General features: G+C 35.9%; 1 protein-coding gene across 1 annotated transcript; it reads left to right on the top strand.

Annotated features, from left to right (window-relative positions):
• Positions 1–35,999: 35,999 nt before the first annotated feature.
• On the top strand, positions 36,000–52,487 carry NDUFA5 (NADH:ubiquinone oxidoreductase subunit A5). Its single transcript, NM_001198685.2, is given in 5 exon segments — positions 36,000–36,029; positions 36,356–36,400; positions 43,154–43,270; positions 48,674–48,739; positions 52,132–52,487. Coding segments are annotated over 5 exon segments (351 nt in total). The 5' UTR covers positions 36,000–36,008; the 3' UTR covers positions 52,234–52,487.
• The last annotated feature ends 452 nt before the right edge of the window (positions 52,488–52,939 follow it).

The raw sequence follows: 52,939 nt of genomic DNA, 5'->3' as shown, positions 1-52,939 counted from the left end.
AAAACTGGCTAGCCATATGTAGAAAGCTGAAACAGGATCTCTTCCTTACACCTTACACAAAAATTAACTCAAGATGGATTAAAGACCTAAATGTAAGACCTAAAACCATAAACACCCTAGAAGAAAACCTAGGCAATACCATTCAGGACATAGGCATGCGCAAAGACTTCATGACTAAAACACCAAAAGCAATGGCAACAAAAGCCAAAATTGACAAATGGGATCTAATTAAACTAAAGAGCTTCTGCACAGCAAAAGAAACTATCATCAGAGTAGCAGGCAACCTACAGAATGGGAGAAAATTTTTGCAACTTATCCATCTCACAAAGGCCTAATATCCAGAATCTACAAAGAACTTAAACAAAATTACAAAAAAAAAAAAAAATCAAACAACCCCATCAAAAAGTGGACAAAGGATATAAACAGACACTTCTCAAAAGAAGACATTTATGCAACCAACAGACACATGAAACAATGCTCATCATCACTGTTCATCAGAGAAATGCAAATCAAAACCACAATGAGATACCATCTCACACCAGTTAAAATGGCAATCATTAAAAAGTCAGGAAACAACAGATGCTGGAGAGGATGTGGAGAAATAGGAACGCTTTTACACTATTGGTGGGAGTGTAAATTAGTTCAACCAATGTGAAAGACAGTGTGGCGATTCTTCAAGGATCCAGAACTAGAAATACCGTTTGACCCAGCAATCCCATTACTGAGTATATACCCAAATGATTATAAATCATGCTACGTATGTTTATTCGGGCACTATTCACAATAGCAAAGACTTGGAACCAACCCAAATGTCCATCAAAAATAGACTGGATAAAGAAAATGTGCCACATATACACCATGGAATACTGTGCAGCCGTAAAAAAGGATGAGTTCCTGTCCTTTGCAAGGACATAGATGAAGCTGGATACCACCATTCTCAGCAAAATACCACAAGGACAGAAAACCAAACACTGCATGTTCTCACTCATAAATGAGAGCTGAACAATGAGAACACATGGACACAGGGAGGGGAACATCACACACCAGGGGCTGTTGGAGGGTGGGGGCTGGGGGAGGGATAACATTAGGAGAAATACCTAATGTAAATACGAGTTGATGGGTGCAGCACACCACCATGGCACATGTATACCTATGTAACAAACCTCCACGTTGTGCACATGTACCCTAGAACTTAAAGTATAATAATAATAATAATAATAATAATAATAATAAAAGAGATGAAGTTCATTATGTAGTGATGAAGTGGTTAAATTTATCAAAAAATATAACGATTGTAATTATGTATGCACCAAACATCTGAGCACCTAAACACAGAAAGCAAATATTAAGAGCTCTGAAGGGAGAAGTAGACAGTAATAGTAGGGGACTTCAATACTCTACTTTCAACAATGAAAAGATTATTTAGACAGAAAAACCAGCAAGGAAATATTGAACTTTAGACTAAATGAACCTAACAGACATATGCAGAACATTACATAGAAATATACACATTATCAACGGACATAGAACATTCTCCAGGATAGATCATGTTAGGCCCTAAAGAAACCTTAAGAAATTTAATTAGATTGAATTCATATCAATTATCTTTTCCAACCACAATGATATGGAACAAGAAACCAATAATAGAAAGAAAAATGGAAAATTAAAAAACATGTGAAGATTAAACACACTCCTGAAAAACCAGTGGGTCAAAAATGAAATCAAAAGGGAAATTTAAAAACTCTTGAGACCAACAAAAATAGACATACAACAAACCCAAACTGCAAGATGTAGCAAAAGCAATTCTAAAAGGGAAGAGCATAGCTGTAAACACCTATGTTATGAAAAAAAACCTCAAATAAATAGACTAACTTTGTGCCTCAAACAACTAGAAAAAGAAAAACAAAATAACCCCAAAGTTAGTAGGAAGGAAGGAAGGAAGGAAGGAAGGAAGGAAGGAAGGAAGGAAGGAAGGAAGAAAGAAAGAAAGAAAGAAAGAAAGAAAGAAAGAAAGAAAGAAAGAAAGAAAGAAAGAAAGAAAGGAAGGAAGGGAAAAAAAGAAAGAAGGGAGGAAGAAGGGAAGGAAGGAAGGAAATCATAGCAAAAATAAATGAAATAGAGATAAGACAAACAATAGAAAAGATCAAAAGTTGTCTTTTTGAAAAGATAAAATTAATAAAACTTTAGCTGGCCTAACTAAGAAAAAAAGAGAGAAGATTGAAACGAAATGAATAAAATCACAGATTTAAAAATACAGAAATACAAAATATTATAAGAAACTGCTATGAACAATTGAACACTAACAAACTGTATAACCCAGAAGGAATAGATAAATGCTAGAAACCTACAACCTACCAAGACTGAACCATGAAGAAACAGAAAATCTGAATAGACCAAAATGAGAAAGAAAATAAAATCAGTAATCAAAAATTTCCCTACAAAGAGAAACCCAAACCTAGTGGCTTCACTTTTGAATTTTTACAAACACTTAAAGAATTAATACCAATTCTGCTCGAACTCTTGCAAAAAGTTGAAGAGGAGGGAATACTCCCAAACTCATTTTACAAGGCCAGCATTTTCCTAATACCAAAGCCAGACAAGGACACCATAAGAAAGAAAATTACAGGGCAATGTCCCTGATGAACACAGATGCAAAAATCTTCAACAAAATACTAGTAAACCAAATTCAGTAATGCATTAAAAGGATTATGTACCATGCTCAAGTGGCATTTTATCTCTGGGATGCAAAGATAATTTAACATAAGTAAATCAATCAATATGATACACCACATTAACAGAATAAAGGATAAAAATCATGATCATTTCAACTGATGCAGAAAAAGTATTTGACAAATATCAACTTTTTTAATATTAAAAACTCTCAGCTAATTAGGTGTAGAAGGAATGTACCTCAACACAATAAAGGTCATATTTGGCAAGCTTACAGTGAACATACAGGTGAAAACCTGAGAGCTTTTCTTTAGGAACTGGAAAAAGACAAGGAAGCCTTCTCTCGCCACTTCTATTCAGTATAGTACTGGAGGTTCTAGCCAGAGCAACTGGGAAAGAGAAAGAAATAAAAGGCATCCATATAGAAAAGGAAGACGTTAAATTGTCTCTGCAGATGACATAATACCATGTATATACATATATAAGAAAAAAAAAAACCCTCAAAGACTTCACCAAAGAACTCTTGGAACTAATAAACAAATACAGTAAAGTTGGAGGATACAAAATTAACCTACAAAAATTAGTAGTATTTCTATACACTGACAATGAAGTATCAGAAAAATAAATTTTAATAAAACCCTCTATACAATAGCTACAAAAATAAAATACTTGGGAGTAAATTTAACCAAGGAGGTGAAAGGTGAGTATACTGAAAAACATAAAACAATGATGAAAGACATTGAAAGAAAACACAAATAAATGGAATTTGGAAGAATTAACATTGTTAAAATGTTCACACTACAAAGTGATCTACAGATTCCATCCAAGTCTTACCAAAATTCCAATGATGTTTTTCACAGAAATGGGGGGAAAATCTTGAAATTTGTATGGAACCAAAAAAGACCTTAAATGGCTAAATCAATCTTAAGAGTAAAGCTGAAAGCATCAAATTATAATACAATTCAAATTATAATACAAAGATTTCAAATTATAATACAAAGACAAAGATATAGTAATCAAAACAATATAGTACTTTCATAAAAACAGACAAATCAAAAGAGAACACAGAGCCTAGAAATAAACCCATAAATGTATAATCAACTGATCTTTGACAAAAGCACAAAAAATGCGCAATGAGGAAACGATAGTCTTTTCAATAAATCATGTTGGGAAAACTGGATATCCACATATAAAAGAATGAAATTAACCCTTATCTTACACCATATACAAAAATTAACTCAAAATAAAGACAAACTTAAGACTTGAAACTGTAAAACTACTAGAAGAAAAACAGGGTTGGCTGGGGGGGGACATACTTGACAATGTACTTGGCAACAATTTTTTGAATATGACACCAAAAGGACAGGCAATAAAAGCAAAAATAAACAAGTACAACCAAATCAAATTTTTAAAGTTTCTGCACGCAAAGGAAACAATCAACAAAAGAAAAGGCAACCTAAGGGAGAAAATATTTATAAACCGTACACCCAAAATATATAACAAACTTATACAACTCAATACAGAAAAAACAAATAACCTAATTTAAAAACAGGCAAAGGATCTGAATAGACATTTTTCTAAAGAAGATATACAAGTGTCCAACAGGAATGAAAAGGTCCTCAACATCATTAATCCTTAGGGAAATGCAAATGAAAACCACAATGAGACATCGCTTCACACCTGTTAGGAAGGCTGTTGTCAAAAAGTCAAAAGATAACAAGTGTTCATGATGAAGCAGAGAAGTAAAACATCTTGTACACTCTTGGTAGGAAAGTAAATTGGTATAGTCATTATGGAAAACAGTATGGTGGTTCCTCAAAAAATTTCAAATAAATCTACTATATGATCTAGCAACCCCACCTCTTAGTACATCTCTAAAGGAATTGAAATCAGTATCTCAAAGACATTTGCACTTCCATGTTCATTGCGGCATTATTCAGAATAGGCAAGAGATGGAATTAACCTAAATGTCCATAAGTGGATGAATGGATAAAGAAAATGTAATATGTATTTATCATGGAAGATTATTCAACCTTAAGAAAAAAGAAATTCTGGTATTTGTAACAACATGAATGAAACTGGAGGACCTTACAGTTGGTGAAATAAGCCAGTAACAGAAAGACAAATACTGCATGATATCTCTTATATGTGGAATCTAAAAATGTTGAACTCATAGAAACAGAGTTTCAGTTTTAAGATGAATAAGTTTTAGAGATCTAATGTACAGCATTATAACTATAGTTAACGATAATTTATAGTATACTTAAAGTTTGCTAAGAGAGTTTGCTTAATTGTTCTCACCATACATACACACACACACACACACACACACACAAATAGTAACTACGTAAGGTGATGGATATGTCAATTAGCTTGGTTGTGGTAATCATTTCACAATGTGTAAGTATATCAAACAATCACATTGCAACATTAAGTATATACAAGTTTTATTTATTAATTATACCTCAATAAAGCTGGAAAAATGTAAAGCATAAACATAGGTAAGAAATCCAGGTCAGAGGGGGCTGATGTTAATCCAGCAATATTATGTATGAATTTCTACGTGTAATGTGTCAATTTTATCCTAGTGTGTCCTAAATTGAGGTTTAGGGAATAGGGGGAGGAAGTTTTCTCTCTGCCTGGATAAATTTGCTTGTTTCTTTAACAATTTAACAGTTAAACAGTTTATTTTTAAGAAACAACATTTTTTTCAATTTTCAGAAATTTAAAAATAAATTTCTAAGAGGCGAATTGGTACAAAATTCAAATGCAAGATTATTTGAATTCTTTGTTCAGATAATTATATTTTACAACTGAATAACAGAGTCAGGGAAATGCTAACACATACATATATTGATCTTTTCCTTTACTGGGGTCACATTATTTTTATTTGGGAGGGAAGATCTTTCCTCGTAATTTTCCTTTTAAAAATATTTTGATTTCACTCATTGTTTCTTTCAGGTGACTCTTAGAATCATCTAGTCAAAATGGAATTGTGACTGGAAGTACACTAAGAAAAGATTCCTTTGGGAAGAATGAACATATTTTGACAAATATGTTCAATATTTTTACATATTTAAAATATTCACTCTCACTCACCCAGGAAAATATGTCTTAATTTATTCAAAACTTTTCTTTTGAACAAATGTAAAGTTTCATAGTTTTACCGAAGCCTTGAGCATTCCTGACATATTTATTCCTCAATAGTTTGTGATTTTTATTTCTTTGTGAATAGAATTGTTTCCCCTGGTATATTTGAATTGGTTATTCTGGCACATCAAAAGCGAACACTCTTTGTATATTTATTTTTATTCAGCTGCCTTTTAGAATTCTTATTTGTTCTAATGATTTTAGGTTGATTTTCTTGCATTCTGTACAAAATGCTGTCATGTTGAGTGGTTGAAAACCTTATATATATATTTCACTAATCTGTTATGGGGAAAAGATAGATTCTACTAAGAAACATTTAGAACAAGATGTTAGTATGTAAACTCTAAGTGTGACTTCTATAGAGCAGTTGTTCTTAGGTTTGGCTTGCATTGGAATCACCTGGGGAGCTTTAGAAACCACTGATGCCTGGCTCCCTCCCTCAGATACTCTAATTTCTGTGCATCAGGACATTAAAACTTCTTTCTTTTTCTCTTACTTTTTTTTTTGGACAAGGGCTTTCTGTGTCATCCAGGCTGAGTGCAGTGACACGATCATAGCTCACTGCAGCCTTGATTACCTGGGCTTAAGTAATCCTCCTGGAGCTCAGTTTTGGATCACGTAAAATGTGAGATACCTATCAAAGTCTAACAAGAAAGGTTAAGTAGGTAGGTTAATATGGTCCAAGTTTAGAAGAAAAGTCTGAGCTGAAGAAATAAATTAGTGATACTTAAAACCATGTGGCTAAAAGATCTCACCAAAGCAGTACATGCAGATATAAAAATAGAGATGTTCGAGGGATGAACTCTAGGGCTAACCAGAGCTATGAGACAGAATACAAACCAAGGGAAGAAAAATATTTACAGCTGAAAGGAGTGATCGACTGTATCAAATTCTGCTGCTAAGTCAGGTAAGATGAGGACAGAGAACTGACCATTGGATTTGTCAACATTTACGTTTGGTTTTTTATTGTGGAATCATCTCACTAACTGGCTAGACTTCCTTTCCTGGTTTTCCATCTTGTACCCCCTCTGCTTTGCTTCTCAGTATATGATGAAGATGTTATGGGGAAAAGAGACAGTGTTCTTATGCTTAAGGATCACAAGACCCACATACACTTTCCTAAGTCTGGGAATGTTACTCCTTTTCCCGTGCCATCTGTCTGAAAAAATCTTTCTCTGCTCATTTTGACTATTTTATGACTAAGGCTCATTTTACTTATTTTATGACTAAGGGTTATTGATTTATCAAAATCAGGTTTTTTAGGAGTTTATTCTAGTAACTAGAATAAAGAGAACGTCATATCACAGAAATTGAAGTAGAATTTAAAACTCGTTTCACTGCATTTTCTTAGAGAATCATCAAACACTAGATGAGCAAGTCATTAAGGTAAAGAGTGTATTATTACCCACTGTCAGAGAAGACTTTTGGAAGAGTTTAGAAATTTGCTACACTTCATGGTTATCAATTCCAGTTTCTCCTTAGTTCCCACTTCCCATGATATCTCCTCATTTAATATATATCGAAATTAGGCCCCAAAATAGCTCTGATTTCCTGTTCAATTTTAGAATCTACAGTGCTGTCTTTTATTTATTTATTTATTTATTTATTTATTTATCTATCTTTTTTTAGAGATACTATTGCTATAATTGCCCCAGCTGATCTTGAACTTCTGGCCTCAAGCAATCCTCCTGCCTCAGCTCTCAAGTAGCTTGTATGACAGGAGTGAGCCATTGCACCTAGTTCTACAATGATATCATTTTATATTCTCTCATCTGAACATTCTATAATTTTAAAGTTTCAAGTTCCACTAAAATATTTGTGATGCTTGCCATCTCTTTGCCTGCTATAAAAATTAAATTTTAAAATAGAGGCTAGTAGATTAACTTTTAAAACAAGATTTACACTAGTTTCTTTCATGCTACTAAGTTATCATTTCTGAGCATCCTAAATGAGGCATACTCCTCTTTGAATAATACTGCATTCATTTATTTGCCAAGCATGTATTTATTAGCTACTGTGTGCCTGGTACAATAATAATGTTAAAAAAGGCAGTTCTTACTCTCAATCAGCGGAGGGGATGAATAGATGACTAAAAAAAGGTGATGCTTAGCTTCTAGGAGGGGACCAAGAGTATGCCTTAGATGATATAAAGGTTTGAGCTGAGACTTGAAGGATAAGAAGGAGTTTTTGAGATAATGTATATAGGGAGAGGCATTCCAGGCAAGAAAATACACACAGATCTGAGGGAAAATGGCGTATCTGGGGGGAATGCTGATCATTTACTCTTGCTGGTCACAGAATGCATTGAGGAACCTACAGACTATGAGCAGGAGCTTTAGGTAAGAGTTAGAATATGTAGGATACATGCATATACTGAACTATATACTGAAGTAAAGAATTTGGGGCTTTGTTTTATTTCTTCCTCCAGGACGGTGGCAATGAGAAAAGGCTTTCTCTTTGGGGTGCACTAGGGTAGTGGTATTATTCATCAGAATCTCTGAAGGTCATCTGTGGAGCCTTAACATTCTGAAACACTCATTCCCTTTGGATATTGTAATACAACCTCCCCCCTCACCCTCCATCTCCCAGTGTCACACATCCTTCCTTCCACAGGGACGTTACCTTCACATACTGTGGGGTGAACCTGTCTCTCAAAGTGGTCTGGACCTGAGAACCACTGCAGGGGACAAGAAGAAGCCACAGGAATATTTTAGGTAGGAAAAGATCATGATCGGTTTCAGGAATCTCTCCTCCCTTTCCTTGTTTTGCAGATATTTTACATTACAACATAGATGGAGATTTTCATCTAAATTAATAAAAGATGTTCTCTATTCACGAATGGATATGGAGCAACAGTACACAATTTCTGCCCCAGAATTCATGGCTGGTGCAGCTAAAAAGCTCTTTTCAGATTGCTAGTCAATCCATTTGCTTATCTAAAAAGTTCATTTGTACAGTTTTAAATGGTTTGCAGAAGTCTTTTGAAAAGTACTCTTGAAGTTTCATGTCTTTTCCTCAAAACTTGACAGACTGGGAGTGACAAAAAGGGAGAAAATATACAAACATATGTGACATATTCATAGCTGGACTTAAACAGTGATAAAAGAAAATTTTCATTTTACAACCTACTGTGCTCGCTTCGGCAGTACATATACTAAAATTTACAACCTACTTCCAGTAGAATTTTACAGTCCTATTATCTAGTAAGAATCATTTCCTCTGAGTGGTGTTCACGCTCTGAGCAAATCATTTCTTAAGCAGCAAATTCTCCTCACAATTTGATGTATATAAGTTTAACCAAAATACTTTTCAGAAACCTAATATGTAGCAAAGCTCACAAGGTCTTTAGAGCATGACACATCAAAAAAATGAAGGTAGAAATAACAAAAATGTGGCCTTAGGACTGAAGTTGAGTGGGATCCCCTTCCTCTGGCATGGAGTCTAGGTATCTGGAAAATTTTTTTTTTTTTAATAAGTGTACACTTTATGATCGTGTTCTGTTTTCACTGCCGCACTCTAACAATGCCCAAGATGAGCAAATAGTAAAATGATGCTGTTGTTTGATAAATTAATTATTGATGATAGACTGGTTTTGAACTCAAAGTGTTACGAAGTTAAAGGAGTTTCTCCTTAGTGGCTTACAGATCTCCCATACCCTTCTACTATCCAGTATCGCCTCCTCTGAACGGTGTTCATGCCCTGAGCAACATTCTCTCAGAGAAACACCTCCTCCTCTGCAAAGAGCTGAAGGAGGTTGGTGGGAGACAGATACCACCTGAATTATTGGTGAAGAGAAGCCATTTTTAAATGGAAGACAGTTCCACTGCAACAAGCTGAAGAAAGTCAGCACCATCTAGTGGAAGGAGAGTCACAGGAATGGACACCTGTTGGTTTGGTTTCCAGTTCTGTATTTTGAACTCTTTTCTGAGACTTAGGTGTGTATTGTTAATATTGGTCTCTTTTCATAATAGACTTAACCGAAAGGTCTCCGACCAAGCTTCAACACTGCGTTTTTTTAGTGGTTTGCGGTATAATAATTATGATGGCTGTATTTATTGAGATTTTGTTATACCTAAGCATTTCTCTAAGCCCTTGTTTCAGGGCTTCCAGGTACAGTTGTGCAGGTTGTATCCTGCACAAGGTTGCTTGGGTAAGGGAATGGGGAGACTGGAAACCATCTCCATCTCCACTTACCCATCTAGGTGCCCTAGAGAAGGGTTGCATTCACTTGGAGAGATGATCAAAATTTTCCAAACTGCACAAGGGTGCTATATGATGCAGTTCTGGTTTTTTTTATATGCTTTATCTCATTTAACCTCACAGCATTCCTGCAAAGTAGGTGTCATATTATTCTGACCATTTTTCAAGGAAGAAGTAAGGCTTAGGGGGTTAAGTAAAATTGCCAGAGGTCACATAACTACACCGAGCAGTTTTTGCTCAAGTGGCTCACAGCAGAGGCAAGCTCAAAGCCTCTCCGGTGTCTAGCGAGTTTGATTGCGATGACTGCTTCACTCACTGACTCAAGCAACTCATACCAAAAACTTAACAAGCAAAGCCAAAAATTTAAAAAGCACTACAACAGAGAACGGCCGGCCATGCACCTGCGGACTTCACCTGCCACCTTAGCATAACTCCTGTTTGCTCTCTGAACAGGCAAGACACATTCTCCGGGTTCTCGTTCATCTTGTCCTTCCAAATGCCCTTTCTTACCCCTCCCCCATTTCCTTCAGTAGAAATCTTTCGGCTCCTTTAAGACCCAATTTAGACCGTCCTTCTCCATCTTCATCAATTTTTCTAATCCTGCCCATTTCTTTTCCTCCTTTATTTCCCTGTCATATTTATTTTGTTTGCCTTACATAGTAATTATTTATGTATTTTTGTTACATCAGGATTTATTGTAACCTTTTTGAGGACAGGAGGTGTAACAGGCTTTACACAATGCGGCCATTCAATAAATAAGAATTAAATTGAAAACCTAGGGACCTAAACAATGGCAAGAGAAACCTGCAGTTTTATTATATGCTTTATGTTCTCACTTAAACTAAATGTCTAAATAGGAATTTCATAATACTGAATAATGATAAGCTGGGAGCCTTAAGCCAAACCCACAATGCATTCTACAGCATAATAGATTTGTTTCTAACAAAGACCTAGTGAGTAATTGAATTAGTGTGATTCGCCATATTTAACTCAACTCCCAGGAGCAGAAGAAGTTACAGATTTGCAAATCCCAAGGTACCAGGCATGTTGCAAACTTGTTCTAAGTTAATTTTTAACTTTCATTTTGACTGCAATTATCTATTAAGCCCTCAGGCTGCAGTCAGGTAGAGAGAAAGGAGAAAAGAAATCAGAACAACTCTTCGTGGTATTTTTGAGACTATTTATAGAGAGTTTACTTTGCATGGAAGTGAACTGGTAATACAAAATAATTCATAGAACAAACATATAACTATTGTAACCTCTACAGTGAGTACATAGCAAAACAGAAATTTAACAATAATTATTCATTGAAAATGTAAATCTAAGATCCTTATTTTTAACTATAACTAAGAACGTATTTTTATCTAAAATTTTCCCAATTACACTTACAAAGAAAATGTAGTACATATACACCATAGAATACTACACAGCCATAAAAAGAATGAAATCATGTCCTTTGCAGCAACATGGATACAACTGAAGGCCATTATCCTAAGTGAATTAATACAGAAATATAAAATCAAATACTGCATATTTGTGGGAGCTAAGCAATGATAGATGTGGACATAAAGATGGATACAATAGACGCCGGGGACACCAAAAGGGAGGAAGGAGGGAGCGAGAGGAGCAAAGGTGAAACAATAGAAGCCAAAACCCCAGCATTATACAATATCCATGTAACAAACCTGCATATGTACCACCTGAATCTAAAATAAAATAAAATAAAATACTTTGCGTATAAATTACATAGTCATAGGTTTATATTAATGAAGAAAAACAGAACTTGTCATTTCAAACAGATTGACAAAACTAGGGGAAGTAAGACTTTATAAAATAGTTTAAAGATAGCAATGATTCAGTAGCCTGAATCTGTAAGAGGAAGGTGGATTTTAGCACATAAAAATCTTACTATGCATTCAATGTCTCCCTGAGAAAGAAAAGACTAAGCTATTGAATGAAATTGCTGTGGTAAACAGCAATCTCTCTCATTAGCTCAGATATTAAAAGACTATGTACAAAAATTGGCCAAGGTCTCTACAATAAGGAAAAATATCAGTCTGGTGATCATAGTTAGAAAAGAAAATGCCTGAAATTAACTGAGCTTGCACAAGTAAATAAGTGAATGAATAAAAAAGCAAGAACTAAAGTATAGAGGAAACAAAGGTCCAAAAAAATAAGTAGAAGGCAGAAAGAGGGGTATGTTCACAGTCTAGACAGATGGCAAACATTAAAATGACAGATGTTTAGGCCGAAGCAAATTACTTCCTAGAGGCTAAAAAACACATTTCTAATCACAGGAATACTGCTGGTAATTTTTATTTTTGAGCAACATAGAGAATGAAAGAGGGATCACGGGGCTTTAGATAAATTTTGTGATTTTTTTTTTCCAACTGATACAAAATATCAGCAGGTAGTTTGTGAATAGTGAAAACAGTAATAGATTATCTAGTATGGGTTATGAATAACTTTTATAATTTGAAATTTGTTTTACTATTCATTTGTCCTTTTATTCATTCAACATTTAAGTTGAACAATGAGAATGCATGGACACAGGGAGGGGAACTTCACACACTGGGATCTGTCTCAAAAAAAAAAAAAAAGAAAGAAAGCCTTAAGGATAGTAAAGCATATTTCCATATATCTATATATTTACATCTATATTTACATATAAAACAGTCAAGTAAAATCCAACAAATTCGTAGTTGGAGACCCTAAGGAAGGAAGCTGAAGAAAATAGAAGCCAACAAGAATTGAAAGTCATAAATCAAGAAAATTTTCCTGAAATAGAAGAAGATTTAAATCTAAATACTTACAGGACACACTATGCATGCCAGGGAAATGTAACCAAAAATTTAATATGGAGACATAGTCTAGGAATGTCAGTGGATTTCAAAAATAAAAAAAGAAAACTTCATGCTGCCAGTTTAAAAAAAATCAAATAATTCATAAAAGGAAAAACAATCTAACATGGAATTTCTCCAAAGCATCACTTACAAGATAATTAAGTAAAGAAAATATAAGCAAACAATTTTTTTCTAGCCAAGCTATCCGTCAAAGATAAAGGTTACAAACATATTGTTACTACCAAACAATAATGGCTTGGGTAACTATGACAAATGGAGTAGTAGGGAACATTGAAAATATTTCACTGTAGAAATAATCATAAAAGAAATGTAGGGAATTAAGATTACTGAGCAGAATGTTGATATTATATGCCCTGACAATACAGAAGTGATACAATTAAAGTTGTTTTCTTCAATTGTGTATGATTTAATTGTGTATGATTTGAGTATGATAGCCTCATGTGAAATATCTGAGATTGAAAGGAGATACATTGTATCTGACATACCAAATAATAGAAGTATGAACATATTTGACATATGAAAGCAAACACTAAGAAAGGCAATGTTTTACTAGAATCAATGGAAGAGGATATGCAAAGCATGAGAGAAAAAGAAGGAACATGATAGTTTCACTATTTTTTCTATTAGGGAACTAACATGTATTGTCTGAAAAAAATGGAAAACCAAAAGTTATGTAATATAAATATAATGTTAATCCTTAAATTAAAAATACAAACCTTCTTAAATATCTGAAAAATTATACAAAAAATGAAACAGGCTGCCTAGGCAAAGATATTTTTAAAAACTACCAAAAAAAAAAAAAAAGAAACATATCTGTCATATTAAATGGAAGTAAGCCTAACTCATTGCTTAGGGAAAAGGATCAATGTAACTTATTCATGGTGGATTCTTATTATCTGTCTCCATATTTTTCTTCCCTATGTGTCTTAAATACAGCTTAAGGGAGCTGAGAGTTGAACAAGTGTGATGTAAATCTAGTAAAAGACTGAAATAGAAAAAAATAAAAAGAGTACTGTGGAGGAAAACAACCCTGGAACTACTTAAACATGTATGAGCTGCTTGTTACTGGATAAGAAAAGAATCCACTCTTCAAGAAAAAAATAATATTGCTTGTTGTAAGATCTTTTGAACAAAGTACAGTGGGTTAAGGAATTAGCTGTAAGACTGCCACAGAGATGGAGAAATGGAACTGGCAAGTAGAATGAGGTTCAACGTCAGAGGGCCTCAAACTTGGGAATGTAGATATGATGTTACTGGCAATAGGAGATGGCTGAAGGATATTAAGTACTGGAGTGCTAACATTTAAACAGTGTTTTTAACTAGTGGTTCCTAAAGTGTGGTTCACAGACCACCATCATCATCATCACCAGAGAACTTGTTAGAAATTCATATTCAGGTCCTATCCCTGACTTACTATATCACAAACTGGGGACCTGGGGATAGGATCAGGGAGGCTTTAGCTGGGGCCAGCAATCTGTGTTTTAACAAGTCCTCGGGTGATTCGGACACATACTAAAATTTGAGAGCCACTGTTTTAAAAGATTGTCCTGGGCTAAACAGATGCTTAGAAGTCTGTTGTATAGTACAGGAGTGAAGTGTTGAGAAACTAGAAGTGGGTAGAAGTGTTGCAACAGTGAATCAGGAAAAAAAAAAAAAAGGAGATGGAACCTGGTGATCAATTTTATATAAAAAAAGAAAAGATGTCAAAAATGATTCCAAAAAGCATTTTGGCAAAGGATGTGGTACTCCAAAGGGGATATTTAGCTGGCTAAAAATCATGTGGAAATAGACTGCTATCATTTTTAACAGAAGCATAGCAAATTTAATGAATAACATGTATTTTTTTGGTCTATCATATTGCTAGGTATTTATAAAAGTGACTTAATGAAATTCAGTCAAAATAATATTGTAAATTTGTAATTTTTGTCTCCTGCCTTGACCCAGGCACAAGACAATGGTAGTATTTTTTCATTAATAAGACCCAGTCATGCTAAAAATAATATAAACATTTCTGTAGAACAGAAATGAAACTGAAACATACATTTAAATGATGATTGAAGCTATAAACCTGTTGGTATTTAGACTTAGATCTAAAGTAGTCTAGAAATTTGAGACTTTCTGGGTAATGGGAACCAAATTTATTCCACTCCTGGAAGGATACAGAAGCCAGGCCTACCACATGAAATTTAAGACTGGGACCGGACTCCCTCCTCAGTAAAGGAGGCTAAGAAAAACTATGTTGATTGCTAGGGTCACAGCTCTTATAAACCTGAGTGGTTGGGACGGCAGTGGGAGGGAGGCTGAAGAGAGGAGGTTTAGAGAAAGCCCTCACAGATCAGGACACCACCCAAGCTGCTTCTTTGCTTGAGGACTAGAACCGTGGTATCTTCAGAGGCCCGAAGACAAAAAATAAATACATAAATAAATAAGACTTAGTTATAGACTGGGAGCTCTAGGCAAAATGCACAGACAAATAAGGTTTGGGTGATGGGAAGAAAGAAGATTCCACTTAAGAAGAGCATTTAAACTAAATTTCCAAACACTAAGATGACCAAAAAAAAAAAAAAAAAAAAAGAAAAAAAAAAGCAGCAAATCCAGAGGGAAAGGAGCGGAGCAATTATGGGGAGAAAAAACTTGGTAATAAAATAAGTAAAGTATATTAGAAAATAAAATTAACTCTTGCCTGTGGGGAGAAAAATATCTATTTTTACATAAATGATGGAATTAAAATCATAGACAATATTGAAAAAGAACATGTAAGAGGTGATTTCAGGGAGTACTTTTAGAGCATGCTAAATCCTTGCATTTTTTCAGTAAGAAGCTAAAAATTTGCTGATTACATTCAGATGTTGTTAAAAACACATAGCTAAAATGTTTGTTAAAATTTGATAGGTCACCATTAGAAAATGAAAAGTAAATCATTTTTAAACCGGCAGGGACAAAAAAAGACAAAAAAGAGAAAAAAGAAAAATGTCGACAATTAAATAGTATAAAATAAGGGTATAGAAAGCAAACAGAAGCATAATAAATTTAAAAGATGGAAAATATAAGTACCTCAGTTATAATAAATGTAACAAATGTATAAAATGCATCTAATAAAAGTATATACTACTTACAGTACACACATTTAAAAAAACATGTTGCAGAAAATTGAAAAAAAAAAGAGATAGAGTGAATATACTAAGAAAATGTTAAACAAAAACAAACAAAAACCATGGGGCAATAAAATCAGACGTATCAGAAGTTAGAAGAAAAAGCATTAATAAGGAAAGGAAAGAAAAATTATAACAATATAAGGAACAACCACCAAGAAGATATATCAATCGTAAACTCATATGCAACTGCAAAGAGCATAGAATATATAAAGCAAAACCTGACAGAATTATAAGGAGAAATAGTATCCAGGTTACATAAAGAAATTCTACAGGCCAGGCTTGGTGGCTCATGCCTATAATCCCAGCACTTTCAGAGGCTGAGGCAGGCAGATCACGAGGTCAAGCGATCAAGACCATCCTGGCCAACATGGTGAAACCCGTCTCTACTAAAAATACAAAAATTAAGCAGGCATGGTGGCATGCACCTACAGTCCCAGCTATGCCGGAGGCTGGGGCAGGAGAATGGCTTAAACCCGGGAGGCAGAGGTTGCAGTGAAGCAAGATCGCGCCACTGCACTCCAGCCTAGGGACAGAGTGAGACTCTGTCTCAAAAAAAAAAAAAAAAAAAAAAAAAAAGAAAGAAACTCTATAGTCACTGTAAAACAAGACAACTGGTCTGGCACACTGGCTGACACCTGTAATCCCAGTGCTTTGGGAAGCCAAGGCAGGAGGATTGCTTGAGCCCAGGAACTTGAGACTAGTCTAGGCAAGATCCCTACAAAAGATGTAGTGAGACCCCCATCTCTATAAAAACATTTTAAAAAACTAGTTGGGCATGATGGTGCATGCCTGTGGTCCCAGCTACTCGGGAGGCTGAAGTAGGAATGATCACTTGGGCCCAGGAGGTCAAGGCTACAGTGAGTCATGATCATGCCACTGCATTCCAGCTTGGGCAACAGAGCAAGATGCTGTCTCAGGGAAAAAAAAAAGAGGGAGAGAGACAACACGAAAGAAAAATAAAGGATATAAACAGGAACAATTCATAGAAGAGAAATCCTAATGGCCAATAAACATGAATAAATGCTCAGCCTCTCTAGAAATCAAGGACATGCAAATTAAAACAAAAAGATACATTTCAGAGCTATTAGTTTAATATTTTTCTGATGCTAAATGTTAAGTGAGGATCTCTCAGATACTGCTGATGGGTATGAAAACTGGAACAATCAATTAGAAAACTATTTGGCTCTATCTATAAAATGTGAAGAAACATTTAATCTACAAACAGTAATTCTATCCTTGGGTATTACTGCTTGAATAGCTCTTGTACATAAGCAGAAGGCAACATGTGGCATAACTTGCAATTAAGATTAATTGGTAATAATGCAATTTACCCCTTAAAGAGAAATAAATATGTAAAATGTGCTAGAGTCATATAATATCATACTATGCAGAAATTAAAAGCAATAAATTGATATCTAAGTATCAGTATGATTGCTCTTAAAAACAAATGTTAACTGAAAAGGGGATATTCTAGAATATGTATATAATTACTTACATTTTAACAAATTCGAAAAACCACCATACACAAAAAGTGTAAAGATTCTAACTGTATATACATACAAAAAAATCAGACTATGTATATCAAAGACTCAATAGTTGTCTGCAAGAAGGAAGGGTAAACTATAGTACTTCAACTTTATTCATAATGAGTTTTTTTAAATTTAAAGCAAACGTGCAAAATGCTAACATTATTTCTGGATAGTGGGTACATAGTGTTTACCATGTGCTTTTTTGTGTAATAAAACTCTTAACATAAGATTTACCCTTTTCCCAAATGTTTTAAGTGCACAATACCATGCTAACTATAGGAACTATGTTGTACAGCAGATCTCTAGTACTTACTTACCTCACATAACTGAAACTTTATATCCAATAACCATCTTTCCCCATTCTTTCTCCCTGAAGCCCCTGACAGCTACTATCTACTATCTGTTTCTATGAGTTAGACTATTTTAGATCTCATATAAGTGAAATTAGCAGTGTTTGTCCTTCTGTGACTATCTTATTTTACTTGGCATAATGTCCTCCAGGTTTTCCCATATTGTTACACATGCCAGGATTTCCAACATTTTTAAGCCACAATAATATTCTCTTGTATGTGTATACAAAATGTTTTTATTCATTAATCTCTGAATGAACATTTAGGTTGTTTCCATATCTTGGCCATTGTGAATAATGCTACAGTTGAACATAGGATGCACACATCTCTTCAAGATCCTGATTTCACTTCTTATGGATAGAAACCCACAAGTGGAATTTCTGGATCCTAAAATTCACATGGAATCACAAAAGACCCCAAATGGGCAAAGCAATTTGAACAAGGCTGGAGACATCACGCTTTCTGATTTCAAAATATATTACAAAACTACAAAATTAAAACAGTGTTATACTGACCTAAAAACTGATGCACAGACCAGTGTAACAAAATAAAGAGTCTAGAAATAAACTCATATATATGCAATCAACTGATATTTGAGAAGAGTGTCAAGAATGCACAATGGAGAAAGGATGGTCTCTTCAATAAGAGATGTGGAAAAAACTGAATATCCACATACAAAGAATGAAATTGGACCCTTATCTTATACAATACACAAAAATCAACTCATCATGGATGAAAGACTTAAACTTAAGACTTGAAACTGTAAAGCCACTAGAAGAAAAAATAAGGGAATAACTTCTTGACATTGGTCTTGATAATGATTTGTTACACTGAAAGCACAGGAAACAAATGCAAATATAGACAAATGGGACTACATTATAAACTTCTTTCACTTTTCTTCTTAAAAATTTCATTTACATTAAAACATTGCTGGCGTGAATTTGGTGAAACAATATCTCTTTTTTTTTTTGAGACAGAGTCTCACTCTGTCGCCCAAGCTGGAGTGCAGTGGTGCGATCTTGGCTCACTGCAAGCTCCACCTTCTGGGTTCAAGCGATTCTTCTGCCTCAGCCTCCGAAGTAGCTGGGACTACAGGTGACTGCCACCATGCCCGGCTAATTTTTATATTTTTAGTAGAGACAGGGTTTCATCATGTTAGCCAGGATGGTCTCGATCTCCTGACCTTGTGATTCGCCCGCCTTGGCCTCCCAAAGTGCTGGGAAAATCATCTCTTTTACATTGCTGGTTATATTGTAAATTAGTACCACTGCTTTGAAAGACTTGGCAAGGACCTTAACTATTTATATTTTTTGACATAATACTTCTCTTTTAGGGAATTGAACCCACATTTTGGCTTGGATACAGTTTATTCTCTATAAATAAAAAGATAAACTGGATTAAAAATCAAATTTTCTATTTTTAAAATTGTTTGATTGGTATTTCTGGGACATATTATTGTGATATTTCATCACTTTCATAGGGTGATTAATGAAATGAAAGTCCAAATGTTTTGAAGTAAATTTTACATAGTTAGCATTTTTGTATTGTTCTTCCTTAACTCACAGATTGACCTTACACTTGTCTTAAACAACAATTAAATGCAATTAAAAACCACAGTACAACGAAAATGAAAAACAACTTAATACTGAATAATAATCAAAACTGTTGAGGCTTTCTGTGTACAGGTTTGATAAAGTGCTCCCAGTCTCACTTGACCTCCACTAACCACAGCACATACTCAACTGCTGTGCAGTTGGTGCCTCTCAATTGCATTTGTTTTTATGGTAAATTTAAAGTAAATATTATTTATTACTTAAAAACAAATTGAAACAAATATTACAAATTTTATTGACCCAAATGACCTGGAACACAGGCTTGAACAGCTAGGGGTTCTTGAATCACTGTCAGGAAATGATGTCCTAGTCAAACCATTGTGTTCTTTACAGATGGAAATATTGGCATAGATCCAGAGGAGTTAAAGGACTCACCCAAGCTATACAGCTGGTAAGTTGTAGAGCTTTATTCCTGCTGAGAGTTCTTTTCAGTTTTAGTGATTTTGAAGAGAAGTCCAAATGGACACGTAAATTTGTTAGAAAAGAACCACAAAATTCAACAGCCTCTCATGCTAAAAACTCTCAATAAATTCGGTATTGATGGAACATATCTCAAAATAATAAGAGCTATTTATGACAAACCCACAGCCAACATCATACTGAATGGGCAAAAACTGGAAGCATTCCCTTTGAAAACTGGCACAAGACAGGGATGCCCTCTCTCACCACTCCTATTCAACATAGTGTTGGAAGTTCTGGCTAGGGCAATCAGGAAGCAGAAAGAAATAAAGGGTATTCAGTTAGGAAAAGAGGAAGTCAAATTGTCCCTATTTGAGATGACCTGATTGTATATTTAGAAAACCCCATCATCTCAGCCCAAAATCTCCTTAAGCTGATAAGCAACTTCAGCAAAGTCTCAGGATACAAAATCAATGTGCAAAAATCACAAGCATTCTTATACACCAATAACAGACAAACAGCCAAATCATGAGTGAACTCCCATTCACAATTGCTTCAAAGAGAATAAAATACCTAGGAATCCAATATGCAGTGGATGTGAAGGACCTCTTCAAGGAGAACTACAAACCACTGCTCCATGAAATAAAAGAGGACACAAACAAATGGAAGAACACTCCATGCTCATGGATTGGAAGAATCAATATCGTAAAAATGGTCATACTGTCCAAGGTAATTTATAGATTCAATGCCATCCCCATCAAGCTACCAATGACTTTCTTCACAGAATTGGAAAAAACTACTTTAAAGTTCATATGGAACCAAACAAGAGCCCACACTGCCAAGTCAATCCTAAGCCAAAAGAACAAAGCTGGAGGCATATCATGCTACCTGACTTCAAACTATACTACAAGGCTACAGTAACCAAAACAGCATGGTACTGGTAATAAAACAGAGATGTAGACCAATTAAACAGAACAGAGCCCTCAGAAAAAATACCACACATCTACAACCATCTGATCTTTGACAAACCTGACAAAGACAAGCAATGGGGAAAGGATTCCCTATTTAATACATGGTGCTGGGAAAACTGCTAGCCATATGTAGAAAACTGAAACTGGATCCCTTCCTTACACCTTATACAAAAATTAATTCAAGATGGATTAAAGACTTAAATGTTAGACCTAAAACCATAAACACCCTAGAAGAAAACTTAGGCAATACCATTCAGGACATAGGCGTGGGCAAGGACTTCATGTCTGAAACACCAAAATCAATGTCAACAAAAGCCAAAATTGACACATGGAATCTAATTAAACTAAAGAGCTTCTGCACAGCAAAAGAAACTACTATCAGAGTGAACAGGCAACCTACAGAATGGGAGGAAATTTTTGCAATCTACTCATCTGACAAAGGGCTAATATCCTGAATCTACAAAGAACTCAAACAAATTTACATGAAAAAAACAAACAACCCTGTCAAAAAGTGGGCAAAGGATATGAACAGACACTTCTCAAAAGAAGACATTCATACAGGCAACTGACACATGAAAAAATGCTCATCATCACTGGCCATCAGAGAAATGCAAATCAAAACCACAATGAGATACCATCTCACACCAGTTAGAATGGCAATCATTAAAAAGTCAGGAAACAACAGACGCTGCAGAGGATGTGGAGAAATAGGAACACTTTTACACTGTTGGTGGGACTGTAAACTAGTTCAACCATTGTGGAAGACAGTGTGGTGATTCCTCAAGGATCTAGAACTAGAAATAGTTTGACTCATTTGACCCAGCCATCCCATTACTGGGGATATACCCAAAGGATTATAAATCATGCTGCTATAAAGACACATGCACACATATGCTTATTGTGGCACTATTCACAATAGCAAAGACTTGGAACCAACCCAAATGTCCATCAATATAGACTGGATTAAGAAAATGTGGCACATATACACCATGGAATACTATGCAGCCATAAAAAAAGGATGAGTTCATGTCCTTTGTAGGGACATGGATGAAGCTGGAAACCATCATTCTCAGCAAACTATTGCAAGGACAAAAATCAAACATTGCATGTTCTCACTCATAGGTGGGAATTGAACAATGAGAACACTTGGACACAGGAAGGGGAACATCACACACCAGGGCCCGTCATGGGGTAGGGAATGGGGAGGGATAGCATTAGGAGATCTACCTAATGTAAATGACGAGTTAATGAGTGCAGCACACGAACATGGCACATTATACATATGTAACAAACCTGCATGATGTGCACATGTACCCTAGAACTCAAAGTATAATAAAAAAAAAAAAGAAAAAACTTAATTACAAAAAAAAAAAGAACTATATAAATGCCAGTGGTAATGGGAAATTGAACCTACTTGACTTAAGTTAGGAACAGGAAGGGAGAAATTATCTGATAGCTCCCTTGCAGTGTGTTCCTTATGGAACTAATACATGATTTACCAAAGGACTCTTTAGGGTCATTCTGCTCAGGCCAATAATTTGTCACGGTGAGTCATTTCAAGACTAAGGGTAGAGGTAAGCAGGCATGCCTGCTAGAGTGAGTAAGGACGTCAGAAGCCAGTTTCTTAGTGTATTTGGCTTTCCTTGCTCATGCCTACATCATTCCAGAGATAAAAGGCCATTCAAGGAGGCATCACATGGTTGTTCATATGAATATTATACCAGTAACAGTCTCTGCCACTCTCAGTGGAAGGGACAGTCTGGCAACTATCAGGGTGGGTGATATAGTCAAAAAGTAAGTGCTACCTTCTACCACTTATGAGAGCTATGGCAGTAGTCGTAAACTTTAGGTATTGTTGACAATGACTTAATCATATCCCATTATAATGCAGTTTTTCCTTAGTCAAAAACATAATAATAACAATCATTATTTGCGTCTAACTTCTAATTGTCTAAGTCACCCATACAGAGCCATTCTCATCACATTTGAATTCCCTTCTGTTTCCTCTTTTTTGTAACTTGCCAAAGAAATTAGTTATACTTAATGGGCTTGCCTTTATTACCTCAAGAGTGTTTCCTGCATGTTCCCTACAACCACCACAGCTACACTATGCTTTTAAGATATCATGTAAATTCCATTTAGCGTCCTTTTATATTGTTTACTGGCCTTGTGCTACTGTGGGTTCATCTTCTTGTTTAGCTGGATTTTATAATAACCTTGTCCACCTTCCTTCAGCCTCTTCCTTTTCCCTGATTACTCCCCTTCCCCTAGGCGCTGACAGCTGACGCACTGACTCTCTCACTTCCTCCCTGCTTTTATGGTCTCTTAAGTCTGTCTCATACATTCTCTAACTATTACAAATGCATGCAATAGCATTTTAAGGCCACATAGGGTCACACAATACCACCCACACCAGGTAGTAACGACTTTTTAAATATTATTCTGGCTTTTTTTTTTGGGCCCTAGCTATTGCTGGACCACATTTTTCCCCCTTGCTGTTTACATGTATCTGAGATCTTTTAGCTCAAACTCCTTTATGTTGTATTGGTTGTTATGTTTCTTCCCAAATGAATTTACCAGAACATTTAAAAGAATAAAAGCTTTTTATTCCCTCAATGTTAAGATGCTGCCAAGACTGCCATTTATGTCTGTCTCTTTAGCACCACCTGACAAAATGATTCCTTAATGGTTGAGAACTGCCAGTCTAGTTCACTGACAGGTTCCCAGAATCCTCAGTACTTACAGCAGTTTCTGACACTGAATAAACATCAATAGACTTTGACTTAATAAATGATTATTTTAGTTGTTTGCTGTTTATTCAGTTTTTAAAAAACGATCATATCCTTCTTCTCAGATTTCTGAAGTCCTTTCTCTATTTTAGCTGTTGTCTCTGTCCCCCATTTTATCATGTTTATTTCACTTAACTTGTCATTGTATGTTGGATGAGATTAGTTAGAAATACAGTATCAGCATTTATTATATATTTTCATAATTTTTCAACTTTTTATACTTAATTTTCTCTTTCTATATCTAAATTCTGTTAAGGTATTATTTTTAAAATAATTACTATTTTGTTACCATTTTGTTGATTTGTATATTCTCATTACCATTTACATTAATAATGCTTAATTTATTTTAATCCCACAAAATAGTTTTTATCTCCTTAGACTAACATTTTTGCCTTTCATCACTTATTTTCTTTCTTGCTTTTAAATGAGGAGCAACATTTCACACACAGAAGTGGAGTTAAGCCTTCCCCAAATTGCAGGGGTGAGGTGGTTAGAAATATTTAATATTCAATCCTTTCATAGGTTTTAATTTTCGTTTTTCTTCTTCTTCTTTTTTTTTTTTTTTTTTTTTGAGACGGAGTTTCACTCTTGTTGCCCAGGCTGGAGTGCAATGGCACAATCTCAGCTCACTGCAACCTCTGCCTCACGGGTTCAAGCGATTCTCCTGCCTAAGCCTCCCAAGTAGCTGGGATTACAAGCATGTGCCACCACGCCCGGCTACTTTATTATTTTATTTTTTTAGTAGAGACGGGGTTTCTCCATGTTGGTCAGGCTGGTCTCAAACTGCCAACCTCAGCCGATCCGCCCATCTCAGCCTCCCAAAGTGCTGGGATTACAGGCATGAGCCACTGTGCCCAGCCAATTTTAATTTTCGATAGAAATGATTATGTTTAACCTCAATATTAAACTTAATCCAAATCTCAGTGGAAGTGTGGGATATCCCCATTTTCACACATTGATTAACTCAAATATATAGAAGTAGATAGCCACTAAGATAAAACTGGGTAATGGCTTTTATTTGAGTTTCAGCCCATTTTATAATGAAGTTCTGAAAATCACCATATCTGAAAACCACAATTATTTGAGTATGGACACTTTTTAGAAGTGTTCATAGTATAGATAGAGAAAAACACATGTAAAAATCCAAATCTTTTTGAACATACCTGATATGGATGGAGGCACAAGACATGGATAACGTCCAAATGATTGGAATTCAAATATTTTCGTCTATTTTAATCATTAGCTTAGCAGAATGTTTGTTTGTTTGTTTGTTTGTTTTCTTTCCAAGGTTGAGAGAGGAAATAATAGTTTCTGATTCTGGGTTATTTTCGCTTTTGCTCCCAGTCTTGAAAAATAAGGGGAAACTGGCTAAGCAGTACTTGTCCCCTGTACATTTTCAGAAATGAGCTCCCCATGCTCTGAGAATTGAGATGCTTTCTTCCTATTCAGTGGTTTTTCCTCATGCCTCTCTCAGTGACTGGCTGTGGAATCAGAGCTCCAGAATCCTACATTCCAGGCTAACATTTTAACCACCTAACTTTGGTAAGACCCAGTCCCTCGCAAAAGAGCTTGCATCACTGAGAAGCAGTGTAGGAGGGGTCCTAACTCTTCCAACACTTAATTTTGGATAAACGAGAGCTCTTTTATTGGATAGGTTAGAGGCCTCGCAAAGCAAATTTTGTAAAATGTGAGACCCAGATTTTTCTCTAAGTCACCTGGATCTGGCCTACTAACCTTATTTACAGAACTTTCCAACATTCATTTCCTTCCTGAAGAGGATAAGAACATTGACCCCTCTGGCAACTCTCTCACACCTGAGAACATGGTGCCTTTGATCCCCTTGCTACTCACATTTAGGCATTCTCAAATCCCCTTCAGATGCCAAGGATGATGTTCCTAATTCTACTGTCATTAGCCTAGAATACCACTCTCAAGTCACCGCCCCTCTGCAAAAGGATAGGGCCAGAAATCTACACGTTTTCTCACTACATGGAACTTAATTATGTAGTACCTTAGTCAGGATCAACTAGCTCTATCTAGCTTTCGTGTCTTTAGCAAATATGATACAGCAGAAGCCTGAACCCGGGGTTACAACAAACCAACATACATGCATCTTTCATAATCACATGATTCTATATTCTAGAACACATCCTACAATGATAAAAATTCTTAGAATCTGGAGGCACAGGGAACAAAGACTATGACCTCATAAACTTCTATTCATCTCAGTTTCAGTGACCATACCAGCACTGCCTCGTTTGAAAAATAAGGTCATTTTGGCCTAATCCAAATGTGGTTTCCAGAAAAGAGTGACTTAGGGTGTCCAAATACATAGGTCACTTCACAGAGGAGCAAATGGATATATCAGGTGATTAATTCCAATGTCAGAGTTTCTTTATATTTATGAAAATGTATATAAATACATGCACGTATGTGTCTTTAAAATGTCATGAGGACCTATATGTTTGTTAATAAATATTTCCTCTGTCCTAAATTATAATTGTGGATGATTTAAATATTAGAAATTAAAAATTATGATGGTAATTTGGTAAAGGCCTATTTTTCAGCCATCTGAACTGGAAAGGCTGTATTTCCATGGTTAATGTTTCTAGGGACAGCTATCCTAGGGAAGAGGGGAGCATATTGTTAAACTAATCTACTTCTCAGGGTATTAGTTTGCTAGGGTTGCTATAACAAAGTGCTGCAAATTGAGTGGCTTAACCAACAGAAACTTATTATCTCGCAATTCTGGAGGCTAGAGGTCCAATATCGAGGTGTTGACAGTGTTAGTTTTTTCTGAGGGCTGAGAGAAACAATCTGTTCCATGCCTCTTCCCTACCTTCTGGTGGTCTGCTGGCAGGCTTTGGTGGTCCTCGGCTAGCAGATGCATAACTCTTATCTCTGCCTTCATCTTTGCATAGTGGTTTCCCAGTGTGTGTTTCTGGGTCCAAATTTCCACTTTTAATAAGAACATCATTGACATTGGATAAGGTCTCACTCTAATGACCTCATCTTCACTTGATTACATCTGCAATGACCCTATTTCCTATGAAGGTCACTTTTTTTTTTTTTTTTTAGACGGAGTCTCTGTTGCCCAGGCTGGAGTGCAGTGGCACAATCTTGGCTCACTGCAACCTCCACCTCCCTGGTTCAAGCAATTCCCCTGTCTCAGCCTCCTGAGTAGCTGGGACCATAGGCACGTGCTACCACACCCGGCTAATTTTTTTTTTTTTTTATTTTTAGTAAGGACGGAGTTTCACCATGGTGGCCAGACTGGTCTCGAACTACTGACCTCAGGAAATTCACCCGCCTTGGCCTCCCAAAGTGCTGGGATTACAGGCTTGAGCCACTGTGCCTGGCCAATTTTTGTATTTTTAGTAGAGATGGGGTTTCACCATGTTGGCCAGGCTAGTTTTGAACTCCTGACCTCAAGTGATCCACCTGTCTTGGCTTCCCAAAGTGCTGGGATTACAGGCATGAGCCACCGCATCCAGTCTGAAGGTAACATTTTGAGGTAATGGGGATTAGGACTTCAATATATAAATTTTTGGGGAAACAATTTGTATTATGCTTCCCCAGAGAAACAGAACAAATAATGATATATAAAAATATATGTTATCTGGTGACCCCTAAAGCAAATTGTGTCTCCCAAAATTTGTGTGTGTACGTGTGCGTGTGTGTGTGTGTGTGTGTGTGTGTGTGTGTGTGTATCATAAGCTAAATAGCCAGATAGCTGGTAAAACATTTCTAGGTGTGTCTGTTACCTCTGAGGATGTTTAGAGAAAAGATTAGCATTTGAATTTATAGAATAAGGCAAAGAAGATTACCCTCACCAATGGGGTGGCCATCATCCAATCCCTTGAAGGCTTGAACGAAGAGACAGAAGGGTGAAATCACTCTCCCTGCCTGAGCTGAGACATTTATATTCTTCTGCCCTTGATTATCAGTGCTCTTACTCTTGGACTGTGACCAGGATTGATACCATTGGCTCTCCTGATTTTCAGGCTTTTGGGCTTGGACTGAATTACAACACCAGCTTTCCTAGTTCTTCAGCTTGCAGACAGCAGATTGTGGGACTTTTCAACTTCTGTAATTGTATAAGCCAATTTCTATAATAAATCTCTCTATGTGTGTGTGTATGTTTATATGTACTTGTGTTGTATGCATATATATGTGTGTGTGTGTGTGTGTCCAGATGCTTCTCAACTTACAATGGGACTATATACCAATAAACCCATCATAAAATTGACAATATCATAAGTCAAAAATCCATTTAATACTCCAATGAATTATCATAAAGTTAAGAAATCGTAAGTCAAACAATCATTAAGTCCACATGTTCCTTAACTTATGGTGTTATGTCCCAATAAACGTATCTTAAAGTCAAAAAATCGTAAATCAAAACGTAACTTGGAGATCATCTCTATATGTGTGTGTATGTGTGTGTGTATGTATAAAAATATCCTATATATAGGGATATTTTATATTTATATCCTATATATATGGCCATTTCATATGTGTGTGTGTGTGTGTGTGTGTGTGCGCGCGTGAAATGAAAATAAAATATGAAATCTCTCGTTGGTTCTGTTTCTCTGGGGAACCCTGACTAATACAGGAGATTAGGTCTGAGAGGTGAGGGGCAGGGCCTTGTGAACTGCAAGGTGTAAGGACTTTGACTTTTACACCTTGAGTGAAGAAAATCATGGGAGAATTTTGAGCAAAGTACTTTTTAAAAGAATCATTCTAGCTACTGGGTTGAGAATAAAAATAGTAAACTAATAAATTAATAGTAGTCAAGTAGGTGTTGCCATATTATACATAGTGGGTCAGGCATATACATATAAAAACTCATTTAATGTGCTCCAGAGAGGGAGGCAAAATTCAAAGTAGGGAGACCTGTTTTGGGTATTCTTTTCTTGTTGTTGTTTTATTGATTGACAAAAGTTCCTTGCATATTCTAGGCATCACCTATTTTTTGGTGGCTATATGGGTTGCAGATATCTTCTCCCTGTCTGTGTTGTTTTACAATTTAAGTTGTGTCTCTTGTTATTCAGAAGTATAGAATATTAATGTAGTCAAATTCACCAACCTTTTTTTGATAGATTTTATTTCATTTTTCATAAACATTTGTATTGGGTCGTGCTGCTCACAGTCCTGCCACATGCAGACTCCTTCACACTGCCCATGATGTGGCATCTAAACATAAATCTCAATCCTGGTGCTTCCTGTTTAAAACTCTTAGAGAACTGCCTGTGGCTCTGTGACCCTCATCATTTAGCCTCCTGTAGGTCTACTGGCTCTAGGGTACTGTGATAACAGCCATGTATATGTATAAAAGGCATACCTTATTTTATTGTGCTTTGCTATATTGTTTAACTTCACAGATATTTTGCAAATTTGAAGTTTGTGGCAACTCCGTACCAAGCGAGTCTATTAGCACTGTTTTTTCCAATAGCATGTACTCACTTCATGCTTCTGTGTCACATTTTGGTAATTCTTGAAATATTTCAAACTTCTTCCTTATCTATTATTATGATCTGTAATTACTGATCTTTGATGTTAGTGTTGTAAGTGTCTTAAAGTTCAACAAACCACACCCTTACAAGACAGCAAACTTAAAAGTTATATGTGTTCTGGTTGCTCACCAACTGGCTGTTTCCCATCTCTATCCATCTCCTCTAGCCTTCCTATTCCCTGAGGTACAACAATGTTGAAATTAGGCCAATTAATAATGCTGCAATGGTATTTAAGTGTTCATGTGAAAGAAAGAGTCACAAATCTCTCACTTTAAAACAAAAGTTAGAAACGATTAAGCTTAGTGAGGAAGGCATGTTGAAAGCTAAGATGGGCCAAAAACTAGGCCTCTTGCACCAGTTAGCCAAGCTGTGAATACAAATAAAAAGTTCTTGAAGAAAATTAAAAGTGCTACTTCTGTTAACACACGAATGATAAGAAAGCAAAACAGGCCGGGCGCGGTGGCTCACACCTGTAATCTCAGCACTTTCAGAGGCTGAGGTGGGTGGATCACCTGAGGTCAGGAGTTGTAGACCAGCCTGACCAACATGGTGAAACCCTGTCTCTACCAAAAATACAAAAAAATTAGCCAGGAGTGCTGGTGCCTGCCTGTAATCCCAGTTACTCAGGAGGCTGAGGCAGGAGAAGTGCTTGAACATGATATGCAAAGGTGACAGTGAGGCAAGATTGTGCTGCTGCACTCCAGCCTGGGCAACAGAGAGAAAATTCTGTCTCCAAAATAAATAAATAAATAAATAAATAAATAAATAAATAAATAAATACAATTTAAAAAGCAAAAGAAAGAAAAGAAAAAGAAAAACAGCCTTATTGCTGATATGGAGAAAGTTTTAGTGACCTGGATAGACCAGGCCATCCACAACATTCCCTTAAGCCAAAACCTAATCCAGAGCAAGGCCCTGACTCTCTTCAGTACTATGAAGGCTAAGAGAGGGAAGAAAGCTGCAGAAGAAAAGTCTGAAACTCTTAGAGGTTGGTTCATGAGGTTTAAGGAAAGAAGCCATCTCCATAACATAAAAGTGCAAGGTGAAGCAGCAAGTGCTGATGTAGAAGCTGCAGCAAGATCCAGAAGATCTAGCTAAGATCACTAATGGAGATAACCACAGGAAACAACAGATTTTTTAAAATGTGGACGAAACAGCCTTCTATGTGAAAAAGATGCTATCTAAGACTTTCATAGCTAGAGAGGACAAGTCAACACCTGGCTTCAAAGCTTCAAAAGACAGGCTAACTCCCTTGTTAAGGGCTTATGCAGCTATTGAAGCCAATGCTCACTTACCATCCTGAAAATCCTAGGACCCTGAAGAATGATGCTAAATCTAGTCTGCCTGTGTTCTATAAATGAAACAACAAAGGCTGGGCTAAGGAAAAAAAAAGATTTCTTTCAAAATATTACTGCTCATTGAAAATGTGCCTGGTCACTCCAGATCTCTCCGAGGATGAAGATGTACAAAGAGATTAACATTGTTTTCATGCACAACACGCTGCAGTCATCATTCTGCAGTCCATGAGTCAAGGAGTAATGTCCACTTTCAAGTCTTATTTTAAAAAAATACATTTTATAAGGCTAGTTACCATAAATAGTGATTCCTCTGACAGATCTGGGTAACTAAATTGAAAACCTTCTTGAAAGAACTGACCACACTAGATGCTATTAAAAAGATTTGGTGATTCATGTGCCAGGTGCCATGGCTCGCGCCCGTAATCCCAGCACTTTGGGAGGCTGAGGTGGGTGGATCATGAGGTCACGAGTTCAAGACCAGCCTGGCCAAGATGGTGAAACCCCCTCTCTACTAAAAATACAAAAATTAGCTGGGTGCAGTGGCAGGTGCCCGTAATCGCAGCTACTTGGGAGGCTGAGACAGGAGAATTGCTTGAACTGGGGCGGCAGAGGTTGCAGTGAGCCGAGATCACACCACTGCACTCCAGCTTGGGCAACAGACTGAGACTCCGTCTCAAAAAAAAAAAAAAAAAAATTGGTGATTCGTGCAAGGAGATCAAAATATCAACATTAACAAGAGTTTAGAGGAAGTTGATTCTTTGAGGGGTTGAAGACCAGTGGAAAAAGCCATTGCAAATGTGAGGAAAACAGCAAGAGAACCAGAATTAGAAGTAGAGCTTGAAGATGTGACTGAATTGCTGCAATCTCATGATAAAACTTGATCAGATGATGAGTTGCTTCTTGAATGAGAAAAGAAAGTGGTTTCTTGAGATGAAATCTACTCCTGGTGAAGATGCTGTGAACATTGTTTAAATGACAACAGAGGCTTTATAATGTTTTATAAATTTGGTTGATAAAGCAGCGGCAGAATTGAGAGGACTGATTCCGGTATTGAGAGTTCTTTTGTGAGACAAATGCTATCAAACACTGTCTTCTGCTACTGAGAAATCTTTTGTGAAAGAGTCAATTAATGTGGCAAACTTTATTGTTATCTTATTTTAAAAAATTGCCACAACCACCCTAACATCTAGCAACTGTCACCCTGATCAGCCGTCAACACCAAAGCAAGACAAAGATTACAACTTACTGAAGGCTCAGATAATTGTTAGCATTTTAGGAGTATTTTTAAATTATTTACATCATTTAGACAGATTGCACACTGAACAGATGATAGTGTAGTGTAAACATAACTTTTATAGGCACTGGGAAACCAAAAAATTTGTTTGACTCACTTTAGGGTGACACGCATTTTATTGAACTGATCTGGAACCAAACCTGCAATCTCTTTGAGGTATGCCTGCATGCACAGATAAATTTTACATACCATTTTAACAGCTGGCTCATTTATGGAGGCCAAGGGTTAAAGGCTCCAGGTTAATCATCCTGTTGTATTTACAGCTTATCACTCTAGGCTTCTCTTCTGGCACTTTTCCTACTCCCAAAGCACAAAACTCCAGGAATATTGAACTATCTTACAAAACATACACCACTGTTTATACCACAGAGTCTAAACTCATTATTTATGTAACTTTAACTCAATCTTGATGAAGTCTAATTTATCTATTTCTTTTTCTTTTGTTGCTTATGTCTTTAGTATTATGTCTAAAAAACCACAGCCTAGCCCAAGATCATAAAGATTTACTCTTCAGTAAATCTTTCTTAGAATTTTTATTCTAAGAGTTTTATTGTTTTAGCTTTTACATTTAGACTTGTGCTGCATTTTGAGTTACATTTCTTATGGTGTGAGGTAGTGGGCCCAGCTTCATTTTTTGCATGTGGCTATCCAGTTGTCCCAGCACTAACTGTTGAAAAGACTGCTTCCCACTGAATTATCTTCAGACTTTATTGAAAATCAATTGACCATAAATGTTGAGGTTTATTTTAAGACTCTAAATTTTATTGTATTAAGCTGAATGTCTATCACTATGCCACACTATGTTGATAAACGTAGCTTTGTGGTATGTTTTGAGATAGGGAAGTATGAGTCTTTCAACTTTGTTCTTTTTCAAGTTTGTTTTGGCAATTTTGGATCCTGCACATTTCCATATGAATTTTAAGACCAACTTATAAATTTCTGCAAAAAGGAAGCTGGGATTTTGATAGGAATTGTGATGAAATGCTACATCAACTTGAATATTGCCATCTGAGCAATATTGACTTCAAATCAATAAATAAGAAATGTCTATTTATTTAGATCTTTAATATTTCCAACAATATTTAATATCTTTCAGTGTACAAGTGTTACATTTATTTTGTTAGTTTATTTCTTTTTGATGCCATGGTAAATAGAATTGTTTTCTCTATTTTCAGATTATTCATTGCTATAATAGACTAAAACATATTTTTGTATATTGATTGCTATGGACTATGTCCTCCAAATTTCATATATTACAGCTCTAACCCTCAATAAAATGGTATTTGGAGATGGAATCTTTGGGAGATAATTAGGTTTAGATGAGGTCATGATGGTAACAGTGGCCTTATAAAAAGGGACACCAGAGATCTCACACTCCACCCTGACCCAACCCCAAGCACACACAAAAAGAGGTAAATGTGAGTATACCGTGAGGGGGTAACCAGCATAAGTCAAGAGAAAAGGCCTCAGAATGAAATCTGTCTTGCTGGCTTTGATCTTAAACTTATCAGGCTTCAGAACTGTGAGAAATAAATTTCTGTTGTTTAAGCCACCTCTTCCATAGTATTTTTGTTATGGCAGCCTGAGCTGACCCTGATGGATCATGTATAATGTAACCTTGTTGAAGTTGCTTTAATTGTATGTATGTGTGTATTCCTTGATAATCCTACATAAAAGATTATGCAACTGTGAATAGAGATAGTTTTACTTTTTCTTATCTATTCTGGATAACTTTTATTCACTTTATTTTCTTGCCTAATTCCACTGGCTAACATTTCCAATATATTGTTGAACAGAAGTGGTGAGAGTGGAAAAATCTTTGTCTTGTGAATGATCTTAGAAGAAAAGAATTGTCTTTCACTCTTAAGTATGATGTTAGCTGTGGGGTTTTTCTAAGCATCTTTATCAGGTTGAATAATTTCTCTTCTTTTCCCAGCTTGTTTATCACAAAAGCATGTTGAAATTTGTCAAATGCTTTTTCTGCGTCTATTAAAATTATCATATAATTTTTGTCCTGTATTCAATGGTACATTAGATTAATTGATGTGGGGATGTTAAACCAACTTTGTATTCTTGAAATAAATATCATTTATTCATGGTGTATAATATTTTTTTCATACGCTACTGAATTTGGTTTGGTAGTACTTTTCTGAGTATTATGTGTTTATTAAGAAGGGATATTGGCCTGAAGTTTTCTTTTCTTTTTTCTTTCTTTTTTTTTTTTTTTGTGAGACAGAGTCTTGCTCTGTCACCCAGGCTGGAGTGCAATGGCCCAATCTCGGCTCACTGCCACTACTGCCTCCTGAGTTTGAGTGATTCTCCTGTCTCAGCCTCCCGAGTAGGTGGGAGTACAGGCATGAATCACCAGGCCTGGCTAATTTTTGTACTTTTAGTAGAGACAGGGTTTTGCCATGTTGACCTGGCTGGTCTCGATCCCTTGACCTCAGGTGATCCTTTCGCCTCAGCTTCCCAAAGTGCTGGGATTACAGGCATGAGCCATCGTGCCTGGCCGAAGTTTTCTTTTCTTGTTGATTTCTTTGGTTGGAATCAGAGTAATACTTGCCTTATAGAAATAGTTGTAAATTGTTTCCTCCTCTTCTATATTTTGGAATAGTTTCTGAAGGGTTATTCTTTAATTGTTCAGTGGAATTTACCAGTGAAGCCATCAGGACCTGTGCTTTTCCTTCTGGATAGGTTTTTTTCTTGCTAATTCAATTTCTTTGTGTTAGATCTAGTCAGATTTTTTTTTTAATGTCTTCTTGAGTTGATTTAGTTCGTTTGTGTTTTTCTAGGAATCTGGCCATTTTATCTATCTTTTTTAGCATAGTTGTTCATAGTATTCCTTCTTATTCCTGTTTATTTCAGTAAGGCTGTTAGTGATGGTTCTTTTATTCTTGCTTGTATTGAATCTTCTCTCTTTTTTTTTCTTAGTTTCACTAAAGATTTGCCAATTTTGGTTTCATTGATTTTCTGTATTGATATTCTGTCTCTTTCTTTTCTAATCTTTATCATTTCCTCTCTTCGGTTTGCTTTTGTTTTAGCTTTCTTTTTTTCTAGTCTCATGCCTCTAATGAAAGGCCTCATCTCTTCCAACTCATTCTCTTCAATTGTTGCCAAAATTGTTTGTGTATCTGAAACACAAATTTGATGGTGTCACTTAGAAGCTTAAGTCTTCTCATTGTTCCCGTTCCTTACAAAATAAAATTCAAATTTTGTAGAATGGCAAACAACACCTTTCATGATCTTAACCAGTTTACCTTAACAATCAAACCCACCTTTCCAATCACATAAAATCACCTGGAATTTATAGATAACATTGTTTAACCTCTTTTCCTTTGTACTTGTGTTTTCTTAATTTGTTCTTTTCACCTACTGACTTTTTAGAAAATACCTTCTTTAACTCCAGTCACCCACACTTTTTATTTATTTCCTTTTCCCTGGTACCATTACACTTTGCACCAACTTCTTTTAGTTACCAAATTCTTTATTAATACACGCCTCCTTCATTATTCTTTGAATTCCAGGATGTACAATCCCATTTTAGAAATTATATCCCAGTAACTGACACATAGTGAGTGGTCAGTGTTTGTGGAGATAGGAAAAAGTGGTATGGTCTGATATCACTTCAACTGAAAAAAATGAGAAAAAGGATGATGTACTTCAGCCAGTGAAATCGAAAAGAGTGATGGAAAATGACCACACACTCCATATGGCTTTGGTTCGTAAGACACAGAATACTGATATCCTTGTGCGAAGAACTAACTTGCTGCTGAGAGGTCAGTTCAGAGGATGCTCAAGCTCCGTTATCACCTTCATTTTACTAAACTGAGAGAGGAAAGTTGAGGAATGCATCAACAGTTAAGCAGAGTGCAGGTTCCTACAGCGACTGGAGTTTTTTGGTAGTTGGGAATGTTTCCCTCAATCTTGGGGCAAGCCGTCAGCAGTGGCAGGAACAGGAGCAGACACACCTGAGAAACCCTTTCTTTCCCCAATCGTATTCTGCCTTAGCTTTAGGCTTGCATGCCCATCACGCACGCGTCAATTTTTCGCTTTTAGGATGGGCGGGGCAGAGTCTTTGCTCCTTTGGAGATCCTGAGGGGGTGGAGCTAAGCTGTTTCCAGGGTGACAGAGTGGCGACCTCGGTGGTCGATTGAGCAGGTCTGAGAATTGTTCCCAAAGGTCTGTGCGTCATCGACTCGTCGGAGCTGTCATGGCGGGTGTGCTGAAGAAGGTGAGACGAATGGAGGTCACTGTTGGAATTTAGACTGTTGGGGTAGACTCAGTCCGATAGCCCTAATTCCCGCGGGTGTTGACCCTAACTGTCGCGGGTTCGGCGGTGCTTTTCGGGGACTCGTTCTGCATGCCCTACCTGGTAGGGCCGGTTAGTGGTTCCGCTCGGAGAGTGAGAAAAAAAGCTCCAAACAAGCGGGACTGAGAGACCAGTAGCTGGCTTTAGACCAGTTTTAGCCGGGGGATTCGTGGTTTTGTATTTCCTTAGCGTGCTGGACGTATGGAAACCGTAGTAAACAGCATGAATCGTGTTTTGTTTTTGAACAGACCACTGGCCTTGTGGGATTGGCTGTGTGCAGTACTCCACACGAGGTATGTACCTTTGTTCTTTCTTCATTCCTGAATTCCCAAAGAAGACTAAATTCCTGTCACTTTGCTTATTGCAGGGTTAACGGGATACTGATATTTCAAGCCCTTAATTACAACCCGCGTGAGCTCTTGAGTTACGGGCGCTGTCCACCTACTTCGTTGATCCGATGTCGCATTTTTATTTATTTATTTCTGCCATGACCCCTTTATTAAGCCAGTTTTCTTGTTGACTTTTTCCTTGACATTTTCGTGGCTTCACTTGTACGTGCTTCTGTCAGCGCCATCTCAAATTTATATCTCCATTTTCCATCTTTTCTCCCCGCCTCACCGTTTATGCTTAGGTGAGTTGGATTACATATATTTAAGCTTACTGAAGGTACTGCCCGCTTTTCCTTCTGTAGGTCTTTTCCATTTGTATTCACGAATGTTTTCATAAAAAAAACCCACAAAATTTTTTTATCCTTCTCCCTTCTATAATCGCACCATTTCTCTGCTTCTCTTTACAGATAACTCAAAAGAGTTATCTCTATTTTCTCCAATTTCTTTTTTATTCACCTTGAATGCACTCAGTCACCCTTGGCGTTTTTCAAGTTCCCCAGTTATCTCCGTGCTGCCAAATCCAATGGTCAGCTCATCTTTCTCACCTTCATTGACCTAATAGCAGCGTTTTTTGACACATTTGACACTTTCTCCATTATGCGCTTTCTTTACTGGGCTTCAGGACTCCCCCAGTCTCCTGATGTTTCCCCCCCTACTCTTTGGCTTTCTCTTTTTCTGGTTATTTCTCTTATGCCCACTTTTAAAATTTGACTTACTCAGAATTTAGCTCTTGGGCCTTTTCTTTTCCACCTGTACTCAGTCACTGAGAGAGCAAATCCAAATAGAGAACAGTTTTAAATACCACCTCTACACTGGTAACAGATTTCCATGTAAAGCACTGACTTCTTCCTTTATGAAAGTCTTGAATATTTAATTGCTTAGTGGGCATTTCCACTTGTATATGTCAGACAGGCAGCCCAAAGTTAACGTGTCCGAAATGGGATTCCTGATATTCTGCCTAAAACCTGCTCTTCTCTCAGGCTTGCTCATCTCAATTAATGGCAGCTCAATTATTTTGACTCAGGTCAGAAACTTGAAATCATCTTTGATTCCTTCCTTTCTCTTACACTCCACATTTGTTATTTCAGTAAATCCTCTAGGTTCCACCTTCAAAATATATCTTGATTTTGACAACATCTCACTACCTCCTCTGCTGCTACCGTCTTCCTCAGTCACCATCATCACTGATGTGGATAATTGCATTCACTTCCTAACTGCCTCTCAATGCTTGTCACAGCCTCCATTTGGTCTTTTTTTCCAGCCAGGCTACTAGAGTTAGTCTGTTAAAATATAAGGTAGGGTCAGATCTCTCCTTTCCTTAAAAGTAGTGGCTTTCCATTTCACTCTAAATAAATAAAGACAAGGTTCTTATTGTGACCCTCCGGTTCACTATTCTACTGTTTTATTTTGTTATCTCTCTACTAGAATGTAGGTTTAAGGAAGGCAGGAATTTTTAATTGTTTCACTGCTAGAACTCTGTCACATAGTATGTGCTCAGTAAATAGTGTTAGTTGAATGAGTGTCTTGCACTTGCTATGATTTCATAATAACTTTATTGTCATTGTTGTAAAGAACTGAACTCATGGTTTTTCCCTTCTAAATGTATTTGATTTCGTAATAACTTTATTGTCATTGTTGTAAAGAACTGAACTCATGGTTTTTCCCTTCTAAATATATTTCTTCCTCTGTGGGATGTATTTTTCTTGATAGTTTCATATCTTTCTGCTCCCTAGGCTGGGAATTTGGACATCATAGTTGTTATTTCTTTTGTACTCTCGTATTCATTTCAATGATGATTTTTATTATTATTATTTTTGCTGATCCTTTTCTATAACAGCTCTCCAGTCTGACTCCTGTTTACTATTTCTGTTGTTACTACCACAGTTCAGGTCCTTGTTCTTGTTTAGAGAATTGCAACAACCTCCTTACTGGCCTTTCTGCCTTGTTTCTCTTTCAGTCCTTTTAACTCAATACAACAAAGCTAATTTTCCTAATCTAATCATATGACTCTTCTAAATCTTTTAATTGTCCACAGAATAAAGCCCGAATGCTTTAACTTGCAATGCAGAACCGCTTATAATCTGACATTTTCTCCAACTTTATCTCCTATGTATTTACTTATGTGTCCTGTACAGCAGTACATTCCAAAATCCCCAGTGGTTGTCTGAAAACCACATATAGTACCAAACTCTATGTATGCTATGTTTTTTCATACCTACCCGTAATAAAATTTAATTTATAAATTAGGCACAGTAAGAGATAAGCAGGCTGGACATGCTGGCTCATGCCTGTAATCCCAACACTTTGGGAGGCTGAGCTGGGTGGATTGCTTGAGCCCAGGAGTTTAAGACTAGCCTGAGCAACATGGCAAAACCCCGTCTCTACAAAAAATGCGGAAATTAGTCAGGTGTGGTGGTGTGCACCTATAGTCCCAGCTACTCGGGAGGTAGAGGCAGGAGGATTGCTTGAGCCCCAGAGGTTGAGGCTACAGTGAGCTGTGATGATGCCACTGCACTCCAGCCTGGGTGATGGACTGAGACCCTGTCTAAAAAAAAAAAAAAGATAGAGATAACAACTAATAAAATAGAACAATTACAACAATATACTGTAATAAAAGTTATGTGAATGTGGTCTGTTTCTCTCAAAATATCTTATTGTAATGTACTACTCTCTTGTGCTGAAGAAAGGACAGAGTGGGATAGTGTGAGATTTCATCACACTACTTTAAATGGCACGTAGTTTAAAACTTATAAATTGTTTATTTCTGGAATTTTTCATTTAATATTTTCTGACTGAGATTAACTGTTAGTAACTGAAACCTTGGAAAATGAAACCACAGATGGGTAAAGGGGAGCTACTGTATTCTAACCAAGTGCTGTCCAATAAAAATATAATGCGAGCCTTAAATGTAAGCCATGTTTGTATGTAATTTATAATTTTCTAGGACTAATTTTTTAATGAAGAAAAAGGTAAAATTTAATTATTTTATTTACCCTAACACATCTAAAATATTGCCATTTCAGTATATAATAAAAAAAATTAACAATATTTTATAGTGGTTTTTTTTTCATACTAAATTTTCAAAATTCGGTGTGTATTTATACTTATACCACATCTCAGTTTGGACTAGCCACATATCAAGTGCTCAATAGCCATATTTAGCTAGCATCTACTCTTTTGGACAGCACAGTTCAAGAAAAGAGAACTGTATACCACTTCCTTATGTTCGCTGTATTTTCTGCCATTCAGTTCTATGTATTCTCTATGTAATTGCCTTTTCCAATATCTTCAAGTTTCTATGATCTACCATCCGTCTGGGTCTATCTTAGATGCTACCTTTTCAAAATATGAACCCTTCTCTGGTCTCAGCTGAAGTGAATTCTTCTGCTATAGAAAAATAATGCTAATACTTAGTGAAACTTAATGTGTACCAGCTACTGTTCTAAGTTATATATACCCTATGAAGCAGTATTATTCCCATCTTACAGATGAGGAAAGGAGGCACAAAGATGGAAATAACTTGTTCAGTGCACCTAAGGAGTGGAGCCAGTGTAAACTCAAGCAGTTAGGTTCTGGTTAGCACACCCTTAACCATTGCTGAGTATTATAATATCTCTTTGATCTATGTATTTCCCCATCCCTGCCAAACACACTTATTTTTTCTTTTTATCATTTTTATTATTATTCCTCTTCTATATCTTACCCTGTGATATGGTTTAGCTCTGTCCCCATCCAAATCTCATCTTGAATTGTAGCTCCCATAATCCCCATGTGTCGTGGGAGAGGGACCTGGTGGGAGGTAATTGAATCTTGGGGTGGGTTTTTCCCATGCTGTTCTTTTGATAGTGAAGAAGTCTCATGAGATCTGATGGTTTTATAAAGGGCAGTTCTCCTGCACAGGCTCTCTTGCTTCCTGCCATGTAAGACGTGCCTTTGACCCTCTTTCACGTTCTGCCATGATTGTGAGGCTTCTTCAGCCATGTGGAGCTGTGAGTTCATTAAACTTCTTTTCCTTTATAAATCACCCAGTCTTGGGAATGTCTCTATTAGCAGCATGAGAACAGGTAAGTACACTCTATAGTACCTTAAACATATTGGAGTGTGATCCGTGTCCAGTCTATCTTTATACGCAAACAGTGTGGTATTGTACATGGGAGTACTGAGTATATTTTGCCATGGGTGGTGATTGTCTGGGGCTGGTGTTGCGTGGTGGTAAAAATAATTTACCAAGACATTTGAGGTAAAGAAAGGCAGATTTATTAGAGAAAGTATGAAAATACATTGCAAGAAAGCTATTGACAAGTCAGCAGAAGAGGAGCTGACTGCAAGTAGCAAAGGCTTGCTGGGGATCTTAAAGGATGGTGCTTGTGCTGTGTGCCGAAGAGAGCTTTGTGCAGTACTGATAACACCTAGGTTGCAGTGAGCTATCAGGGGAGGGTCTGGTGATAGCTGGGCACATGAAGATTGTGAGTTATTTGTGCAGGAGGACTATGTGTCCTGGACCATGAAGAAAGACAGACTTACAGCTTACCTGCTTTTTATTTTTGCTTTACCCTGTTGCCGCACACAATTTTTTTTTTTTTTTTAGTTATACTTTAAGTTCTGGGATACACGTGCAGAATGTGCAGGTTTGTTACATAGGTATACACATGCCATGGTGGTTTGCTGCACCCATCAACCCGTCATCTACATTAGGTATTTCTCCTAATGCTATCCCTCCCCTAGCCCCCCACCCACTGACAGGCACTGGTGTGTCATGTTCCCCTCCCTGTGTCCATTTGTTCTCATTGTTCAGCTCTCACTTATGAGTGAGAACATGTGGTGTTTGGTTTTCTGTTCTTGTGTTAGTTTGCTGAGAATGATGGTTTCCAGCTTCATCCATTTCCCTGCAAAGGACATGAACTCATCCTTTTTTATGGCTGCATAGTATTCCATGGTGTATATGTGCCATATTTTCTTTACCCAGTCTATCATTGGGCATTTTGGGTTGGTTCCAAGTCTTTGCTATTGTCAATAGTGAGGACTGCACACATTTTTTTTTTTTTTTTTAAAGGTTGCTCTTGAGGAGAAGGGTTTATATACTTGTAATTATTGAGATTTGCTCCTGGAGTGATCATGTCTTGTTTGTTTCACCTAATCTGGTTTATGCCTGTGGTTTGGCATAATGATTAATAGGTATCTTTTCACTGTCATAAGTGTCCAAGTTTGGATGATAAATTAAATTTCCATACTATTCATAACATTTTTTTCTTTTCTTCTATATTAATCATCCCATTTTCATCTGCATTTCTCTAGAAACTGATATATTTTTGTCATGAAAGATGAAAATTTTAAACCTGCATTTTAGATCAGATTAAAACTTAATTAAAATGCTGTATTAAAAACTAATATATGCATTATATATTTAAATTGGAGAGGATCAACTTCTTACTAAGTGATTTCTATACTGAAGTTTAAGTTCAGTATGCTTCAATACATGCTATGCATTGACTCAGTTCTCTTGCTACTTTTTCTGTTGAGCCTTTTATGCAGACTTTATGTCATAACTCATTCATAATCAGAAGCGAGAACACTGAAGTATTATGACTATATTTAGTTAAATTTGATCATACAGATGTAATGCTTATATGTGTTTATTTCTACAGAAATTCAAATAAGAAACATTGAAAAAAAAGAAAAAAGAATTTGCAGGGCTTAGGACTTCACTTTGAAAAATACTGATTCAGGCTAGGTGGGCTCATGCCTTTAATCCCCGCACTTTGGGAGGCCGAGGTGGGCACATCACCTGAGGTCAGGAGTTTGAGACCATCCTGGCCAACATGGCAAAACCCTGTCTCTCCTAAAAATACAAAAAGTAGTCAGGCGTCGTGGCAGGCACCTGTAATCCAGCTACTTGGGAGGCAGAGGCAGGAGAATCACTTGCCCCAGGAGGTGGAGGTTGTAGTGAGCCGAGATCACGCCATTGTACTCCAGCCTGGTCTATAAGAGCAAAACTCTGTCTCTGGGGGAAAAGAAAAAAAGGAAAGAAAGAAAACTACTGATTTAGTAAATGACTTGATTTCCAAAAAGGTCATTAGCAATAAGTTAGTTTTGTTTCTGATTAGCCTGGTCAACATGGCAGAACCCCAACTCTACTAAAAATACAAAAATTAGCCAAGTGTGGTGGCGGCCACCTGTAATCCCAGCTACTTTGGAGGCAGAGGCAGGAGAATTGCTTGAACCCGGGAAATGGAGGTTGCAATGAGCCGACATCATGCCATTGTACAACGAGTGAAACTTCATCTCAAAAAAAAAAGAAAGAAAGGAAGGAAGAAAAATACAGATTTGGTAAATGATTTGATTTCCAAAAAGGTCATTAGTTAGTTTTGTTTCTACTTGTTATCATACCTTTCACTTATCTAGAACTTGTCATACATAGAAAATACAGAATGTTCCCACATTTATATACAGGTTTTTCCTAGGTTGTAAAGGGTGTAGATAGGGCACAGACATAAAGAAGTCACAGCAAAGAAGAATTTAAAAAAAAAAAAAACAGATGTGAGTTTTGTTTGTTTTGTCTATGAGACTTTTTAAAGTCTTACAAAGACTTTTTAAAGACTTACAAAAGTCTTTGGTAATATTTTAACCTATGGAAATTTGTATGGTTTGTCTTTTCAGAGGCTAAGTATATTGTACACAAAGATTCTTGATGTTCTTGCGGAAATCCCTAAAAATGCAGCATATAGAAAGTATACAGAACAGATTACAAATGAGAAGCTGGCTATGGTTAAAGCGGTAAGTAGCTAAATCAGTTTTGTTTTCTTGGATTTGTGGTATCATTTAACCGAAAAGTTTAGTTCCTTATTTTTTATATATCCTACACATTTTTCTTCTATTCTCCTTCCTTCAGTGCTCTTTTCCCATTCCTCCCTTTTATTCGGCAAACTCTTGTTTATTGAGTGTTTTCTATATGCAGGGCTCTGTTATATACTGGAGTTTGAGAGTAGGATCAGATCCTTCCTTGAAGTAACATTGTAGCTGTTCCTTTTACCTCTCTTCCCTATTTAGTCCTTTATTGATCTTTTGCTTTTTGTCTATGGATATATCAGTCTTGATCTCGTTTTTCTAATCTTAGAGAACAATAAAAGAAAAACAAAAAAAGGGCATTTTTTTTTCCCAAAGAAACCTATCAAAAAGACTAGACTGCTATTAGCAGTTAAAGTATACAAGAGGATGTGAACAGGTTATATGCAAATACTATGCCATTTTATATAAGGGACTTGAGCATCCTTGTATTTTGGCATCTATAGGAATCCTGGAACCAATCTTTCATGGATACTTATTAACTGCTATTAAATAGCAGTTAATAAAAGTCTAGACTGCTGATTCATACCAAACTGTATTGCACTATTGTTAAATTTTCACACTACCAATCATTAAATGGACTCTATGTAATTATCTAAAATAGTGCTTAAAAACTCTGAAGGAAATTTATATACATGCATAAGTGATCCTAGGCACACATATTTCTTCTTATTAGATTACCAGACTATATAGTTCAAAGAGAATTCCTATCTTTTGTTAGGTATGCAACAAAACATGTGGTTTGTTTTATATTGTTTTTTGTATTGTATTATATGATGGGTCTCACTCTGTTACCCAGTCCAGAGTGCAGTGGCACGATCACAGCTCACTATAGCCTTGACCTGCCAGTCTCAAGCAATCCTCCTACCTCAGCCTCCCAAGTAGCTGGGACCACAGGCATTCACCATCATGCCCAGCTAATTTTTAAAATTTTTTGTAGAGGTGGAGTTTCACTGTGTTGCCCTAGCTGATGTCAAACTCTTTGGAAGGTCAAGTGACCTTCCTGCCTTGACCTTCCAAAGTGCTGGGATCATAGGTATGAGCCACCTGCACCCGGTGCCTCTCCCATTTTATCATCATCTTTCAAATAGCCTCAAATATTTTTAGCTTGTTCCTATCTTAAAATAAAAAAAACCTATATGCTTATATTTTTCTTTACTTATTGCCCTATTTTTCTGTTTTCTCCCATAGCCAGTTTCAACCAAAGAAGGGTTTACTCTCATACTTCTTTACTTACTGGTTCTAAAATCCTTTTCTCTGCTATTTAAACCGCTTTATAACTAATTGATCTGTTTGTACTTCCATTATACTTCATTACATGCTCTACCATATAGCCAATAATAGAGTGATTTTTTTTTCAATATGTAAATCTTGTGATGGTACAGTTGTCCCTTGGTATCCATGAAAGATTGGTTCCAGGATTCCCATGGATGCCAAAATACAAGGATGCTCAAGTCCCTTATATAAAATGGCATAGTATTTGCATATAACCTGTTCACATCCTCTTGTATACTTTACATCATCTCTAGTTTACTTATAATACCTACTACAATGTAATGCTATGTAAATAGTTATACTGTATTTTAAAAATTGCTGTATTGTTATTTTTATTGTGTGTGTTTTTTTTAATGTTTTCCATCTGTGGTTGGTTGAATCCATTCTCAGTTGAATCCACAGATATGGATCCTGAGGGCCAACTGTACTGTCTTGCTTAACATCTTACTGTGGTTTTCTGTTCAGTGTTTCTCAAAGGCTGAGTTTAAGGATATATGTTGAACTGGTTGTATGAAACTTACTTAGCTACCTTTATCTGCATGATTTTGATGTATGGCCATGTTTGGGAACCATTGGCCTAACAGGGTAAAGTCCTTAACATGGTATAGAAGACCTTCTAAGTTCTGGCTCTTGGTTATTTTCTCAATCATATGCTGTTGCTTCTTGTTTTATACTCTATTCTTAAGCAATACCAAACTGCTAGCAGTTCTGTGGATTCCTTGCATTTTTATTTTTGTGTTCATTTATATTTTCTCATTTCCTGGAATGCCTTTACCTTGTCTGATAGTTCTTACTTTTTCTTTATAAATCATCACTTCTTCTGTGAAACCTTTTCTTACTTTCTTAAGTAGAGTTTGACAACTTCGTTACCTCCTTTCCGTTTTACTGGTCATAACTGTATTATGTCTCCACCAGCCATAAGCTACTTGTTAATGATATTGTATTCAACTTTGTATCCTTAGACTCTAGCATAGTACCTGAAACACAAGGTTCCTTAGAAATGTTTCTTTATCCAAAAGGCTAGATATAACCCCAAACACTTAACAGTTGTATCTCTGATTCCTGTTTTTGGTAAAATTGTCACAGATTTTTAATCCTGCATAGAGCCACACACAAAATCTTCAGTGAATATTGCCATGATTATACAATATCTATTTACTAAGCCTAAAGTAGAAATAAAAGTAACTTTTTTCTTTTTTCAGATTATTACTAGGGAGATAGTAATATTTTGGTGAAAAGCATTGGTTTGTGTCCCTGTCCAAGATTTTCATCTTAGTTCTAATACTTATTTGTGGAGTGACTTGGCATATTGCTAATGTTCTCTGTCTCAATTTCATCATTTATAACTTGGGTATAATAATACCCACCTTGAACACTTTTTGTTAGAACTGAATGAGGTAATGTATGTAAAAGCTTAACATAGTCCCAAGTATATAGTGAGCATTCAGTACATGGTACCTTATCAAGTTTAATGGTATTATGCCATTGGTGACTAAAAATCACATTATTCACTATCAGTAAGACAAATTTTGAATTGTTCACCTAACACTGGCTTTTTCTGAACTGAAAGTGTTGTTGAACATTCCTTGCCTTCTTTACCTTTACTCTCCCGAGTCTCTTAAAACAGTGACCAGCTTCCCTGTTTTGTTTTTGATTTTTGGTCTCATATATGAGTTAATTCCCTGTAAATAATCTGTCTCAAACATGCTCATTACTTTTTCCCCTTTTTCCCCCCTTTTCCACTGTTTTTTTTGTATTCACTTCTTTCACCAAGAAACATTTATTGAATGACTGCTACATGCCATGTGTGGTTCTAGCATGGAAACTTGTGCTTAGTTGGCACAAAACAGATTAAAAATCCTTGCCTTCTTGGAGATTACGTGTTAGTGATGGGAGACCAAAAGAAAAAAAAAGTAAAAAGTGAGTAAAGAAGTACATAGTGTGTTAGAAAATAGTAAGTGCAGTGAAGGAAAATAAAACAAGGAAAATGTGTACCATTGTGGGGATGGGGGATGTTACACTGTGTATTACTTTACTATGGCTGCTGTAATATTCCCACAAACTTTGTGGCTTAAAACAATATAAGTTTATTTTATTAGATTTCTGGAGGCAAGAAGTTGGAAATCAACATCAGGGACCCAAATCAAGGTGGTGGTGTCAGGGCTGTGCTTGCTTTGGAGAATATGGGGTAGAATCTGTTCTTGCCTCTTTCAGCTTCTGGTGCTTTTGGCATTCATTGGCTTGTGGTCTCATCACTGCAGTTTCTGCCTTTGTGGTTACATTACCTTTTCCTTTTCTGTGTGTAATATCCCTCCCTCTCTCTTATAAGGACACTTATAATTGCAGTTAGGGACTATATGGATAATTCAGGAAAATCTCCCTATGTCAGCATCCTTAACTTGATCATATATGTGAAGTCTTTGCTGTATAAAGTAACAGTCACAGTTTCTAGAAGTTAATACATGTATATCTTTTGTGGTGTTATTCAGCCTGTCACAATGTAAATTATCAGTAGTTATCAATAAGAAGGTGTTATTTGAGCAAAGATTTGAAAGGTGGTGAAGGAACAAGTGATGCAGATACCCTGGGCCATCCAGCAGATACTCTGAGGCAGTAACACATCAAGTCTTGTGTTGAAAAACAAAATGTCTTATTTTGTCCCTCTTTATTCCATTTATTGGCCAGAAAAACACCCTGAAATGACAAAGCCTTATTTACGTATGTGGGTATATTTACAGATTTCTGGCTCAAAAAGCTCAGTTTACTAGAAAATAACTAAATGTCGTTGAGTGTTCGAGGTACTATATTAACATTTTGTTTTTAAAAACTTTTATTCAAGAATTATATACATTACAAATGTGTAGAAAAAAAGGACTTTTCCAGAATAACCAAACCCTTGCCTCTTCCCCTTCAATTTACTACTTGTAAAGCTAATCTCTATTTGGACTTCTTTTTGCCTGTTTTTGAATTTTATATAAGTGAAATCATTAGCATGTACTGTCTTGTACGTACTATACTCTGGCTTTTGCTTAATACTGTGGTTAAGAGAATCATCTATATTATTGCATACAGTTTATTCATTTTCATTGCTGTGAAGTATTATATCCAAATATTATAATTAATTGATCCATTTTATTACAGATGGTCATTTGGGTTATTTCTAGTTTGGGGCTGTAATTTGTGCTGCTGTGAATATTCTCAAACATGTTTTTTAAAAAATATATTATGCGGCCAGGCAGGGTGGCTCACGCCTGTAATCCCAGCACCTTGGGAGGCTGAGGTGGGTGGATCACGAGGTCAGGAGATCAAGACCATCCTGGCTAACACAGTGAAACCTCATCTCTACTAAAAATGGAAAAAAATTAGCTGAGCGTGGTGGCGGGCGCCTCTAGTCCCAGCTACTTGGGAGGCTGAGGCAGGAGAATGGCTTGAATCTGGGAGGCAGAGCTTGCAGTGAGCAGAGATTGTGCCACAGCACTCCAGCCTGGACAGAGCGAGACTCATCTCAAAAAAAAAAAAAAAAAATTAAATAAAAATAAAATTAAAAAATAAAAATAAAACATATATACACACACACACACATACACATATGTGTATATGTGTATATGTGTATGTGTGTATATATATACACGCATATACAGACACGTGTGTGTGTGTATATATATTACGCATTTCTGTTTGGCGTTATGCCTAGGAGTGTAATTTCTGGGTCATAGGGTAGCATTTATTTTTAATTCTAACGCTTTCAGAGGAAATATAGGAAATACTAAGAAAGCAAAGTCATATTTTAAAATCTGTTTTAGGAAGACAGAATTTGACATTGTATTTCTGTCCCTTGATCAGCTTGTCAATAAACATTTAGCACTTTTCAATATTAAGACAGAAAAGCAATAAAATAGCAGAGGTGAAATGAATTTTCACCAAATATTTAGTAAAAAGAGTATGATGCATGAAAAGTTGTATTTTTAAGTGTTTTTATATAGGAATTTTAAAATACGGGATATTGAAACTTTCAGAGAGTATGCTTCTTTAATTTTTTTTTTCTCCCTGAAATTATAGGAACCAGATGTTAAAAAATTAGAAGACCAACTTCAAGGTGGTCAATTAGAAGAGGTGATTCTTCAGGTAAAGAAAAAGTTGACTATTTAGGTGTTTGGTTTCATAGAGACACACAACTGACATTCCAGAATGAAAGGAAAACTGAATTTCCTTATTTATATCAACTCATCAAATATGTAAGACTAATCACATATAGAAAATGTGGTGCTTCTCATGTATATGTTGATTATAGTATTTATTGTTGATTATAGCATGAATTTGTGAGACTTCTGTTAGAAGCCTGGAGTTTGACACTCTTTTAATTTAATCAGCATGTTCTCCTTGGCCTAACCTTAGTTTAAATTGGTAACGCAATATTACTGTTGTTTTAATAGTTGTATCTTATTTTAAGAGTGTGGCATATTTTTAGTAGGGAAAAATACAGACATTTTGAATTATAAAATTAAAATATACTTTTGTTTTTATTTTTGGTTCTTGAGCATTTGAGCAAGTTAAAAAACAATTGCATAGTATATTTGAGAGCTTAATTCTGCATTACTTCCCAAATACTAACCCTGACATATAATATTGAGTAGTAAAATGTAAGCATGATTAGGAAGAGATTGAGATTAGAAAAGTTATTAACATTATTAATTACATTTAGACTATTTTAAATCTTATTCTATTGGGAAATTTTCTTCTCCTCTCACTATACCTGCTACTTAGACAAGAGAATAAACACTACAGTTTAGTTTTGTTTAATCTGAATTTTAATTCTTTTCCTTTGGTCATAGGTAGGTTATAGAAATAGATAGGTTACTGATGTAAATAGGGTGGAAATATACTATTTTGAATATTCCATAGTTAGTTTTTTAAAGCATCTATGGGAAAAGAATGATGCCTCTTTTTTTTTTTTTTTTTTTAAGTTTTGCGTCTTTTTTCTCCAGTTGCTAGTAAGGTTAAGCTTTAAAAATATGTTCTTAGATTTTATAAATTATATCATTAATATTTTTACTCTGTCATTTAGTCTTTGTGTCATTTATCCATATGAGTGTCTTTTTATAATAAAAGATATTAACATTAAACTTTTGTGACATTGTCTGCACGTACTTTTTTTAGCCTGCTTATGCCTCTCAAATGGGTTTTTTTCCCTCACATGTATAGGTTTTCAATTTTTTTGTTTGTTTGTTTGAGACGGAGTTTTGCTCTTGTTGCCCAGTCTGAAGTGCAGTGGCACGATCTTGGCTCACTGCAACCTCCGCTTCCTGAGTTCAAGCAATTCTCCTGCCTCAGCCTCCTGAGTGGCTGGGATTACAGGCATGTGCCACCATGCCCAGCTAATTTTGTATTTTTAGTAGAGATGGGGTTTCTCCATGTTGGTCAGGCTGGTCTCGAACTCCCGACCTCAGGTGATCTGCCCACCTTGGCCTCCCAAAGTGCTGGGATTATAGACATGGCCACCTTTCCCAGCTCAGATTTTTTTTTTATTTGGTGAAATTTTGTTGTTCCACACCCCTGCAACCCCCATATTATAGGTTTAGAATGTCTTTGTCTTATAAGCATCTGATAAATACTCAATTCTGTTTTATTTAATTTTTATTTTCTTGTATCTTTTTTCAAATGTAACCCTTTCTAATGTTTTCTTACTGTTGATTGAAGGACAGATAAAAGGAAATACTGGGTACTACTGGAGATTAGGGAGGTGTATCACCAACAGACATGATATACCAAATCAAAAGAATTGTTAGATGGCCCTGGAAAAAGAGGAGTATAGCATTCAGACAGCTTTCTGTGAATGTAGACTTTCAGTTATTCAAAGGCCTATTTTCCTGGCCTTTATATTCGTCAGGTAGGCTATGGTACTAGATACAGTGTTATAGGAACTTGCCGCAAACCTTATACTGTTGTCCTATACCTATTTCTCTTTTCTGTACCACCTGATTTCACTTTGATCATGACTTTATCTAGTTGAGATATTAATTTTTCATGGAATTGAGTTTAAGGCATATTAAGTATTTTTAAGTCAGCGGTGCAGTTCCCCATGTTTTCATGGTCAGTATTAAGGGTAATTTAGTTTTAGTAATTTTTTTTTAACTCAGTATATGTAGTATATTATTTAAACATATCATAAAAATATTGAGATATTTTACATTCTTTTTTATATGAAGTCATCAAACTCTGGTATGCATTTTACTCTTTGCAGCACATCTGAATTTGGCCTAGCTGCATTTCAAATCCCCAATAGCTATGTATGGGTAGTGACTAACATATTAGACAGTCTCATTTCTAGATGGGTGGTATGACAGTGTGTCAGAAGCCAGAGAAGAAGGAGGAAATAGGCATCAGGGGCCAGGTGCAGCTGGATTCAGGTTCCTGAGATAGGGCTGATTCTCAAGGATGAATGAGGGCTGGGTGCCCTCCTCATGCCCTATATATAATGCCTGGGGGAGATTGAGAAAGCACTGGATGTTCAAGAGACTCAGGGCAACCTTAGGAAATATTTCATCAGTATTTAAATTATTTTCTCCTTTTGGCATTAGTAATACCTCTACCCCTGATTTCCATTCATCTGCTCTTTAACTCATTGTTTTTTACAGTTGCTTGTAAACATAGATTGACTTTTGGGACCGCTGGCACAAATGGGGTATTATCTTTTAACTGTATAATAATAATTACCTTTAATATAATCCAAGCACTTATTCTGTGTTTGAATTTCTTTTGTAACATCCTGACAGGTGTTTAATAATATTCATCTTGCAGGTTGGCTGGAGTTGTCATAAATATTTTTTTGTTGTAGAAAAAATATGAAATTAAAAGCTACCTAAAATGCATTTGTTAAATATAAGTTGTGTTTGAAAGGAAAAATTAAATGAAACATAATTAAGGAATTTATTCAGTTAGTAAATATTTTTTATACACTTATTGTGTTCTACATTCCACAGATCACTGTTTTATAAATTCTGGGTCTCAAGTGACTATGGGTGATGGAATCAGTTAGATAGTGATTAGCATTAAAAAAACACAATAGAAAAAAGAACGTATCACTGCTAGTAAAGATAATGATTTAAAAATTTTAGTTATATGTTTATATTGTGGAACCTACAATAAAACATATTTTCTTACTTTGGGCCATGGTAAAATAAAGTTTGAAAGTCACTGACATAGATGTAAAGACATACTTCTGATTCTCAAAAAACTTGTGAAATATTATTAAGATAAAAAACCTCACCAACTAAACTTTTAAACATTGTAGCCAATTTCAATCAAATAGAAGACATCAAAAGATATTCTTTCTTCTGATTGTGTAGCTGTGAGAATTAAGGTAATTTAATTACTTAATATTCAACATTTGATGGTAGAATAGATTATGAGATATTAAATGAAAGTAGTATCCAGTAGTTAAATATCAGTTGTTAGTTCTCATAAATATCTGTTGAAGAGTAAAATCCAATGATCTTTTAAAAAATTTGTATTCACAGGCTGAACATGAACTAAGTCTGGCAAGAAAAATGAGGGACTGGAAACCATGGGAGCCATTAGTGGAAGAGCCTCCTGCCGATCAGTGGAAATGGCCAATATAATTATTAAGTGACTTTGATGTGTTGATGGGAAACTGATGTAATTAAATATACTGTTATATTAAGAGTGTTTTCATCTTACATTTTATAATCAAGAAAAGTGATATAGAAAATATCTAGGAGACTGTTAAAATTGGTGATTATGGTAATACGGTCATGTGAATCCATTTTTGATTTATAAAGTATTCACACAAATTATTTCAAAGATGATATTTCTATGAACAGAGAGGTCATGGGAAGATTTGAAAATTATTAAAGAAAAATTCCTACAGATCTTCAATGCAGAGACTATAATTAAAAAGTAAAGTTTCTTCAGTAGTCTGTTCAATACGTCATTTAATTTTTTTAAGTTATCCTGAAGAAGAAAAGGTCCTTAATATAGTCTAAACAAATTTATAGATCACTGTTTGAAGTAAATAATACGAGTGAGTATTTTCAAATGTGATAAAATGGCACAAGTGACTGGTGATAAAATTTGAAATTATGGTTAACCTCCTTAGCTGTGATCTTATGTATGTAAAATAAAACTTAAATATATAATTATATGTTGGATTACAAAATCCATAATGTCATTTTATTTTAGTCATTATTTTTTGAATTATATCATTTACTCTGTTTTCTTATAGTCTTTATTATATTTTGTTGTTACTATGTTATATTTGAAAACCATCAAATTCAAATACATTGTACAGTTGAAGAAATTGACTTA

Source organism: Macaca mulatta, chromosome 3 (assembly GCF_049350105.2).
Source record: "Macaca mulatta isolate MMU2019108-1 chromosome 3, T2T-MMU8v2.0, whole genome shotgun sequence".
In the NCBI taxonomy this organism is placed as follows: Eukaryota; Metazoa; Chordata; class Mammalia; order Primates; family Cercopithecidae; genus Macaca; species Macaca mulatta.
The sequence above is the reverse complement of the archived record's forward strand: the minus strand, read 5'-3'. Positions and strand labels throughout refer to the sequence as shown.